Source organism: Nelumbo lutea, chromosome 1, assembly GCF_056320005.1.
Source record: "Nelumbo lutea isolate HS-2025 chromosome 1, American lotus-T2T, whole genome shotgun sequence".
Lineage (NCBI taxonomy): Eukaryota > Viridiplantae > Streptophyta > Magnoliopsida > Proteales > Nelumbonaceae > Nelumbo > Nelumbo lutea.
This window is the reverse complement of record NC_142684.1, coordinates 206,835,277-206,889,282: the sequence shown is the minus strand read 5'-3', so window position 1 is coordinate 206,889,282 and position 54,006 is coordinate 206,835,277. Positions and strand designations below refer to the sequence as shown.

The 54,006-nt window shown below is 39.5% G+C and overlaps 3 protein-coding genes, 1 long non-coding RNA gene, 1 other non-coding gene and 1 pseudogene across 6 annotated transcripts; 5 read left to right on the top strand and 1 right to left on the bottom strand.

Annotated features, from left to right (window-relative positions):
* Positions 1-3,749: 3,749 nt before the first annotated feature.
* Positions 3,750-6,671, top strand: LOC148880604 (SNF1-related protein kinase regulatory subunit gamma-like PV42b; annotated as a pseudogene). Its single transcript, XR_016109633.1, has 3 exons — positions 3,750-3,897; positions 5,565-6,162; positions 6,261-6,671. The product of XR_016109633.1 is annotated as an SNF1-related protein kinase regulatory subunit gamma-like PV42b (transcript).
* A 13,766-nt stretch (positions 6,672-20,437) lies between these two features.
* On the top strand, positions 20,438-20,649 carry LOC148880603 (small nucleolar RNA U3). Its single transcript, XR_016106024.1, has one exon. It is a non-coding gene; the product is annotated as a small nucleolar RNA U3 (small nucleolar RNA).
* A 5,322-nt stretch (positions 20,650-25,971) lies between these two features.
* On the top strand, positions 25,972-32,342 carry LOC148880602 (polyadenylate-binding protein 2-like). The gene is made up of 5 exons (XM_088962555.1): positions 25,972-26,229; positions 26,417-26,519; positions 30,678-30,952; positions 31,049-31,179; positions 31,980-32,342. The coding sequence occupies exons 1-5, from the start codon at positions 26,080-26,082 to the stop codon at positions 32,026-32,028; spliced, it is 708 nt and encodes a 235-aa protein (XP_088818681.1). The 5' UTR covers positions 25,972-26,079; the 3' UTR covers positions 32,029-32,342.
* Positions 32,343-38,746: 6,404 nt separating this feature from the next.
* Positions 38,747-40,735, top strand: LOC148880601 (Alcohol dehydrogenase transcription factor Myb/SANT-like family protein). Its single transcript, XM_088962554.1, has one exon. The coding sequence runs from the start codon at positions 39,351-39,353 to the stop codon at positions 40,353-40,355; it is 1,005 nt and encodes a 334-aa protein (XP_088818680.1). The 5' UTR covers positions 38,747-39,350; the 3' UTR covers positions 40,356-40,735.
* Positions 40,736-41,221: 486 nt separating this feature from the next.
* On the top strand, positions 41,222-45,514 carry LOC148880600 (uncharacterized). Its single transcript, XR_016104609.1, has 2 exons — positions 41,222-44,735; positions 44,954-45,514. It is a non-coding gene; the product is annotated as an uncharacterized LOC148880600 (long non-coding RNA).
* Positions 45,515-49,077: 3,563 nt separating this feature from the next.
* Positions 49,078-52,787, bottom strand: LOC148880599 (cationic amino acid transporter 7, chloroplastic-like). Its single transcript, XM_088962553.1, has 5 exons — positions 51,865-52,787; positions 51,495-51,717; positions 50,942-51,272; positions 50,516-50,750; positions 49,078-50,066 (listed from the first exon to the last, which is right to left on the bottom strand). Exons 1-5 carry the CDS (start codon positions 52,283-52,285, stop codon positions 49,513-49,515), a joined length of 1,764 nt encoding a protein of 587 aa, XP_088818679.1. The 5' UTR covers positions 52,286-52,787; the 3' UTR covers positions 49,078-49,512.
* Positions 52,788-54,006: the final 1,219 nt, after the last annotated feature.

Below are 54,006 nucleotides of genomic sequence, written 5' to 3'. Positions count from 1 at the left end.
AGTTGGCGACCTCCGCACTTTGAGAAATACGACGGAGCCACAAACCCCAACGACCACATCAAAGGTTTCAAGGCCCTAATGGTGTTGCACGGTTCGTCTAAAGGATTGATGTGTAAAGCCTTCGTCGCTACCCTCAAGGGAGTTTCCCAGATGTGGTACACACCCCATCCCCCTACGCTCTATCTCCTCTTGGGAATAGCTGGAGAGCCAATTCCTATTGCAGTTCACGGTCAGACAGCGACATTGGAAGACTTCAGCCATCCTCATGCAAGTGCAATAGAAGAAGGGAGAGACCCTCAAAGAGTACTTGGCAAGGTTTAAAGCTAAGGCCCTACAAGTTCGCACCCTAAACCAGTCTGTGGTAGTTATAGCCATCATTTAGGGTTTGCACCCCTCCGCTTTCAGCTTCTCACTATAAAAAAACCCTCCTCATACCATAGTTAGGGGTGCTCACAGTTTGATTAACCGAACCGTGGGATGATTTTCTGGACTAAACCGATTTGTTCAGTTTTACATTTAACTTAACCGAAATCGAACCGGTGCAACTAGTTAATCATGGTTTGGTTTTTGATGTAGATCTGCGACCGCAGCTATGTCAGGTAGCCCGAGAAGATGAAGTCCCAAAACAACAAGAAAAGTAAAGATAAGTATTGCGACTTCCATCGGGACCACGATCACAAGACCCACAATTGTCGCGATCTGTGCCAACACCTTGAGGACCTGATCATGCGCGGATACCTGGGAGGATTCATTGACATCAAGGAGCACAAACCGAAGGAAGAACCACGCCAGACAGATAGACCTCTAGCCCGGGCTCCCTCGGTCGGGGTCATTGTAGTGATCTTAGGAGGGATGGTCTCTGGGGGAAGCAGCTTGGGTTGCAAGGCATACACGCGACTGCTCGAGATCAATGACAGGGAGCAGAAAAGAAGGCAGAAAGATGATCCAATCACCTTCACAAAAGATGACCTCAAGGGGTCCACACCCCGCACGATGACGCCCTTGTGACGATTGCCAAGGTGGCCAACTTCAAAGTTCAACGCATCTTAGTGGATATGGGAAGCTCAGCCAACATCCTCTTCAAGGAAGCCTTCGAACAACTCGGCATCAGTAAGGAATGCCTCACCCTGGTCAACACTCCCTTGGTAAGCTTCTCTAGAGAGTCCCTCATGTTCCAGGGGAAGATCACCTTGCCTCTTCAGATCAGAGATGATGACGTCACCACCACAGCGATGGTCGACTTCGTCATTGTCTGGGTTCTCTCACCCTACAGAGCCATCCTCGGTCGGCCAACCCTGAATGCTCTATGGGCTCGGTTTCCACTTACCACTTGGCAATTAAATTCTCCACCCCATACAGAGTAGATGTGGCACATGGAGACCAGAGAGCCACACGACAATGTTTCTTGACGGCCTAGGGGAAGGCCCCATGCTGCGGAGACATTGACAACGAAGAACATAGACCTACAAGACAAGTTGAAGGCACAGCGCGGCCAGTCCATCGAAGACCTCATACAAGTGCTGAACTCCGATAGAAACCTCGAGAAGATGGTCCAAGACAAATCTCTCCTAGAAGATTGTCTTCGGGAAGACCTCATACGATTGCTAAAGAACAACATCGATGTGTTCACTTGGTCGGTAGTAGACATGCCAGGGATCGACCCCAAGGTCATCACTCACCACTTGAACATTGACTCATGCTACCAACCCATCGGGCAGAAGAAGAGGAGCTTCACCTCAAAATAGTCGTAGGTAATCAACGAAGAAGTCTGGAAGCTACTCTACACCGGCTTCATCCGAGAAGTTAAGTATCTGGATTGGCTGGCGAACATAGTGATGGTGAAGAAGGCCAACGGAAAGTGGAGGATTTGCATCAATTTCACTGACCTGAAGAAAGTTTGTCACAAAGATAGCTTCCCCTACTGAGGATCAACTAGCTCATCGACGCAATGACAAGGCATGAATTCCTAAGCTTCATGGATTTATTCTTAGGCTACAACCAAATCTAGATGCATCTAGACGACCAGGAGAAGACAACCTTCATCACTAACCGATGACTTTACTACTACAATGTGATGCCCTTTGGTCTCAAGAATGCTGACGCTACTTATCAGCGTTAGTGAACCATGTTTTTAAAGATCATCTCGGCCGCAATGTGGAGTCGTACATGGACGACATGCTGGTAAAGAGCAAGAAGGCGGAGCACCACCTAGACGACCTTAGAAAAGTCTTTGGCACCCTCAGGAAGTATCGAATGAAGTTGAACCCAACGAAATATATAGTCACCTTGGGCCTACAAAGAAGTACAACACCTAACTGAACGAGTAGCCGCCATCAGCAAGTTCATGTCAAAGTCTGCAGACCGATGCCTACCCTTCTTTAAGGCCTTGAAAAAGGTGAAATATTTCCAGTGGACCAAACAATGCGAACAGTCCTTCCAAGAACTTAAGAGGTACCTGAGTTCACCACCCGAAGATGTGCTACTGCTCTACCCGTCGGCTAGAGAAGAGGTGGTCAGCTCAATCCTGGTAAAGGAGGAAGACCAAACACAAAGGTCGATCTACTACACTAGCAAGTTCCTCGACGGCACAGAAACCCGATAATCGAATTTGGAGAAGGTCGCCCTGGCCTTAATCACCTTGACAAGAAAACACAGGCCCTACTTCCAAGCCCACAACATCTGGGTGCTTACCAACCAGTGTCTCAAACAAGTTCTGCAGAGGTTGGAAGCATTTGGCCGCCTAGTGAAATGGAGCGTGGAACTGAGCAAGTTCGACATCAATTACGTGCCTCGGCCCGCCATCAAAGCTCAGGCCTTGGCCAACTTCTTGGCCAAATGCACCTTCATGGCACCAGACCCAATTGCCCCACCGCCGGTGTTGACTCTTCACGTGGACGGTTCATCCAACCAGCAAAGTAGCGGAGCCGAGCTCATCGTCCTTGGCCTAGAAAACACCGTATTAGAGCATGCCCTCAGACTCGAATTCAAGGCATCCAACAATAAAGTTGAGTACGAAGCTCCAATTGCCAAACTTCGGCTCTCCCTAGACCTTGTGCACGGTGACTCGAAGCCTTCAATGATTCCTAGCTAGTGGTCAACCAGATCCTCGGCCAATTCGAGGCAAGGACACCAACCATGGATAGCTACCAGTAAAGGGTGCAAGAACTCATCTAACGGCTCAAACATTTCACTGTCCAGTAGATCCCTCGAGCCGAGAACATATGAGCTAATGCACTTTCAAAGCTCACTAGCTCAAGGTAGACCTCGACCCAACAGTTCAAATGAATAGACTAGCTCATCCCAGCATCTCGGCAATGGCATTCCTCATCCTCCTTGTTCAACAAGGCTCGTCCTAGATGGACCCCATAGCACAATACATTCGGGACAACACACTACCAGAAGACTGAGCCGAGGCCAAGAGACTCGTATATAGGTCAGCCCGATATTGCCTCATCCAGGAACAACCCTACCGCCAGTTACACACTCTCCCCTACCTAAGGTGTCTCCTCCATTCCAAGGCTGACTATGTCCTTAGGGAGATACACGGAGGTATTTGTAGAGATCACCTCAGTGCTCGAACCTTGGTGCATAAGGCACTTCGGCAAGGTTACTTCTGGTCGACCATGAAGTAGGATGTAGCCCAACTCGTTAGGAATTGCGACCGCTGTTAGAAGCACTCCAACCTTCATCACCACCCAACAGTTCCTCTAAAGATGACCATAAGTCCGTGGCCCTTCGCCCAGTGGGGAATGGACATCCTCAGACCGTTCCCTACCGTGGTTGGGCAAAATAAGTTCCTCCTCGTCATAGTAGACTATTTCACCGTCGAAGCCCTGGCACGCATCACCGCATGGAATGCCTGGAATTTCTTCTGGCAGAGCCTCATGTTCCGATTCGGTATTCCTTCGGTCCTCATCACCGACAATAGCACTTAGTTCACCGATCGAAAGTTCGAAGCCTTCGATGCCAAGTTGAAGATAGATCACCGAACCACAGTCGTTCATCGACCTCATAGCAACAAACAGACCAAAGTGACCAACTGAATCCTACTGCACGGCCTGAAGATCAGACTTGATAAAGCCAAGGGAAGGTGGGTCGAAGAATTGCCGAGCATCTTCTAGGCATATAGAGCCACACCGCGGACAACTACTAGAGAAACGCCGTTCAGTCTAGCATGCGGGGCCGAAGCCATGATCCCCATAGAGATAGGCTCTCTAACTCTCTAGACCGAGCTCTATGACGACGAGCAGAACAGAGAGGACCTTCGTGCACAGCTCGACCTGGTGGAAGAAACACGTGGCCGAGCATACCTCAAGATGTAGCGCAATAGCACCGAGTGTCTAAATACTACAACTCCAAAGTCCGAAGAAGAGAGTTCAAAACCGGCGAAAACACGTGTGGCGTTCTTCCTTCCCATCCCTAAGAGCGAAAACACGAATGACTTAGGTTTTATGGGTTGGGGTTACATAGGGGTAAAGTGTGTCATTTCAAAAAAAAGTTGAAGAATAATTCCGTTCATGCGCTGACTCGAAAACACGTCTGAGCATGTTAAGAGCCGACTCGTGCACTATGGTTTTCTTCATATCTGAAAACAAAATTAAGATCAATTTTAAGATGAGACATCAAATGTGTCTAAGGTCCGACTAAAAAGTGCAATCAAATGACACTTAAGTTGCAAACTATAAGGGTGCTTTAATAAAATACAAACTATAAAATTGGTTTAATTAAATCTATCAAACTATAGGGTGTTCTAATAAATGGCCTTTTCCTTCCTTAATAGTTTTTATGTTGAGTACACCCACCGTATAGTTGAGAAAAGTGTATTGATGTGAATACTCAGATGGGCATTGGTGTTTATATGGGGTTTGAAATTTTGAATTATTGTAGGTCTTCATTGAAATTCAGAATTTTGACGTGAAGTGCAGTCTATTTATCCCTTTCTTAATTAATACAGCTGTGGTGGCGCAAGTATAGCACTATTTTGAATTAAATTGGAACAAATAAAATGTCCGTCTGCGTATTGAATTAAATTGGAACAAATTTTGAATTAACGGGAACGGAAATGGTAAAATGCCCGTTATACTCCTATGCGAAATTACATAATTATATATGGGAGGAGGCGGAGGAAGAAGAAAATAGGGAGAATGAAGAGGAGAGAGAGAAAGAGAGAGGCGCTGCTGGAGAGGTCCGCCGCTGCTGCAAGCACCCCTATGCGAACGGTGATGAAACAGTGAAGAGAGGGAGAGAGAGAGAGAGAGAGAACGAACGGTGAGAGAGAGAGAGACTTGCAGAGAAGTTCGGACTTTCAGCGTGAACGAACTTTGAATGACTGAACGAAGTCTCAGAAGGAAGTCTCAGAGAAAGAGAGAGTTTACATACAGAGGTCCGATTCCAAGAGGAATCTTCGAGTTGTAGAATCTAAACAATCTGTTGCTACTGTCGAACAATACAGAGGTCCTATTCCGCCAGAAATCGGGAAGTTGTGCAATTTGAGTTTCTTAGATCTCAGTTCGAATAGTTTGCGGGGTCATACCGTCGGAGATATCTGGTTGCCAGAACCTAAGTCAAGGAGTTGATAAAAGGAGAGTTGAATCCAAATCTTGGATCGCTGACGTCGCTTAGCAAATTCATCCTTCGAAAGAACCAATTTTCAGGTTCCATCCCGTCACAACTCGGCTCGTGTACGAAACTACAGCTCCTTGACTTGGGCAGAAACCAATTCATAGGAGAGATTTCACCGAGTCTGGGTAAAATTCCGGCTCTAGAGATAACTCTAAATCTTAGCTGGAATGAGCTTTCTGGCAAGATCCCAGAGAAGCTCTCCGGATTAGATAAGCTCGGAATCTACCGTGCTTTAATTCCAGTGGAGGGTCATTCGGAGAACATTTCCGGAGAGCAGAGCTGAAAGAATCAGCATGTAGCTATCGGATGCTCACCCAAATGGATGTCTTGAGTTTTTTGAGGATGCACAGCTCTAAGATGGGGAATATCTTATCACGCAGTGTTGGGGAATTGAGGGTCACTGCTGAAAATCTTTTTGCTATAACTAACCGGGCAAAAGTCATAGAAGATATTAAATGCATGAGGACTGCCTTCCTTAATGCTGTTCCAATTGTTGAAGCTTCAGATGCTACTGAAGAATATCACACCCAGCTTATCGATGTATGTCTTCTCAAGCTGCTTCTTATATTAAGTTCTGCTTCACGTTGTTCTACTTCTTCAGCACTTACTTGCCATTTGCCTGTATAACTGTATTGCAGGGAAAAGGTAGAGTTCAGATCTCTGCAAGCGATCTGAGGGGATGCCCAATTGATTTATTGCAGTCATGGCTGTGTATTGGTGTTATAGAGTTCATAAAGCATATATCAATAGGCCCCAGTAATCTTGTGGGTGATTTAGGCCATTCAGCAAGAGAACTGGTAACTTGCTACGCCAGTTCAAGCCTTTCTGAAGTCATTAACAAGGTTGTTGGTGCACATTTGCACCGAGTGTGGGTTGTAGACCAACAGGGTTTGCTCACAGGAGTTGTACCACTGACAGATATGATTCGAGTGATAAGGGAGTCACTGTTGTCTGAATTCGGAGCGACATGAATGTCTGTACATGTATATACGACTCCTGAGTAGGTTGTGAGTTGTCTGGAATTTCATGTTTCTCGGGCAAGTCTGGAAATTTTCATGGGACGATGTTCAGTTGTAGTATTTTGAAGTTAAAAACTAACTCTTCATCTTCCACCTGCTGCACATTCTGATATGTATGGATTCCAGTTTAAACCTTCAGCTGCTCCAAATAGAAAGTTGGTTTAATTGTCTAGCATAAGCTAGACCCAAATTCTAATTGGACAGTCTTGATTCCCACAAGCATGGGATTTGGTCTTCATTTCTTATCTGAGTTCTCATGCATGGGATTTGGGCTTAATTTCATATCGGGGTTCTCTTGATTTCAACTTCTGGACCACCCTTTGTTTGCCTATAGTCTCAATACAAACTACAACTGCAGCAGCAAGAACACAGAAATAAAGAAAGAACTATAGACAGGGAATTTGGAGTATGACATTTTCACGATTTAAAAGAAAAAGGTTGGCTGAGTGATTCCAGTCAGGACAAAAACCAGAGAGCAGAGGAGAAAAAAACTCACCGACCTCCATTGGACTTCCGTCGGACCTCCGCCGTTCGGTATTTGTAGCGACCGCCGTTGGTGGCGATCACAATGGCAGCGTCGAGCCGTCGATGGATGGCGCTCCTCTCTTCTCTTTCTACAGATGGGGCGAGTGTCTAAGAGGGATTGAGTTGAGTTAAAAACAGGGATAAAAATGTAATTTTATATAGGGGTATAATGGGCATTTTACCTTTTTCGTACATGTTTAACGGTTAAGGGTACACTTAGTCAATTTTCAAACAATAAGGGTAGAGTTAGTCAATTAGCTAAACCAAAAGGGTAGTTTAAGAAATTTACCCTTATTAACAATTCAATATTTTTACAAAATTCATTATGAAATTTAGTAACAAATTAAATTATAATTTTATGAATTATTCAATTTAAAAGTTATTAAAATAATAAAAATTTATTATTAAAAATAAAACAATATTTAAATATTTCAACAACTAAAAATCTTAATAAAAAACATTAAAAATAGCTAAATAATATAACAAAATATTTAATATTACGTAATAACATTAAAATAAATAAAATTCAAATAATAATTTTTTTTAATATTTTACATATTATTTAAATATTTAAATATGACAAAATTTTAAACAGTTAAAATAACAAAATTATGTAATAATTTTAAAATAAATCTTAAAAATAGAAAAAAATTATAATAGAATTCATAATAAATTATGTAATAATAGTACAACTATAATTTTATGGATTATTAAATTCAATAAATAACTAATATTTTAAGAATTTAAATAACAATATTATTTCAATAACTAAATAATATTGTAAATAACTAATTTCACTTATATCAATTAATAATTATAAAAAATAAGTATCAACAAAATTATATTTATTAGTAATAATTTTACAATAATAGTGTATATTCATTATACATTTATGATGGAGCGCAGTCCGATCGGTCCTAGCTGTCAACGATCTTGCCTCTGGCTGGAGCAGAAGGTGCCTGAAACGGGGAAGAAAGCGAGTATCTCCGGGGAGGGACCCGGTGAGAATGCTCCGAAGCTCAAGTTAGTATCCTCAAAGGCAAGATGATAAACCAGATGGCGCAAAGTTCACATACCTCGTTCTTGGGGGGTAGAAAGCCTTTTATAACCACTTCGCGCACTCACTCCTAAGCTTCTGTTAGGTCGGGTATGATTACCTGTGCTTCTGCCAGTTCGGGTATGATAACCTGCGTTTCTACCAGTTCGGGTGTCCTCACCCCTGCTGGGGCAGAACCGCCACTGCTCTCTTTGTCGGAGTCGTCTCTATAACTGGAGATGGCGGTGGCAGGTGCCCATTGAAGTGCGGCTGTCAAGCGTCAGGTCCCAAGTTAGTCAGGTGCGCCGCCTCTAGAGACGGACTCCTTCGGTGTCAGGTACGGTGTGGTTGTTTAGTTCGGTATCCTAGAGGCGATGTGTTGGAGTGGTGTGCGAGGTGAAGTCTTGAGTTCGAATAGAGACGTGGTCCAAACTGTCCTAGTGCGGGCCAGTTCGGGCTGTTGCCTTTTGTAAGGCTCAGGGTCCAAGGGGGAGCTCGTGCTCCTTGTGGGGAGTTCGGACCGCGGGTTCCTATTTTCGGAGTTCGTGCCTTGGGCGTACTGTTGTGCCGAGCTGTTGCCTTTCCACGTGTTGAGTGGTAACGCGGTTGGGCCAAATCTCCCCTCATCAATTGCCCCCCACTCCTTGCGCTATGGGACTTGCCCTGGCACGGGGAGTTTGCGAGGTGGCAAGTGGATTTGTCTCGTACTCCAAACTGGTTGATTGTAAGCGCGAAGTGCGCGTTCGTCAGGATTTTTTTGGGTTTCTCGAGCATTGAAAAGATGGGAAATATGTCAATCTGTCTACAAATGTTGATAGACATGACAGCACGCGTTTATTTCAAAAATTCAAAAAAGTGTGACACTGGACGTGACGGCAGGCATCTTTTCAAATTCAAAAAAAAAAAAGCGCGTCGCTACCGCCTTTAATGCGAGGAGATGTGCGCTGGTGCCCTTTTCAGTTTTGAATGACGTACGGCCAATCACGTCTCGGTCTAAGGAGACGTGCGGTCAGTGCGACTGCGGGCCGTTGGATTGACCTTGATCAGAGCCGTTGATTCTCGGCTATTGTGGGTATAAATAGTGGGGGACCCCAGTCGCTGTCGTTATCCCGCGCTTTGCTTCTTGAGATCGCTTCCAGTTTCAGCTCGCGTTCAAGCCTTCAGCTCACATTTAAGCTTTAAGCTCGCGTTCACGTTCCCGTAGTCCGTGAGCTTTTTTTCGGGTGAGTACTTTCTTGGGATCCTTCACCTTCTGATGTCTAGCTCGAATAGCTCAAACAGTTCTTCGAGGGGGTCAGATGCAGGTTCTATGAACCGAGTTGCATCCCGTGACAGTCCTAGTGAACCAGAGGTAGAACTCGAGGAAGGGTTCGAACCAATAGGCCGAGTCACCTCGGGTGGTTTGGCGTCCTCCTCCCGCCGAGGTCGGACATTGGACAAGTTTGGGCCCTCGACCATGATGCCTGAGGGGCTTTACTTCCTTATTACCCAGTTCAACTTGCTTGGGGAGTATACCTATTTTATACCTTCGGGCAGTCTCCCTTGGGAACACGGTCCTGATGAGATCGTGATATTCCGGGAGCAGCTCGCTGCTGGTTTGCGCCTGCCTTTCCACCCCCTTATAGTCGAGGTCATGAACCACTTCAGCGTTACTGTCGGCTAGCTTCCAAATTCTATTCGTAACTTGGTGGGGACAATCTCCCTATTTTGCGAACAAATCTTGCCCTTAGACTTAGAGATTTTTTCTTCCATTCTGATACTTAAAAAGCAAACGGGTCTCCTTCCCGGGCTTAAGCGGGCGTGTTACCTATCTCCTCGCACGGGTTTTAAGCTTTTACACGATCTTCCCAACAAAGTCCTGGCGTGAAAGGGACTACTTCAGGGTGCAAAGTGCATTGGGGTGGCCGTTCCAAACCGGGTGGAGGGTGGCAGCCCCTGATGCTGGTGTTACGCTTGACAAGGAGACGGAGAAGGGCCTTCGGCAATGGGCGCGGCTTAGGCTAAAATGCCATAAGTATCTGACGGAAGCTAAGCTCATCGCGGCCGGTCTGAGTTCGGGTAGGTTCCTTACTCAGAGGTTGTCTTTTGTTTTGTTGTCCTTTCATTTTCCCTGATGTTGAGCGCTTTTGTAGGTGTTATGGACTCAGAGAAGACTCGCGGTGGGAACCTACTTCACGCCATGAAGAGGACGAAGCGAGTCGCCAAACGGACTCGTGCCGAGCTGCTCCGAGATCCGGAGCCCGAGGTACCAGACTACCCGTCCGTGGATCTGCCCATGGAGCCCGAGATGGCCCCTCCAACGCAAGAAGCGGCAGGGGCCCCTTACGCTGAGGCTACTTACACGGGGGCACCTGCTTACTCTAGGTTGTCTTATACGCGAGCTGGGCCTTCATGCTCGGGAACCCAATGCAAGTTCAGGAGCGTGTTGTCACCGAACCACGCTCTTCAAAAGAGTAGGGAGGCCATTTATCTTGAGGAGGTCGCGGCATGGACTGAGCTTCCTTTGAACAAGGTAGCTTGTCTTGCTGCTACTCACGCCATGGTGGTAAGTCAGCGATTTCTTGTCGAGCTCTTTGCTTTTCTTTCTTGTTATCGTTCTTTTGATGATTTGTTATTTTTCCTTTTGGTAGGTGAATTCTTCTATCCACGCCTTGGCGGCCCAAGTGGAAAGGGTCTCGAGGCAGGCACGAGCTAACGAAGAGGCTTCCCGCACTATCGAGGCGGATAAATGATCTGCTGAGGTGGCTTCTCGTGCTGCTGAGGTGGCTTCTTGCGCTACACAGGCCAGGCTGGCGAGGTCTTGGAGAAATACCGAGGCCATGGGAGTTGTGGTGAAGCACATGGCAGACTTGAGGCTGAACTTGCAGCATCAGGTTGAATACCTTCAAGAGGATATTAGGGAGAGGATGAAGATCTTTTCTCAAGGCATCGAGGATTCCAAGAAGAAGGTCGTTGATGAATATATCGCTTCATCGCGCTTTGACGACCTGATGGTGGACTCATACAAACGGGGCTTTAAACTGAGCCAGTGGATGATCCGGAATACGTACCCCGAGCTCAGTATTAGCGCCATAACCACTTCGCGCATTACTCAGGAGATGGTCAAGGCTGCTGATGATGAGTCGGATTCTAAGGATGAGGCAGGACCTTCAGGTGTCGTCGAAGTGCATTCTGATGGTGAAGAAGTACCTCTGGGCCTATGAACTTCCCCCCCCCCCCTCACTTTTTTGGGGGATGTAAACAAAGTATCTTGCAATAGAATGTTCTTTCGGTTAAGTGTTGTTGTCGCTCTTTCTTCTGAACTAGCCATATGACGATGCCCCTATTGGTTCGTTGTTGGCACTTTGCTTGGTGCCCATGCCGAGGTCCTTGTTAGCCCGACATCCTAGCCCTTCGCTTGGTGCCCATCCAAGTTTGCTCACGCCGGGCTCAGGTGCCATGATCTTACGAAGGACCAGGTCGCCGACACGGAAGTTCTGCTTTTTCTCTAGCATTGTAGTACCGAGCTACTCTTTGCTGGTAAGCTGCGGTCCGGATGTATGCAATGTCTCTTACCTCATCCAGTAGATCAAGGTTGGTATGCAACTCATCTCCGTTTGACTGATCGTCGTATGCTTCTAGTTGCAGTGTAGGTATTTCAATCTCCGATGGGGTTACCGCTTCGGTGTCATAGGTGAGGTTAACGGGGGTTTCTCCCGTGGTGGTTTTTTCCGTAGTTCGGTGAGCCCATAGAACACTTGGTAGCTCGTCCACCCACAACCCTTTAGCTCGGTCTAGTAGCGCTTTCAGTCCGCGGAGGATAGCTCTGTTAATTACTTCTGTTTGACCGTTTGCCTGCGGGTGCACAACCGATGTGAAGTTCTATCGAATCCCTATATCTTGGCACCATTCCTGAAACTTGATATCTTTGAACTGCTTTCAACCGGCCTAGGGACTTCGAGGTTGAACGTGCACTCAGTGATAAAATCTGCTAAGGCTTGGGCCTTAATAGCAGTTCGTGGCTTATACTGAACGCCGTACTCGCTGAGCTCGATGGCCCACTTCGTCAACCGACCGGAAACTTCGGACTTGAGTAAAACTTGCCTCAGAGGTTTGTCAGTCAAAACGATGACAGTGTGAGCCTGGAAATATGGGCGGAGTTTCTGAGCTACGATTACCAGTGCGTACGCTAGCTTTTCTATCTGCGGGTATCTTGTCTCTGCTCCCTGCAGAATTTTACTAACATAATAGATGGGCCACTGAACCCGATCTGCTTCTTTTATTAGTACCGAACTGATCACCTCGCCGCTTGCCGAGAGGTACAGTTCTAAGACCTTGCCCTCCTCAGGCCTAGTTAAGATTGGCAAACAGTGGTCTGTCGATTTGGACATGAAGCGGCTCAGAGCGGCTTTTATTAGTCTCGGGTTCATTTGAACCCTTTGCCTTTGATTTCTTTAAAGAAAGGCAGACAGCGTTCTGCCGATTTGGACATGAAGCGACTCAGAGCGGCTATGCGGTCGTTTAACCTCTAAACCTCTTTCACTTTTTGGGGTGGTCTCATATCTAGGATGGCCTTTATCTTGTCCGGGTTGGCCTCAATGCCCCGTCGGTTGTACCCAAGGAACTTACCCCAGGTGACACCGAAGACACATTTGTTTGGATTTAGTTTCATGCTAAATCGACGCAGAATTTGGAAGACAAAATCTAAGTCTTGTATTAATTCCTATGAAAATTGCGTCTTGACAACCATGTTGTCTACATAACAATCTATTTTTGTGCTAATTAAGGGTTGAAACAGCTTATTCACAAGTCTTTAGAAGGTTGCCCCAGCATTCTTCAGCCCGAAGAGCATGACCTTTTAGCAATACAGGTCAAACTCGGTTATGAAGCTATTTTTTTCCTCATCGGACTGGTCCATCCTGATTTGGATGTAGCCTGAGTAGGCGTCCAAGAAGCTTAGCAACTCATGTCCCGAGGTCGCGTCCACTAGGCAGTTAATTCTGGGGAGGGGGAAGCAATCTTTCAGGTAGGCTCAGTTCAGGTCGGTGTAGTCGACGCACATGCGCCACTTGTCATTCGCCTTTTTCACCAGCACTGGGTTGGCCACCTAGCTCGGGTAATGAACTTCCCTTATGAAGTCCGCTGCGATGAGCTTTTCGACCTCCTCGTCGACCGCCCTCCAGCGCTCTGGGGCTAAGTTGTGTTTCTTCTGTCTAATCGGTCTGACTACAGGGTCAGTATTAAGTTTGTGAGTTATAAGGCTAGGGGCAATACCGGGCATATCGGCCACAGACCACGCAAAAATGTTTAAATTTTGAAGTAAGAAACTCACAAGTTCGGTTCGTAGAGGCTCTTTGACGGAAGCACCGATCTGTAGTGTCCGGGTCGGGTCCATAGCCGAAGTTGGGATTGCGATTGTTTCCTCTATGGGCAAAGCTCGTTCCTTGCCCTGCTCCGTAGGCCGCTCCAGTTCGAGGTCGTTAGCCACCTTGGTTTTTCCCTTTAGGGTGGCAACATAACACTTGCGGGACTCAAGTTGGTCGCCTCGCACTACCCCCACACCGACGTTTGTAGGGAACTTTATTGTCAAATAGTAGGTGGAGACCACTACCCATAGGACATGCGTGATTGGCTGCCCTATTATGGCATTGTATGGGGAGGGGGTCGTGACCACCAGGAAATCGTGGTTGAGTCTGACCACACAGGGCCATGTGTCAACTTCCACAGGTACTGTTATTTTCCCGAGGGGCCTGACTTCCTCTCCGTTGAAGCCCACTAGAGGAGTGTTCGCGGGCTTCAACTTGCTCCTCTGCAACTGAAACTGATCAAATGCCGACTTGAAGATGATGGCTACCAAACTACCTGAATCCACAAGCATCGTCTTCCGTGAAGAAGATCGGTTCTTCCGCCTTTGGCCTCTTTGGAGGGTTCTGTTCTTCTCAGGCCACTTTGCGAACTGTTGTCCGGGCCGTTGCCGAAGTACAACCTACTACGGCCAAACCTCCCACTATTACGTGGATGGTTCCCTGAACTGGCCTCTCTTCTGGAGGCTGTCTTTGCGATGGTTCGGCTGGCCTGCTTCTGGATTCGGGGGCATCTCTTTCGTGCTCCCCTTGCTAACCTGTCTTATTATTATTATTATTATTATTATTATTATTATTATTATTATTATTATTATTATTATTATTATGTTGTACAAAATTTCTCAAGAACCCGCGACGGATGAGTCCCTCTATCTCGTCTCGGAGATTATTACACTGTTCAATACTATGACCGTGATCTCTATGGAAACTACAGTACAAATTTTTATTTCTCTCGTTTGGGTTTCCTTTTAGGCGAGGTGGCCATTTTACGTATGGGGCGTCTTTGATCGTCATCAAGATCTCAGTTCACCTCGTGTTTAAGGGTGTGTAGTCCATCCGAGCTGCTAAGGGAGCTCAAGACGGCTGGCTTGGCTTCGCCTCCCAGGCCGGGTTTTTTCTTCTGTCATCTAGGTTGGAGGGCTCGCCTTCTCTTTTCCTTTTCTCGACCCTGCCTTTGATCCTTTGGCTGATCTCTTCCTCTATTCTCGTGAACTTATCCACGAGCTTGAGGAACTCGGCCACGGTCGCGGGCTAGCTGGCTACCATGTGCCATTTGAACTCCTTGTGTGTTACTCTTCTCTTGGCCGCCGTGAGCTGTACCACAGGGTCCAGTCACAGTATTTGTAAGCACGCATCATTGAACTGCTTGATGTAGCCCCAGATGGACTCTCCTTCCCTCTAGACTACTCCGAAGATGCTTTACTCGGTTCTGGGGCACCGCTTGCTGGTAACGAAGTGTGCGGTGAAGATCTGCACGAACTGGGTCTAGCTTCTTATTGACCCGGGGGCCAAGTTCCTATACCAGGTGCGAGCCACCCCCTGAAGGTGGTGGTGAAGGCCAGGCACATGCACGACTCACTGGCCCTTGTCAGGTGCATTTGGGATCGGAAGGCATCGACGTGGTTGTCGGGGTCAAAGGACCCATCATACTTGTCTAGAGGGGGGAGTATGAAGTCTCTGGGCATGGGGACTACAAGGAGTTCTCATGAGAGGGGCAGTTCGGGCAGGACACGGGTGGCAGTTCGGCGACTTCGCCGGCGCCTTCGTTGCTGAGTGGTCTTGGTACTGGCGCTGCCGACTTCTGTGTTGCCGAGCTTAATGGGCCCGAAATGTTGGTAATCCGCTGCTAGGACGTTGAATCAGTTCTCTGTGAGCGGGAGCTCAGGCTTCGAGCGCCGAGGTGCTGACTTTGTGGGTGAGGTTCCCAACTCACCTGTGAGCTGTGAGGCGGGGGTGATTTTTCTTTCCCTTCGGCCCGAGGATGAGGCCTGGATGTTAGGGTGGTTCTAAAGTTGGGAGGCTTCTCCTCGGTGATGGCGTCCACCCTGAGAGGAAGCCTTAATCGGCTTTGGAGCAGGGTGCCGGGGTGGAAGCTGCGGTTGGTTCATAAGTAGTTGGGGGAACTGCTGCTGATAGTGATATTGAGAGAGGTGGTGCAGTACTTGGTGCTGTTGGAGCTGATGTTGCTGGAACTGCTGCATTTGGGCTTGCATTGCTCGCATGCACTGCATTAAGTCGTCAAACTGGCTCTGGCTAGTTGCTAGGTGGACAACAGTTGGTTCAGTAAAGGTTGTCTCGACAGGGAGAGGAAGGGGGATGTTCACGACGGGTAGGTTCACCGGCGCCACTGTTCGGGGCACATTAAGGCTGGGGATCCCATCCACCGGAAGGGGGATGGTGAACTGTCCGATGCACATAACGGGGGCTTGAAGTTGTTCCCCAGGGGTGTTCATCTCCGCACCATGTCCGACGTTGCTTGAAGAAGCCATGAGTGTTGGGGTTTCTTGGAAAAAGAGAGGTTATGAGAGTTTTAGAGGAGGCTTTTAGAAGCGTTTCCCATAGATGGCACCAATTGATGGAGCACAATCTGGTCGGTCCTAGCTGTCAACGATCTTGCCTCTGGCCGGAGTAGAAGGTGCCTGAAACGGGGAAGAAAGCGAGTATCTCCGAAGAGGGACCCGGTGAGAATGCTCCGAAGCTCGAGTTAGTATCCTCAAAGGCAAGATGATAAACCAGATGGCACGAAGTTCACATACCTCATTCTTGTGGGGTAGAAAGCCTTTTATAACTACTTCGCGCACTCACTCCTAAGCTTCTGTCAAGTCGGGTATGATTACCTGCTCTTCTGCCAGTTTGCGTATGATTACCTGTGTTTATGCCAGTTCAGGTGTCCTCACCTCTATTGGGGCAGAACCGCCACTGCTCTCTTTGTCGGAGCTGTCTTAGTAACTGGAGATGGCGGAGGTAGGTGGCCGTCGAAGTGCGGCTGTCAAGCGTCAGGTCCCAAGTTAGTTAGGTGCGCTGCCTCTAGATACAGACTCCTTTAGTGTCAGGTACAGTGCGATTGTTTAGTTCGGCGTCCCGGAGACGAAGTGTTGGATTGGTGTGCGAGTTGAAGTCTTGAGTTCAGATAGAGACGTGGCCTGAATTGTCCTGGGACGGGCCAGTTCAGGTTGTTGCCTTTTTTGTAAGGCTCGGGGTCCAAGGGGGAGCTTGTGCTCCTTGTGGGGAGTTCGGACCGCGGATTCCTCTTTTCGGAGTTCGCACCTTGGGCGTACTATTGTGCCGAGCTGTTGCCTTTCCACGTGTTGAGTGGTTACGGGGCTGGGCCAAATCTTCCTTCATCAATCTATATATACTATAATTAATATTTATTTTATTTTCAGTAATTTTTTATTATGTTTTTATAAATATGTTTTCAATAATTATTTATAAATGTATTTCTGTTTTTGTTATTTAATAGAAAATTATCAATAATTATTGGAGATTAAACAACTATTATTTAACTTTTGAAATTTAATTTATCGTATTTATTGTATTTTTGTTATAAATTTATTTTTAGTAATTATATATTTTTTATAATTTATAGATATATACTTATTAGAGATTAAACTATTATTTAAGATTACACTATTTATAGACTAATTTTCTATTTTTTCAGTATTTATTATATTTTTGTAATTATTATATATCTATTATACTTTCATTATAAACTTATTTTCAATGATTGTGTACGTTTGCTATAAATTTTCAATAATTATTGGAGATTAAACTATTGTTATTTATTAGAAATTAGACTATAAATTTAGATAAAATTAGGAGTGTTCAATGATTGATTCAGTTCAGTTGTAGCCTTGTAGGTTATTTCTCCAACCAAATCAATATGGTCAAGCCCGTAGTTTGTTACTTGAAATCGATTGACCATTAGTGAAATCTAACCAACTCGAGTTGTATCGATTTGGGTATATTTTCGGTTTAGCTTGTTTGTTCAAAAGATTTAAACTTAAAATCTAACTTTAAATTTCATAAATTACAATGATATTATTAAAAAATAAATTACAAAAATTAAATCTATGATATAAAATATTTATATATATTTATTAAACAAAGCACAGGTCCCCATCACCATGCCTCTCCTTGCTCCATAATCCCCACCCTGCATTCTCCTTGACTTTCTCTCCTCTCTCCTTCCCACAACTCCCATTAAGCCTTGTCACCCAATTACCTAAAAATATTCCTATAAACTCTCTCCTAAGGTATCTCATTTAAACCAATAGGAAAGTATCATGTTGCCCCACTCCCAAATCAATTCCTAAAATGCAACATTTAAAATATTCGTATTAATTAATAAATAGTTAAATACGGTTAATATTTAATCCTACCCATATCCAATGAGTATTAAATAGTGTTATTACCAAAAGTTAAAAAATACAGTTAGTAAATTACCAAAAATTAAATATTCTTATTACTTTGGTTAGTAAATTATCAAAAATTAATAAATATTGTTATTAATTAACTCATTAACAACATTTTATAGAAATTGAAAACTCTTTAACTAATTTCTATAAAATTGAGAATTATATTTAACAATTATCAAAAAGTATAAAAATTTAGCTATTGTTATTGTTGTAATTAATAACCAAAAACAAATGGGAGAACAAAATATTATAATTTTAGAAAATAAAATTATTAATTAATTTATATTGAAAAATAAAAGATAAATTAGTGTTATTTTGTTAGTAAACTACCAAATAAAAAATATATTTATTAACAATTTAAAAAAATTCAATATATCCCCATAGTTACACAAATGTAATAAAATTTTCAAAAATTTTCATAAAACTACATTTTCATAAAATAACATTTTTGAAATTAAAAGATATAAAGTACTTGAAAGTTTATGTAAAATGCATTAAATAATTATTGAAAATTAATAGAATATTTTGGAAACTTTAGGAAAAATTATTACACTTGATAGATTTTGGAAAACCATTGAAAATTTGTGTAATTTTCATTTCAAATTATTGAAAATTATAAAAGATAAATGACTATGGGAAATGGAAAACTATAATTTGAACAAATAATTACACAAATTATTAAGATAAATTAGTATAATATTGGAAAAAGGAAATTGTTGGTTAGTCTGTATTAGAAATTATAAGATAAATTAGTATAATTCTGTAAGTAAACCATTTAAAAAGAAAATAAATTATTTAATAATAAATTAAATGAATTTGAATAAATTTTCAAAATTACACAAGTACAATAAATTTGTCAAATTTTTCATAAAATTACATTTTTGAATATTAAAGACAATTTAGTGTACTTTTAGAAATTTACCATGTGGTTGATACTCAATATATCCTTTTGATCATTTCTATCATCAAATTGAATATTAGGTTGATGGGGATATAGTGTTTTCAAAACTGGATCAAACCAGATGGTTAGACAGGAATAAATTCGAAACCAGACACTGTTTCACCTCAAAACCACTTTTTGTCCAAAAACCGTTTATTTGGTTAGTGGATTGCTGACCTGGGTGGTCAAACCGTCAACTCGAACAATAGTTTTTGGCCTTTTTTTGTTTTTTTGTTTTTTTTTTTTGTCAGAGTGGTTCATCCATTCGGGCTGAACAATTAGACTATTCGACCCTTGAACGATTCCCTATCCGGTCCAATTTTAAAAACCTTGGACGGGGAGTGGGTGCCTTGCCTTAAGCTTAGCCTGGTGTATGGCATGGCCTGGCCCAAGGCCCGACCTGTGGACCAACCCGATCCATAGCACGGCACGAGGCCCGTGCAAGCTCGAGTCGTGGGCCATGCTGAACTGACCCCCCAAATTATCCTAAAGGAGGGAAGCACGGCCCGGGATGCCTTGTGGGCCAGCACGACACAATTTGCACTTTGTGCGGGTCACATGCGGGTCGTGTCGTGCCAACCCAGCACGAGCCAATTTACACCTCTACTTGAACTCGCCCAATACTGGGAACGAGGTAGGGAAATTCGAGGATTCTCCATCCTTGGTGAGGAGTGAGGTGCCTTGCCCCTGAATTCGCTCGACATTGAGGAATGGTTACCTTGCCCCGAATCCATGTGACACTGGGGACGGGGTAGAGTGTCTTGACTATGGGGCAGGGAAATGGATGGGTTGCCCTACCCTGAACCCACCCATAATTGTTAATTATTTGTGGAATTAATAAAAATGTTGGCTTTTATAATTATTTTTATTTATTTAAAAGTAATCAACGTTTCATTTAAAAATAATAACAATTATTAAAATTACTAAAAATTATTAATAAAGCTAAATTTATTAAAAAATATTTGCTCATATACAATTAACAATAATTATTTTTTATAAATCAACATTAAATGTAAAATAAAATTATTAAATCTTTTAGATTTTCCCGTACATCACACAAGTCCTTACTAATAAACTATTGAACTTAATATATGCAGATAGCCTTTTTTCTCATTTAATTTTGTCCTTGATTTTCTTATTTATTTATTTTTTTTAGGGGGTGAGGAAAACGTTACCCCGAGAGAACATTTTAAATGCAGAAAGTAATCAAATTCTGGTATTTAAGCATTTTTGTATTTTCATGAATTCTGTAAGACTAAACACTCGTATATTGGAGACCTACCTTACCTAAAACAGATACTGTGTAGGTTCCATGAATCATGAAACTAAAGCACCAAATAAACTGAATGAATCTATCACTATCAGTCCCCTTCATTGGTTCGAAACAATGCCAGCGCCCCATCTTCGCAATTCGCATGAACCCGACCTGGCAAAGCTTCCAACTTTGCATATTTTTATTAAATGCACTTTGTCCCACATCGGTTGCTAATAATTGTGTAGAAGTTTTCTTCATAGCATCCGAGCTGCCAAAGGGCACGACCTTACTTGAACAGGATCTGTTCTATAGGTTCGTACCTCTGTATCCTTGAGTTCTAAGGAGACAGGAATCATAGTCTGGTGGATGAATTCGAACCGTATGATCAGAGCGTGATTAATTGCCTTTGGATCTCAGGATTTGAATTTCTTCTGGCTGTAGAGGATCGTTCCCAGCCATGGCTGGGATGGTCGTACGGTTGTCTGACAGATTTACCTTTTTTCCTTTTCTTTATTTTACAAATTCAGATTTTCACAATTTTTCACGTCAAAAATATATATTTTCTTATAACTTTATATATATTTATGTATATTATAAATTATATTAATTTTAATTAAAATTAAATAATTAATGTAAAGCGAAGTATGGTTGAGGTCAATTAAGCGGTCTAGACCGGTGTGGATAGATTTAATAACTTTCCTAAATTATTAATTATTTATTAAAATAATAATAATGGGCTGTTATTTAAATAAATATGAAACATTTTCTGCTTAGATTGATTTTCCTAAAATGTTTATTAATTATTTAGTTGAATAATAATAATAGACTATTATTTAAATAGTTTTGGAGAATATTTTTTGTATATCAATTTCCTAATTTTTTATTATTTATTTAAAAATTAGAGATTATTAATTAAAGAGTTTCCTGAATTATTTGATAATTGTTAACTATAATTATTTATTTTATAGAAGGGAGGAGGAGGAGAGAGAGAGAGAGTATTAGCGCAGGCGTCGTCTGTTCAACTATAAATGGCTCTCTTATGCTAGCTATTGTGCTCTGAATTCAATTGTTTCCATTGCACTGTCCCATTAGATAAGTCAAATAGGTCGTCCACAAAAAAATCATCCCTTGCAACACCATTTGCACCATTAACATACCACTCATCACCCCAAGACACTTGTTGGCTAAATTTCAAAGCCATTTGTGGTAACATACCAGTTTTCAACGCTCTCGCTCCAGTACACTCCATTTATGGTTTTACCTACAATCTAACGGCTTGGATCAAGCAAGGGAGGTGAGCATTAAATCAGATCTGATTTTTCTTGCAAAAATTAGAATTAGAACTGATCTCTATCAATTCAAGAATGGAGGTCGAATTAGGATTATGTGTAAACTTGGAATAGTTCACCCTCTTCTATTTATATAGCTTAAAGAATTGCACTCCTAATCCAATTAGGAGCTTCCTGATCCAAAACTTTATTTGGATCTCGACTCTTTAAGTGGATAAGACTTATCTTCTTATCCTCATCTGTTGATCCAAACCCATATCCTTATCCAATCTTTGGGCTTCAGACCCATTAAGGAGGTGGCTCACATCCCTTATTAATTGTTGGCTAATTTGGCTCTCTTTATATGGCGTGGGACCCTAACATTGATCTCACAAAAGCCATATGGGTTTAGTCTAACTTTTGTAACAAAGCCTGATCGAATTCACTGTTAAACACAGTGAACCCCTGAGTCCATCAGTATGGGTTATTAATGGGCTCAACATTTACACTAAATGGTCCTTGAGTCCAGCCATCTTATAAAGGCCCATGGACTATGGTCTTAAGTGAGATTAGCCCATTAGGTATAAAAGCCCTAAATGGTCTTACACTTAACCTCTCAGCCCTTAATGATCAAACACTATCCGACAAGATATGACCTCTCCCTCGGCTGCAAGGTATAGTGTTGCACTCCCTGCTCGGATGGATCCTAGGAATTAAAACATTTTGATAATATATATATATATATATATATATATATATAGATATATATATATATATATATATATATATATATATATATATATATATATATATATATATATTTTGCAAAACAAATCTCAAACAAGTTTGAAAATGACTATCGACAGTTTTGGTTTCCATAAAAAATAGTGCAGTTCCTGATCATTCACTTTGTCCGACAAAGGGGTTGATCCTATCACTATGATCACTCATTCGAGTGAATTCTCAGACTAACATATCAAAGACAACCTAAACTAACACCCAGTGTAATACCATAATCAAGTCTAAGGGTTAGGTGTAACTTTCCAATTTTGCCCACTAGTCTCCAAGGTATAGGGCAGAACTGGAAAATGGTTCGGGTTCAGTGTTTCAAATAAACACACACTACATGTGCTTCGGGTCTAACCCTGACAGATGAGACAAACTACCCCAACCGACTTGGCAACACATTAGTGTCAGCCTTGGCAGGATAAACCTCCATAGGTCTATCCAACAACTGTGAACATTCTAAACTAACACGAGTCTCATAAGTGTCCAGTTTAAGGGTAATTACACAGAAACACACTAAGTATAACATGAATCAATTATGTACTTTTATTCATTTACAATAAATGTCTAATATACATCAATCTAATTGGAGCTAAGGGCATAAACTGTCTAACAGCCTAACCCTAACCCACTCATATTAATCCACTTGACCCATCCATATTGACCCTTAACCACCCTCACTCATACTAACCCACATATCCTCACTTATAAATACAAAAATGGGTTGGGATGGCCCGTATACCCAAAATAATACATTTTGAGAGAATAATCTCTCTCAATATTGCCACGTGACAAAAATGAGTCAAGTCAACCCATATACTCAAAAAATGCAAATATTATAGATAAATGCAGAAAATGCAAAAAAAAAAAAACAAAAATTTTGTAGAAAAATATAAAAAAACAAAAAGTTATAGAACATTCAAAACTTTTGTAGAAAAAATTAGAAAATATGCAAAAAAACCAGAAAAATGTAGGAAATGCATGAAAAACACAAAAAATGCAAAATTATGCAAAAAAGCACCAAAACGTTGTAAAAAAATGCAAAAAATACCAAAAAAATTGCAAAAATGCAAAATTTTATAAAAGTGCTTTCGCAAAAGTACTTTTATGAAAGTACTAAAAAAGTACTTCTATAAAAGTGCTTTCATAAAAGTACTTTTGTAAAAGCACTTTTATAAAAGTGCTAAAGTACTTTTTTAAAAGTGCTTTTGTAAAAGTGCTTTCGTGTAAAAGTACTTTTGTAAAAGTGCATTCATAAAAGTGTTTCCATGTAAAAGTGTTTTTGTAAAAGTACTTTCGTAAAAGTGCTTTCATTTAAAAGTGACTGTAAATGTCATTTTCATAAAATTGCTTTTGTGAAAGTGTTTTTGTATAAAATTGCATGTGAATAAGAAAGTTAAAAAAATCTATTTTAGTTCACCTTTAATCTCAAAATGAAATGTGGCATGGTGGTTTGGAAGTGTAATGAGATGTGGCCATGCTAGGAGGCATGAGTTTGAATCACTGCAACTTGTAATCTTTGAGATTTGGCAAGTAGTATAGAGGTGTAAAGTAGTCGGAATGGCACAACCCACAGGCATCCCATGGGCCAACCCGGCCCACGACACAACTATTTTTGCCTATTTATTTAAAAAATGAAAAAAAACTTAAAATTTTAATTTTATATGAATTTTGATATATACAATTGCTTATATATACAATAATTAAATAAATTAGTTTAATAAAATTGAAAACAATTGCTTACTTTATTAGTATATTATATATTATATATTATTATATAGTTATAATTTATATAATATAATATATTATATATTTAAATATATAAATATATATAAATAGTATATATGGGTCGTGCCAGCACGCGAGCCACGGGTGGCACGGCCCGCTTGGTCGTGCCATGTAGGCCTGGCCCGTAGACCTAATACCCTAGGCCTAGCATGGCATGGACCATCGTGTCGGGCCGCGGGTGACAGAGTTGACTTTGACCTAACCCATCTTGACTTGTGCAACCCAGTCCATCCTGGCCCTAATGGGTACCCTCAAACCAACCCACTCTGACCCTTTTCCACTGACCCTAATGGGTTCCAAGGTGGGTGGGTCAAATGGATTAGGGTCAAGATTGCCAGCCCCAACTATATATTAATTGTAACCATGAGTGACTCAATGGTCTAGTGAAACTATAGAATTTGTAACCATGAGTGTTTTGGGTCAATTGGTTCAAGGCTAGTTTGAGGTCGGTTGCATTATTTTTTTCCCTTTTCGGTATTCGGTGATATGCACCATTAATAACTTTCCCTTGTTGATTGCGGAATTTGATTCCGCGCCAATGCTGAAACAAACTAGATAACACACTAACGAGCCAACCCTTGATTGGTGGTCAGTTGCATTCGATTTGGGAATAACCTATTCATTTGCTCACCCTAATAAAAAAAACCCCAATTTAAGAATGCTTAAATTGTATTTGGCTTGAAAGAAAATAAAAGAGAAATAGAAAGTAGAGGGAAATTCTTAAGAAGCTTTTTATAATTCATAAGAAACTTCAAGCTCTCCCTTAACTCTTAAAGAAAAAAAAAAAAAAAACTCTCCCTTAACTCTTTGTTTCTCACTTATTTCCTTTCAGCGTAGCCTTAGGGTGTTTGGCAATATGTATCATTAGGAATGCCAATGGGTCGGATTAGGTGGTTAACTCACATGTACTTGGACAGAGTCATGCTTGATCAGGTCTTGGTTAGGTTTGGCTTAAGATGAGCTTATGTTCAATCTGTTGACATGCAATACATATTTTAATACCATTAGCCTCGGTTGAGTAGAGTGGGACTGAAATAGGTCAAGTTAGGTTTAGGGTCATCAAGGAACATGTCAGATTATAGTAGAATTCATAGACATTTTGAAGCATCCGTGCATATTTGAGATGCTAATCCAATTTCACTATTATTTTTCAAAAGAAAGAACAAGTAAATTATTAATTTCTTTTAAATTTTATGTAATATCAATAAATTTATATAAATATGAAATAACGAGTTTTAAACTACATGTTAAATTGAAACATATATTAATAATGAGTTTTGGAACATATATTAATATATAATGATAACCTATATGTTAAATTATTCAATTTAATAAATAAAGATAATATGAATTTTAAATTATATATAATTATTAAAAATCAAGTTTTTAAAGAATATGTCCCATTTTGTTGGAGGAAAGTAAAGAAAGAACAATTTCCATGAATAAATCTTAAAACTAACCTCATAACCACCAAGAACAAAAGTGACCCTAGAAACTCTAACTGACTCTTACAAGATAGGTTCGAATTCCAAAAACTAGAACCAAACCAAACTAACGCATACTCATCCCTATTTTTTTTTTTAATCTTGACATATCAATTTACGAGGGAGAATCGATTAAAAAGTCAATCCGTTCCAAACACCACTTTTTGAAAACTGGGTAAACAAAATATTAGGAGGGTTTTTGGAGTTTTGGGTACAAAATTTCTGGTTGGAAGAGGAATATATTTTATAACGAGCTTTTAATAATACAAAGGGATCCGTGACGCAATGGTAGGGCGTCTGACTCCAGATCAGAAGATTGCGTGTTCGATTCACGTCGGGTTCAAATCCTTCATTTTCTCCTAATTTTTTCTAATTTTTTAAAAAAAATAACTTAAATATCATATTTGAAATACCGGAAAGACCCTGTTCAATTCATCAAATACCAGAACTACCCTCTAACATAAATTTCTTCGTCGGGGCTGATGAGAGATTTCAGACCTAACCTAACTCCAAGCCCCAGGTCTTCCTTCCCTCTACCCTGCAGCTCTGTAAGTTGGTGTGAAGTCACAGAGAACAAGTGGAGTTGATTGGGAGAGATGGAGCATCAGCAACAACATGAAGATGAGCAGAACGAGCAAGAAGAGCAGGAGCATGAAGTTTATGGTGGAGAAATTCCCGACGACGGAGACATGGACGCTGACGTCGAAATGTCCAGAGCCGAGGACGAGGATCCTAATTCTAGGGAGGTATCCTCTCTTTTTTTTCCTCTCTGTGTTTTTCTGAAGCCCTATTTTTTTCCCTCTTGTTTGTTCCTCTTTCATCCTCTCTCATTCGCTTGCCCTAATTTTTCTCCCAACTACCTTCAGTGGCGAAGAAAAAGCGGTTGGAAACCCTATTCAAATTATAAGCATCTGATGTTTCGTGTGTGTGCAGAACCTGGAAGCTATGAAGAAGAGACTCAAGGAGATAGAGGAAGAAGCTGGTGCTCTTCGCGAGATGCAAGCCAAAGTCGAGAAGGAAATGGGTGCCGTTCAAGGTAATTTACCTCCTTATCTCCTGTTTCAGTAGCCACGTTTTAGTCAACCAAATATTGTGCTTCAATATTAGGGAAAATTTTGGAAAGACACATTTATTATTTGTTAGTTTACATTATATAGATGTTAGCGGCCTTGTGAATGTAGATGTTGTACCTGTGTGGAGGCTTTATTGGGGTTTTTCCCCCCTCCAGTATAGCTTCGTATAAATCATCTCGCTTCACCCCTACCCCCTCTTCTGTTGTTTATTATCAGATAAATATTACTGCTTAGATGAGTTAAGTTTTTGGATCTCCGATTGGTGGAGTTTCTTTGATGTATTACCTTACCAATGGAGATTGTTTTCAAATAAATTTATCTGTTCTTATTGGTACCTTTTTCTTCCCCTGAAACCAATCCCCTGTGTTAGGCTTTTACTCCTTGGTTGCTGATGTTTTATTTTTAGTATACCGCTGATGTATATTCCTTCAGCCTTATTGTATAATAAATAATTTTGGTTTCAACGATATGCATTTAATATCATGAAGTTAAACTGGATCTACTATGAAGCCCAATTGAACTTGTAAGAATCTTAGGATTAGACTTGCTTTAACAAATAATGAAGTCGGAGCATCAAACATGATGCACATGAAAGTAAGTGTTAGACAATGATCTGCAAAGGCATGAATTTGAAGACATTAAGAAATGCCATTACCCAATGTCAGTCCCAGCTATCTAGCGTCTTGGGAGGGATGGACTGGAGATAAACCTAACTTTTGTTTGTTTTTTTTTTAACCCACAAAGTGTCTTCTCTCAGACTCGAACATACTTCTCATGCTTGTTATCCTGAGATTTTAACATTAGAGAAATGAATTATTTTGTAAATTTTAACATTCTTATACCTATAGAATGGAATTTATAGTGTAAGCTAGCTTCTATTTTTTTATTTTTTTTTCAAAACTTATGCATGGAGAACAAATAAAATGCATGGGTTGCTCATAAATCTGTTGGTCCACTTGTATCTGATGTGTATACTTCACTGCTTAATGAAGTCCGTTCATTTATAATTTAAAATTTCCTTAGAAAATAAAGAAATATAGAGAATCTTAAGCATTGCAGAATTTTTCTAATATGCTAGTTTCATGTCTTAACCATTGGGATACTATGAGGTTCCAAAGCCTTCGTTACCTTCATCTTCTTTAAGGTTTCATTAACTTTTGAAGCCCTAATTTGAATTTTCCCTCTGCATCCTATTTTTCTTTTGCTTTTAATTTGCCCTTAAGGCTTCTATTAACTTTTCCTTCTATCTTATTTTTCATATTTTAATGCAAACTTCTAAAACCATCAACTTATGTTGTGTTGTCAGGTTTTTGTTTGGGATAACCTCACAATCCTTATATATTATCCCTTCTGATCTTCTAGTTAGAAAATAATCTTTTAGTAGTGAAAATTTAGCACTACCATAAAAAATGCCTTTACCACTTATAAGCCTCATTTGATCAATTGATTATTCTTGATTTTGTCCTTGTAACGTATAAATTTTTACATAACTGGAAGTTTTGTCTGAAGGAATTGGTGCTCACTTGATTATTTGTTTTATCACTTATTTTAAATCACATAAACTGCTGGACAGATAATCTATGAATCATCGTCATTGTCATCATCATCATTGTCACCATCATATCTAATGTATGAATCCTTTTCAAAACATAAAAAAGTGTGAATCAGCAAATATTACATGCTTGTTTAGAAATTATGTTTTCCTTGCATTTTTATAATCATACTACATAATTATATGATTCACGTTGGACAAGTATAATGGCCTGTATGATGACAGATGAGGTTGCTGAACTGAATGACTTGCTGCTTTGTCTTTTAGTGGTTTAAGTAATTAAACAAAAAATATTCAAGGGTATAGTATCGCACCCAGTTTCAGCCATTAAGGAACCCCAACCTCCTAAAAATCTTATTCACTAAAAGACAAACCAATAAGATTTTCAATTCAACCACTTCAGCTGTTATATCAAATGCCCAATTTCCCCTTTTTCTTTCCTTTTTTAGGCATGATGGAATTAGGTGGGCACCTAGGTGTTGCCTACCAATAAAATTTTATAAAAGGGCAACCTAAATTTCGGTTAGTTCCCTAGTTTTAGATACCAACCAAAATGCATATTAATTGAAAATAGCAATTCTCTTTATTAAAAGCATTATGTTTCCTTTCAAAACATGGCAGATCTTCATATGTAAAAGCCAATGGTATTAATTTCAATATTTTCATTGATAAAAATAATTCCAATGTTTCAAAAACAATACTAATATAATATTGTATTTAATGAAGTCATTTATATCAAATTAGCAACTACTATTGATCAAAGTGACTCAGTGAGAGCTGAATTTTTAGCTGCTATTGTTGGGGGCAAAAAGCTAAGGATATGGGAATTACTAGGCTGATTATTGAAGGGGACTCAAAAATAGTAATTGGTTGTTTGAGAAAAGGAGAGGGGGTTCTATGACAATTCAAAAGATCCAAGAAATATGCAAATGCAAGTAAGATGGGTTAGGAGGTCTGCAAATGGGTTGGCTAAGCAAGGAACCCATAGACAGCATTTGTTTTGGGCTCAATGTTAAATGCGTGGGGGATCTTTTCTGTAAAGGGTCTTTGACCTAACAACTTCTTGTTGTACCTTTTGTTCCTTAATCTTAATAAAATTTTCTTGAGTTACTGATAAAAAAAGCAACTAAAGATGACTATGATTTCTTAATAAAAATTTAATTTAGAGTGTAAGTAAAAGAAAAAAAGGACAATGGTGGAGCCACAGTTATATTTAGGCTATGTACCAGACACATTAAAATTACTAACACATATTAGTACAGATGTTGCCATTGGTAATGATATTATTATGATAAGATGTCTGCCTTGTGATTTTTGTCACCTAGTCAGGCACCTATTCAGCTAGGCAATGCCTTGATATTGTGATTTTTTGATTTCAATGTGTCAAAAACTTTAAATTTAAAATGTTTAAGGACTCTTTTTTATGTTTTTTTAGTATACTACTATCTTATTGGAAACAGAGTACCCACCCCTGCTCAACACATGTACATGCAAGAAGGAATAAGGAACTCTTGAATCTTAATGCAGCATGAGAAATTTAACATGCTAAATGTGGTGCTGGTACAAAAGTATTGAAGTTTGTTAGACTATTGGTTTTTCATATTCATTTTTCAGTGAGGTGTTTCCCTTGATCTTTTACCCAGTTAGGTGTCTGAGGCATTAGTAATTTATCTTATGTATACGGACTACTATGCTCGCGTAGTTTATCATTTAGTTTTACAGAGTTTGAATATTTTAGTAAAAGATCCTTTCTACTTCTATACTGAACAAATATTTCGTGAATGCCAGGCAAGAAGGGTTCCCACAAGGACTTGATAATTAGTTCTAGCTTTGTGGTCGCCCTCGTTGGGGTCTGGTTTCTTCTCAGTGAGGAGAGGCTGTAATGGCTTTATTGTTTGCATGGTAATTGGCCAGTTCTATCCTAATAAGGTGCGGGAAGAATGGTGAAATAAAGTCTGATAAATCTCAACCTGTTTTTCTCAGTGAGCAATTCATCCATTCTTAAGCTGAGTTTTGATTTTTAATGTTTCTATGCACCTCTGCACATATAACCAGTTTGGAGCCTACTGAAACAAAATCAAAGATTTGCATTACATTTAAACCCACATCTTCACTATATTAAATGGATTCAGTTAGGTAACTTTTAAACCATAAACAAGTCTTTTCCAATAGAAGTTGAAATTACCCCATGATAAATTATATTAACAATTGGGAATGTATCCTTATTATATGGCAAATTGTGCTATTAGATGAAATGGAAAACTACAGTGCAATCATTTTTATTTCTCATGCGATGTCTGCTGAAGCTATGAGATAAACCAATAAATCGATACCTGGATGGATTTCTATCTTTGAATTCAAATAGTTTGTCTAGTTCACTTTAGTTAAGTATGAAACTGAAGTGGAAATCAACACTTAATAACTATACTTCATGAGAAAACGTCCAGGTTATCATATTCCTTTTGCTCCTTTAACTGGTGAATTGGGTATTTACATCTCTTTTTAGCAATTTGTGCCGTCTTTTCTTTTTCCCTTTTTTAATGTATGTATTTTAAATAAACAATGCCAGCTTTTTTAAGTTTTTACAGTACGCAATTATTATATAGTAGTGAATTCTCACCTTTATCTCTTATTTACTGTTTGGTACTTCAGGTAGACTATGCATGTACTCCCGAGGAAGTCCAGCAGCATTTCCAATCATGTGGAACCGTGAACAGAGTGACAATTTTGACGGACAAATATGGTCAGCCGAAAGGTTTTGCTTATGTTGAATTTGTTGAAACTGATGCTGTTCAAAATGCTCTCCTGTTAAATGAGTCGGAGTTGCATGGTCGTCAGTTGAAGGTCCTTGAATTTATTAATTAATAGAACACCCCTTTACCTGCAATTTACTATTTAAATATTGAACACCTTTTTGGGCATACTTTGGTTATTCTACAGGTATCTGCTAAGCGGACCAACATTCCTGGAATGAAGCAGTACCGAGGAAGGCGGCCCAATCCATATCTTGGCTTCCGAGGCCGAAGACCGCTCATGCCGGGTCCCCCCTTCTTCCCTTCTTATGGATACGGGTAAATATTGAAATTTCATGTTGAAGTCTTTTACGTCAAGTTTTCTGTTTTGAAATTATGAAGGGAAATTGCGCTGTCAACCAAGGCTAATGATCTTTTAGTATACACAACTCATAATATCCATTGGCCATTGCTTAATGTAATGGTAAAATCTCAGACTGACAAGTGTGGTATGAAAGCTGCCATCCCGTACAAAAAAAAGTGCCAAACGTTAGGCCTGTATCCACTCCACAGTCCCCAAGAGGCCAAGACCTCATCTTGCTGGGCCCATTGTTAGTAATGACTTATTGCCATTAACTTTTGAAATCCTTGAAATTGCTGCCACGGTCCACTAGATAGGGGACCCAGTGGTTAGCCATATGTTCAATTTTTCGGTTCATGTAAGCTCTATGGTCTCAACCACCCATAATAATGTTTTGAATTCAAAGATTTAAATTAAAATTTTCCCGGGAAAAACAATATACTCGTCACAAGGGTTGTTGGACTGAAATTTGCCCTGTGAATAGAGGGTGGCAATAGGAACATGCGGGTTCATCATCTAGGCTTTAGCCACCTGGAAGAATCATGCTCTATTAGAGTTCTCCATTAACGATTCAGAGAAACTGTTTTTTTGAATTTTACCAAAAAAATAATTACTTTTAATAAGTAATACCATCCTTCTCTTTGTTAAGATTAATATCGGAAATTGGACACCTTTCAACTTTCTTGTCAGTTTGGAAATTTGCTTGTTTTGTTCTCTACTAGTGGATGTTTTTACATGCATGACTTTGAAGGTTTATTATACTTTGTACTTTTTGCAGTAAGGCTCCAAGGTTCAGGCGGCCTATGCGATACAGGCCATACTACTGATTTGTTATCATCAGTGTGTCATGGCCACAATTGTAATGGCTAAGCATGTTGTCTGATGGCTTGCCTGTATTGGCTAAGCATGTATTCTGGAAAGGGAATCTGTTCATCGAGGAGTGAGAAGATTGTACCATCCTAGGCACATAGACGGCCAATGATTTTGCCAAAAATCTGCCATCATTTGGTTAGTTTCATACATTTTATACCTTGTAAGTTATGGAACTTGGATTTATGCTATTGACGTACAAGGATTATTTTTCGTGCTGTGAAACAAAAGAGGTTGAAAGATAACGAAGGTGCTTATCGTGTTCAGAATATTTCTAATCCCAGGTTTTTGATTATTTGTTCCCTCTGTGAGTTGTTGCTTTATGTGTGGGATTATTGATCCAATATCCCAGTACTCAGTAGCTTCATAACCAAGAATTTGATATTAGAGATTGGCCTTGGAACCTTCTTTGGTGGTATAGGGCTATATCCTGCCAATCTGCCTTGTTATCAGGAGAATGAAAATTGTGCCAATTTACTATTAGTTCATGAGAATGAAGTCACTTTGTGCAGGTTCGACTGTGCCATCAATTCGGTATCTTGGGCTGTCAAGTTTGAGAATGCAGGTTCGACTCTGACCTCTGAGAGCGGTCACCTTGTGCAAAGGAATATGCAAGTGTTGTGCCATAGCCAGAACATCTCTGCAAGCAAAAACTCTGTATATACAATGAAAACAGGGGAATCCTCTGCTGTACGAACATTTTCCCATGAATTCAACATAAATGTACCGCAGATGTTCTCCAATATGTTGATGGATGTTACGTAATTAGAGTTTTAGCTTGCAGAGTATCCAAACTCCCAACATGAATTTGGACTTGCTCCTCCCTCATGGAGTGCACTTCTCCAATATGTTGATGGATGTTACGTAAGTAGAGTTTTAGCTTGCAGAGTATCCAACTCCCAACATGAATTTGGACTTGCTCCTCCCTCATGGAGTGCACTTCATACTAACCTTACAGGACGTTGCAGCCATTCCTGAAGAATAACGGGCGATACTTGGCTCTTACCCAGTCAGAGGACATGTATGTGATCACATGCATTTTCAGTATTAATTTTAGGGTATAAAGTTAGGGGTTAGGAGTTTTGGCTGCGTTTGAAATTGGTGTAAATTAGGAACGCGTAAAAGTTTATACCGGTTTGATTTTGTTGGCGTTTGGAAGGAGAGTGTATTTATGATTCAGTTCAGTTTTGCGTATGCTTGGATGGAGTGGCGTTTTATGTCAATAATTGATGTAAACTTTATCAAACTTAAAGTTTTACATTGATTATCGATGTAGATATTATATCGATTTTATCAATGTAAAATTTTTCGCCTTTCACCCATCAGGCTTTTTCAAAAAGCAATGTGTAAATCAGGCTGTGCTGCATGTGGCCTGGTACGGCTTGGCACAAAATTGGACTGGCCTAGCACGGTTTAGTCTATAACTCGGCCCAGCATGATGCATATATATTATTATATTAATTTATTTAATTATTGTATATATAAGCAATTGTATATATAAAATTCATATGAAATTAAAATTTTAATTTTTTTATCAAATTTTTAAATAAATAGTTTTGACCCAATGCATGATTTGACTTGACCCACAGGCTAATCCGGCCCATGATATGCATTTGGGCCATGAATCATATCGGGTCAATCCCCAAAATTTTCAGTAAAGGGTGATACGACCTGTAACAATCTATGGGTCATGCTGTATCGGTCTAACACGATCCACTTTACACCTCAGTCTTCATGGTACAGATTTGAGAGGACTGGTCGGAGGCTTTGGTCCCAACCATGGTAAGAGCCGAGTAAAGCCTCCCAACATACAAGTATGAGAGTTGTTTGATGTGCAGTTATCCGGACTCCCAAACATTGGCTGATGGCCTATAATGACTAACTATTTTGACCTTTGTCGCTTTTTTATTGGTTTAGTATTCGGTGCCATGCACCGTCGATAACTTTCCCTTACCCCTTCTTCCTTCGAAGTGTTAATTACGGGATTCCATTTTGCATCAACTCCAGAAAAAACCAACGAACACACGGTCCTCGATTGATTAGACCAGCGTTGATGCATGGTCATTATCATATCGTACGATAAAGCAATGACCAGTCATTTTGGCAGCCCTCGTTGATGTGGTGTCAACCCCGAAATCGTGGTTTTGAAAATTAGGTTTGAACGGTTGGACTGCTTGACCCTAGAATTAATCATTGTTTATAGCTTTTTTTTTTTTTTTCCATTTTTTTTTTTTATAAAGTGGAAGAAACTATCAACACAAACATAAACAAACTGTTCAGTACACATTTAGTACTTCTCCACTCCACACTCCACAAAATTAACACCCGAAAACTTCGGCCGCGTTTAGCTAGTCTTTAAGGGCTGTTTAGAAGATTCGAGGTTTGAATTCTGGGTTTTTTTCTGTTTGGCAATAGAAATATTTAATCGGGAAAAGCTTCAGTTCATAAATGATGTTACAAGCTTCAATTTGGGCTTTTGTAGGAAGCTTCAAATGAAGCTTTTATAGTCTTTTGTGACTCATCTTCTTTGAACATGTGGTACCATACACATGTTTGCGAGAAAATGAATTGTCTTTTTATAAAAACTATTTGAATGTATAAATAAGACCTACCAGTAGTATATGGGGCTCACATTAGGTACTATGTGAGATCATCAATTGCATATGGGATACACCTTGTAAAATATATATAAACCTCACATGCATGTCCACACATGGACCCTACATGCATGTCTACCAATGATATGTGGGGTTTAACTTGCAAAATGCATATGGGCCTCACATACATGTCCACACATGGGCCTTACATACATATCCACGAATTGCATGTGGGGTCCACTTTATATATATGAACCCCACGTACATGTCCACACATGGACCTCACATGCATGACAACCAATGATATATCGGATTTACCTTGTAAAATGTATGTGGATCCTACATACATGTCTACCAATGGTATATGGGTCTCACCTTGCAAAATGTATGTGAATCCTACGTGTTAAATAAAAGGTTTGTTGGCCCACACACAAGGCATTCACGTTACTAAGCGATTTTCTAACTATTATGATTTTTTATGAGATCTATATAAATATTTCAACCAAATAGTCTTTGATCTTCTAAGATCTATTTGTAAAAACTCACCATTTATTTTAACCATCAGATCTTGTAATAGATATTTTGAGAAAGACTTGCCAAGGAAGCACTTCATCAATGGACAACATTAACACAAACGTCCATCCATGGTATTGAAAAAGACATATTAGTATTAAAGATGCAAAACCCATCATTTACAAATAAAATGAAACTGATCAAAAGAGGGGTAATTTGGGTTGTTTGTAATTAGCTGGGTAATTTGGGTTGTTTGTAATTAGCTGCCTATGGATCAAATCCGAATACAAGTCATCAGTAGCATTTAGACCAGACTCTTGAACACAATGATTAACTAGATTCAACATCATAGAGACAGTAGGCATTTCTGATTAAAAATGACATCATTTCGGGCACATCAAATAGCTAGTCAGCTTAAAAGTTAAAACCCGTGATATTGTTCTTTTATTGCTGAAAATATTTTGAATGTAATAAATAAAATCACTAACAGAATCAAATTGCCTAGTCTCAAAAAAAAAAAAAAAACATTAAATTTCGAAGCAATGGGAAGACCCCAGATTTGTTTGATGAGCTTCCTAAGGGGTCCTTCTATTGGCATGTTTATTTCTCTCCCGAATTGGTCATAGTGAACCTTGACCGAAAATTTTCCACTTTTGGTTCCCAATCATAGAAAAACATCTTCAAAGTTAGATATATGAATATGAGTATCCATGATCTGTTGAACTTCAGATGGGGGAAAAGATTGTGACAGTTTTGACACATCCCAAGAGCCAGGCTCCAAAATTGAAGTCTCGAATAGAACACTGGTGTTCCTATCTCTTTTGCGGATCCATTGGGGCTTTGAAGCAAGGTTTTCAAAACTGAAATGGATAGGGAATCGTTCCGGGTCCGGTTTTCAAGTTGAACGGTCCAACTGTTTGAACCGAATAGATGATCCATCTTGATAAAAAATAAAAAGTAAAAAAAAAAAGGTCAAAAACTGTTGTCTGGATCAATAGGTCGACGATCAACTGTCCAGGTCAGCAAACAATGATTTTTGGCCAAGAACCAATCAGGTGACCAGTTCCTGATTTTTCGATCCACTTTTGAAAACATTGCTTTGAAGCCATCATTGACTTTTATCTAGGGGAAATTCCACAAATTTATAAAAGAGTATTTACAGATCTGAACTCCCCAATTGAGGCAGCAAAGTCCAAAGGGACATGTATATTGATTTCCAAGTAGGAGAAGCCGAGGTAGCAACTCTAGAGGGAATAAGTTCATTTCTATGAAGGTATTTATGTCTTCATAATCCTCACCCAAAGAGCCTTAGACTCCCTGAGGAATCTCCAACCCAATTTGCAAAGTAAAGCCTTATTCAATAGATCAACCCTCTTAAAACCTAATCCTCGATCTTCTCTTGAGGCAACTAATATCTTATTCCAACCAGCCCACTTCAAGAATTTAACTTCTTTTGAGCCCCTTCCACCAAAAATCAAGCTGAATTTTTTCAATCTCCTTTAGGATTCTCGAGGGAAACCGAGTCACACTCATTCAATACATTGTAAATTTGTAATAGACTATAGAGTTGACTGAACAAAGACTCTCCCACCAGCATACAAAAAGACAAGACGCTTTCCAATTGGCTAAGTTACTTCTCAATTTACGCAACACAAAATTCAAAGACACAATATTCTCTCTCTCTCTCTCTCCAATAGAGAGGAGATTGAAAACAAATTGAGACCAGATGAGTGGACCACTTGATTCAAGAACCGGTGGTCAAAAGTGGTTCTGTTTTTGAATCAGTTTTTAAAACCATGACCATAATAAAACTGCTTGAACATGTGTCTATTTGTGCACACGGGTCTAATTGAATATTCCACTATTTCTCTATTTTTTTTTTAATTTAGTAGTCATCTCTTCATCATTCAACTGCAATTCATGTCTATTACATTATACATGTTCATAATTTAAAGATATGATATTAAAAAACTTCTGACCAGTCAACTGGAATCATAAATGTAACAGCCAATTAGGTTATTTATCAAAATTCATGGGTGGGTTTTGATTGGTCAAAACTCTTCCCATACCATATCTTTTCTACATCATAGATTATCCCTAATTTAAATTATCAATCCATGTAATTCTAATATTGGTTTTGGAAGCTACCGGCATCATAAGGGGTTGAACCTAGTCCATTGACACTCGAACTCTTATTTTAATGGACTAGACATTGGCTCAACCCTTCCCAGCTCAATATAAATCCATTACAAATGAGCATGTCCAATCCAATAAATATCTTGGACCATTAAGTCTAAATTCGTCGAATTCAATTGATTTTATTGATTCATTCAATCCATTCAAATTGATTTTGATTTAGATGGGGTCCAACCCAAACCTCATCTGTTGAGAATTTGACAGCCCCTAAATAAACTTCAATTCTTGCTTTCCTTGAGGATGTTTCAAGTCTCTAATGGCACTCTCTTTTACATTGCGTACATTAGTCATGCCCGCAGTGTAACAGTGATTGTGGGAAATCTAGATGTTCCCAATGCATGGCTAAAAGGGCTGTGAAAATGGTGTGAGGATAGATTTTGTGAGGATGAAACCATATTCAATTGTTGGGTGTATACAGTTGATGACCCACATGAGAATCAATCGGTTAAAACAGCCCCTAGCACAGCCTTCAAGTGTTGCTCATTCGGACTTAGAAAAATATGGGTTCAAATGTTTTATAAAATAGGGATTGGAGAGTTCAGCATGCTTTATAAATAAATGCAAAGTATACATATAAGCAAATATAATCATATTTTTTACATTTTATCTTAAGGCTGTGTTTGGTTGCAATGATGCAAAACCATGACAGTGCAAATGATTTGAGTGTAAATTCTAACATACTTTTGTTTCGATTTTAGCTTATTTTGTTTGATTACAGTACAAATGAAATAAATTAAGACATAAAATAGAATTACAGTAAAATCCAAAACAAAATTAAACAAGAATTTGCATTTTTTTACTTTTGCACTCTCATGCATTTGTACACTACAATCAAACACAGCCTAAATGATTCTACATCTAATGCATTTTCAGTCAAAATTTGGAAATATGTATAAAATACACACGGCACGGCAGAAATGATTATGAGCAAAATTGGCGCAATTTAATAAAGGAAAACGGAATAAACAAGAATGTACTTAGAAGATTAATTCATCAGTAAATTCAATCCATATTTGTTTGGGAAATAGAAAAAAAAAAGGGATTTAGCATTTGGTTTGGTTAAAAATGGAAGATAAGATCACAGTCCAAAGATCATTATAATCTTAACAAAAAAAAAAAAAAGTCAACAAATGAATGATGAAGTAATTAGAACTAAAATTGTTGAATAGATAGATAAGTACTTTTTTATGGTATTTTGAAAGCCAAACAGATCAGTACTAATTCATGGCATGGCAGAACTGAACATTCTATTTGATAACATAAAGTAAGAATAAAGACTAATTGGATTGGATTGGAAAGAAATAAGATTGAAGTAGAAAGGATGAAGAAAGTCAATATAAAGCATATGACAGCAATTTCCATTGCTTTGGCTTCTTGCAAGAAAGAAAAAATCCTGCTGTGGACAAGGAAAAGGAAAGGTCTTTGTCATCAATGTAGTGTCTCCGGCTGCTCTGTCCAATCCAAAAGCCACCTTAGTCGACCGAAATACTGCAGAAGTTGGCCTCTCGGTCATCCATTAATCAAAGCCCAAGTCCCCCACCAAACACGTATTCACGTATAGTCAGGCGACACCCAAGACCAAGGTGGAGAGGGGGATAAATCAACGACTCATCAGAGACACTGGAGCCTGGAGGAGAGAGGAGAGAGAAAGTAGAGAGAGAGAGAGAGGGGGTGGGTGGGGTGGGGTGTGGGGGGGTTGCTGCCAAAGTAAAAGCCGCGTATGCTCTCTAGCGTCATAGACCTCTCAAAGCGGTGGCGGATCTTAGATCTTGAAATCAGCCGCACACTCCTCCCACCCCACCTCACACCTCCACCTCACCTCCTCTCTACTCTCTCCACCCAACCCCCCCGGCCCCCTCTCTCTAAGTAATAACATCACCACCACCACCACCCAAAATTATGTTTCCCTCAACCACCACCACCACCTTCTCCTCTGCCTCTTCCTTCTCCTCTTCACGGCACCACCACCAGGCATGGCTGCCTCATCGTCCTCCGCCCAAGACCCAACTCTCACGGCCTCCGCCCGTCCAACCCCACAGCCTTCTAGAAGACTCCCCCCACCGTGTTGGACCCACGAAGAAACCGTAGCCCTCATCGACTCCTACCGTGAAAAGTGGTACTCTCTCCGCCGCGGCAACCTCAAGGCCTCTCACTGGCAAGAAGTCGCCGACGCTGTCGCCCGTCGATGCCGCTTCGCTACCCCATCGAAGACCTCCGTCCAATGCCGCCACAAAGTCGAAAAGCTCCGCAAGCGCTACCGCACCGAGAAACAACGATCCCTTGCTACTCCCGGGCGTTTCTCCTCCTCTTGGGTCTACTTCCGGAAGATGGATGCAATGGAAAAGGGCCCATCTGCCACTGCCAATTCCGATTCGAGTGATAACGACGACAACGGAGAGGACGACGAAGATGAAAATGAGGACGACACCAACATACCCACCACCAACACACGCAGTCTCCACCGTCTGATGACCAATGGGGGAGCAGCAAGAGGAGGAGGAGGAGGAGGAAGTGGTGGTGGATTAGGGTTTCGTCTTAGAATTCCCAATCGGCCCAGTCCGGTGCAGCCTGTAACCGGGTTCCGGTCAAAGAATTATGGTAGGGTTGATGAACTTCCGAACCCTAACCCTAATATTAATACTTGGTATTTTAATGGTTCTTCTTCCACAAGGTCGGGATTTGGGAAGAGGAGGAATGATGATGATGGTGGTGGTGGTGGTGGTGGAGCTGAAGAGATTAAGAGAGAGACGGATCCAGTTTCGGAGATGGTTTCGTCAATTAAATTGTTGGGTGAAGGGTTTGTCAAGATGGAGCAGATGAAGATAGAGATGGCCAGGGAGATTGAGCGGATGCGTATGGAGATGGAAATGAAGCGAACCGAAATGATCCTCGAGTCTCAGGAGCGAATTGTTGATGCATTTACAAAGGGGTTTTCTGGGAAGAAGAAGGTCAAAAGGATGTCATCACCGGATTCATAGATGGGGATACATAATTTTTTTATTTTTTTTTCGGTCGTTTATTGTGCTCTTCTTCTGGGTACTCGGAGAATTTCAAGAATAGGTTTTTAGGAGGCTAAATTCTGATGAACCAGGTTTTGAAGTGCCTTGCCCATTACATGGCCATTGACTGTGGAGATATGGGAGTTGGTGAGTTAGAGGATTCTGACTATTGCCATTTATCTATTTTCCGGCATTGTGCTTTTCTTTAAATTGTTGACCGACCGATCACAAGTTCAGAACTTGTCTCGTTCTCGTAATTTGTTTGTTTGTTTGTTTATTTGTTTTTGAAGAAAAATGTAGTTTTGCATAGAAATTCCACATGTAGAGCCAATAAAGTTGTTCACTTCATTACTTGAAAATTTATTAGGCTTTATATGTTTATGTTTTTCATGTATGAGATGCCTATGCATCATTGAAGATGCATATTGGATTTCCTCTACTTTGTTGAGGCATCTCTTATTCTGGCCCTTAACTTCTTTTGTGCAAATCTAAATTTGGGATGGCCCACTTTCTCACTAGTTGTCTACTTATCCAAGGTGGTGGAAGTTGTGTTATTCATTACTTTGGTTTTGATAATAGAATGAGCTAAAGTGGAGATGCGCGGCAAAAGATATAAACCTACACTAACATTTAGCTCTGTTTATTTTACCGAATTTTGAATAGATTGTGGTACCTCAGGGTTCTGAGTGATTTATATATAGTCACAATTAAAGACTACTTAGATGGTAGCAGCAGACGTTACAGAGCCTCAAGTAGTTATTGTTGGATGATATTGGAAGATGGTTTTTTTTTTTTTTTTTGGGTGCATGCATTGTTGGGCGGGGGGTGGGGGGTGGGGGGTGGAACATGAAGATGGATAATTCTGTTATCAAGTATTATATGGCATCAGGATGCTTTGTGTATCTGACAGGCCCGCCCACTGTTTCTGTTATTTCAGTCATGGAAGCATAGGAAGCTGACCCCATAGTTGGGACAAGGGTTAGATGACAATGATGATGTAGGAGGCATAGGAAGGTGGTTTTGATAAAGATTTATCAGGCATTTTTTTCGGACTTGGGTATTGATTTCTGCTGGCAGTTAATCTCGTGGAGGTATAAAGAATTTGATGTTAAATGAGAGTTCAGTTTAGTTTGGGAAGTATAGGATCTTGGACCTTCTCATATCTAAGAAGAATACTGCAGTTTGGAGCAATCTCATGAGGCCAATAGAGCATTTGACTGGGGACACAGACAATAAGATGATAAATATTCTCAGAATCTAGCAAAACCTTGTTGGTTTCTCCAATAGAGCATTTTCTACTGTTTGTTATGGTTCATTTTTGGCTTTTTAGAGTTCTTACCATGGGATTTATGGACTTCCCACACTAGAGAGTTAAGTTTCTGATGACCAAGGACCCAAGCACAAATTTTTCATCTCAGTTCATTAAGGTAATAATGGGAGACTTAGGGGGTGTTGTGTTCAACAACATGGTTCTGTTTTTGAAAACAAAAACAACTGCCAATTCAGCAAAAAACAACATAATTTTGCTGATGTGACAGTTTTTTTTTTTTTGTTTTTCAAAAAACAAAACCAATCATGTTGTCAAACACCACTCAAATAGGGGTGGGTGATGGGCTGTTGAAGGGGAGGAGAGTCAGTGGTTTAAGAGGGTCTCAGCTGATGAAGATGCAATAGCTATTGAGATGGGGAGTTCGCATGCATGTGAGGAATCTGAATCAGGTGGTTATGATGAGTCTCCATTGGGTCATTTGTTAGAGTTGGACAGAATGGTGAGGGCTTAGAGGCCCACTGATCTCAAGGAGATTGAAAAAATCCGTTGTGCTTAAAATTGACTTCTTTTTCAGTGTTGGCACTTGGCAATAAACCGGATTTTCATCAGGAAGCTGAGGAAGATGAGCACTAAAAGCAAGGATGGTGTGGAATGGTCAATAGCAACAGGACAATGGTCTATACTATAGTGCAACTTAGGCTATTAGAAGATGCCTGGGATTAGGCATGTGTAGGCAGGAAAGATCTCAACTCCTACTTGAAAAGCCTCCAAGAATGGAGAAATGTATTCGATGATCTTTTTTCTTTTCTTTTTTGTAAGGGTGGGGTGCACTAATCAGGTTCTAGATTTTTTTAATATAACTTGATGTGGAATATCCTGAAGGGAAGGATTCTTTTTTAATAGATTCTTCAGTCCAGACTACACAAAGAAGGTGGAAAGAATAACAATAAATTTGGGAGAAATTGGAGGCTTGCTTCAGTACGTTCTATGGTGTTAGGATAAACTAAGAGAATAGTTGTCATAGTGCCCTTGGCTGGGTGCCATACCTAAATGCCTTGTTTATAGAAACTAGGTCCACCTAGGCGACTAAAATAACAAGGCTGGAACCTTATTACAATATCATGCATATTGCTACGTCTTAGTAGTATGTATGCTACTAGATTCTATATGTGTGTGTGTGTGTGTGTGAGTGTGTGTGTGTGTGTGAATTATACTTTGTTTTAAAGTTTTACTATTGAAATTTAAAAGATCCAAAGGTTTTGAGAAGAGGAAAAGGAGAAGAAAAACAAAAAATTTCTAATACAGAGGTTTCTTTCCTTTTTTTTTCATGCTCTCTCACACATTAAAAAAAACTGCAGCTCCACCCTTATTCTTTTTCTCTTTTACTTACTCTTTGACTGTCTTAAATTTTATCATATAAAATTATAATCATTTTTAAAGTATTGTAATTAATATAATTGGAATATTATTTTCCTAGATATGGTGATTTTCCATCTTTTGAGAGGAAATTTAATGTTATTAATAAAGAAAAATGCTGTTTTTCTGATTAATATGTATGCTGAATTGTATACAAAACTACGAAACCAGGTAAAACTTGGGAAATATTGTTAAAGAAAAAAATAAAGTAAAGATTTACTGAATTTTTACATCTAAAAACCAATTATGACCCCATATCTTACTTTAAGTGCTGTATCTTTTTGGTCCTGGAGGAGGAGAATCATTCTATGTGACTTGTAGGTTTACATTTGATGATAGAGGCATATGTATTTATATCTTGCACATGGTTCTAACTCATTAACCATACAAAACCATGTCTAGGGGCCTTTTACAATCTTGGCATTCTTAATACAATCATCTCACCTTAATTATAAACAAATGCATTTATTAAAAATTATCAACATAGAGCCTTGTTCCAACAATTTGAGGTTGGCTAAGAACATATTTATCAAAATAGTATAGTACACTTTCTAATTTTCCCTTTAGTTTTCAAGCATTTTTCTGTTGCTACCAAGTGATGACTGCTTTCCATATGCAATTTTATTGAAATCAGCTTACTGAAGAAATTATAGAGACAATAAATAATTATTCAGGTCGTGTCCCTCCCCTCTTGTGGAATAACAGGACAAATCAGCAACACCAAAGTTTACTTTGGATAAGAAAAAGTGGTCAATGGTCAGAAGAACCTTAGTATGTTCATCCAAATTGATACACTCCTTGGAGAGCATATGGAGCAAGGTTCAAAATATTGATATGCTAAGAAACAGGAATTTGTTTATTTTAATTATTTTGTGTGTTAAATTTTGACTAGACGTACCCACTGTTATAATATCAAATAAGAAAGATAAAAAATAAAAGAGTATCAATTGATTGAAACTTCTGACAAGTTAAATTTTCATATTGAGAGTGTTGATACTTTGAACCTTGATCTGGAGAAGGGTGGGGGGTAATGGTAAAAGACTGGTAGGGTTGTGTTTGAAGTGGGGAATGCAGATTAGATTTGGTGAACTTGAATATTGTTTTTTGGATTTCTGCAGCGTTTGCAGTTATTGATGGGTATATTTTGTGATTTTTGGGGATGAAGAAATTGGAATGTGCATTTTGCCTATTTTCTTTGGATAGTTTTATTTTTAACAAAATTTTACTTTATTACAAAAAACTCTTTGTTTGATCCATTCATCACTGAGGTTTTAAAGCCTTGTTTGGAAATATAAATGGGTCAGTGGTTTACATGTAAACCAACTACTGTTGACCTTGTTTGAATGTTTGCTCCATTAATTATGGTTGATATAATAGTGTAGAATATAGGCACATCTTTAAGTACTTAATACTTTTATCGGTTTGGTGGACATAAATTGTTATCAAATGTATTGGCACAAAGTGTAAGGTGGTTTTTCAGTGTAATCATAATTTTGTATTAATAAGACTACTAACAGGTTGGCTTGTAATCTGATGCATGTGAATTTAATGAATCAGGAGGGGAAAAACAATGTCCAAGTGAGGTAAGGTGGGTGGCAATGATATTTTAGTGGTGCTGACACCTTAACTACGGATCTTACAGAAATACTCAAAACTCCTTGCTTAAACCATAGGTTATGTTTCTTAAAACTCAACATTCTTTTAATCATAAGGATTCAATAATCATTCTGAATTGGTATGCCCCAATTATCTGTCTCTTATTAAGAAAGATATTCGTTATTGCCATTTATTTGTACGAGGCATCAGTAGATTTTAGTAATTCATTTGAGTAGGAGACCGGTCCTTCCTCCTTGTGTTGCTTTAACTGAAATTCTCCTTGCCTTTCTTTTAGGTGCAATGCGTTATTAAATTGAAAATGATAGATGTCTACTTTTTTTCGGTAAGGAGTGAAACTTGCCGTCTATCTACATTTGCATGCTCATACGCTGGTTGTTTGTTGTTGGCATACACTTGATAAGCCTCTTCACAAAATCAAGAGGAGGTGAAAATTTCAATAGAAAGAGTAATCCCTGATCCAACCTCTGTTGAAAAAGCACCAGCTTGTTTGGTTGCAATGTCCTGTGTCCATCCTTACTCTACGTTCTTCATGATGGACCAACACATAGTCCAAAGTCCAATGGCTGTAGATAAATGTGTATTGCCAACTCAGCCATGTGATTATTCTTATATTATCATGAAGTCCTTTGTCTGAGAGTTGAGTTTATGTTTCTGTTGAGTGTTTAACTGTTATGCCTACCAGCATTCTTGTGTGTGTGTATGTGTGTTTGGCACAAGTTAATTTCTTTGTATTATTACAAGTTATAAAGGGGATATATTTTTATTAGAAACCAGGCACCTGGGGATCATCATCTTGTAAGCCTTGTCCCAACTATATGGGGTCAGGTTACATAAATCCTGTTTTGCCATTGCATTATGTTCAGTGTCATATTCATTGTTAAATTATGGGCACTTAAAATTATTTCTTATTGCATCCAGCGGAGTCCTTTTCAGTCTGACTCCAACTCTTCTAGCTCCTTCACTTGTGACAGATTAACTTAGCAGGTGCTGTAGATGGTCTTCTGTGCATGTGACAAAACCATTTCAATCTACTTTTTCTTATTTATCATTTTATTTCTAAACTCATCCTTACTAGTTTTACCATTCATTCATCTATGCATTTGCATTACTGCCACTTTTTTTTTTTTTTTTATATGCCCAACACTATTCCATACAATATAGTTGGCCTTACCTATGTGGCTATTAATTGTCCTTTGTCCCGTGAAGAATTCTCCTCATAGACATCTTTCCTTATTGTTGAAGATAATAAAAGAGATGAGTACAAATAAACACTGCAAGATTCACTGTCACTGCAAGGGAGAATGTGATGCAGTTTGTCTGCTGTCCGTTCTTCCTCCCAATTTCATCTCTGTTGTCCATTTTCAACCCTTAGGCCGTACATATTTATTCTGTTCATACATTACCCAACATAAAATTGTCGTCCTAATGCAAATGAAATAATAACGTCTTAATACAAATGATTAGAACGTTTGAGAGAGGAAACAAGTGCATGTGCATCTCTATTTTCATTAGCATTTCCGCCAAAGAATCCACTTGATGTAGTATTAAGAAAAACATAATTTCATTTCATGCTTCATTTTGCCAATTCGATCCACTTGATGTAGTATATATGCTTTTGGTTGTCTTGTGCGCGTTTATGAAGTTTGTTGCTCTATTTCATCATGCGTGAGAAACTGCAAAAAATATAGTTATTGTTAGATGATATTAACCATCATTATTTACCAAATTTGTTCCTTAAATTGTCAATTATTCATAAAGATGCTAAATGGCTAGTTTGTAAATTATAGGATTTTCATCACCTCCCTCGTGAGAAAAGCTTGGCTCTTTAGAGAAAAAAAGAGGAGGAAAAATAAAAAGAATAAAATACTTAAAAAATACCCAAAGTTTTCATAAATTGACTTAAGTATACCTTAGTTTATAAAAAGACATTTTCACCCTTAATCAGAACTTTAAATTTTCTAAAAGAACCAAAAAGACCCATATGTTATTTTTGCCTCAGAGAAACATCACCATGCCACCACTGAACATAACAGAGCTGGCAATGAAAACAAAAACAGCTCATTGCCACACCTCTTTTTTCGCTCCCTCTCTCTTTCTCCCCCTCTCTTCTTCCTCTTCCCTCTTGTTGCTTCTCTGTTCCTTAAACTTGCAACTCACCATCATCACTGAATTGCATTTCTGCTGTTACCCTCAACACCAGTTCCCTATTTTAATCTCCCCCCTCTCTATTACTTTATCCATCTACTAGCCTTCTATCTTAATCTGAAAACTGTTGTAATTGCAGTTGCAGAAAATCAGAAGCAGATCAAGAAATATTGTTTTGAAAGAGTAGTATTCTCAAAGGGTAAAATAGGATTTTTAAAATATTAAAACGGTTTCATGAAATGGAAGAAGAAATAAGGGTATGTTTAAGTTCAATGAGTACTCAGTACACCCCACAAGGTATATACAAGTCTATTTACAAAACTTAGGATATGTAGTCTTTTATCCAAAAAAAAAAAAAAAGCTTGGACTATTTTGAAGTTTAACACACATGACGTGTTACTGAGTGGGATGAGGTTTGGATGATAATGACACATGAAACTTCAAAATTGCCGGCCCAAGGTTTTTTGTTTTTTTTTTTTCAAATAGCAAAACTTATCCCTTCACTAGTGAGTGATCAAATCATTATCATCATCTAAACCTTGTCCCAACTATATGGGGTCAGCCACACAAGTCCTGTTTTGCCATTCTGTTTTGTGCCCATATCCATTGAACCTCTGATTAAATCTTTATCGAAAGATTTACCGGGAAGAGATTTAATCAATCAAAACCCATGTGAATTTAGATGAATAGCAGCTGACTGGGTAATCACTTTTTATGAAAACAGTTGATTGGTTACAAGTATATCCCATATAATGTATCATCGTATCAATAGTAAAACAATATCTTTGTAAAATATTAAGGGCCTACTTTATTGTTGTTATCTTTCGTACTTACCTGTCAACAATGTATACTTCTCATACTTCTTAATTTGTTATTTTTTTTTTCTCTAAGACGCAGTCGTAATACATGCAGAATGAAAATGGCATCTAAAATTAATGGTTATCAATTCTCTCTGCAGCTCCATTGTCCAGCCAGCAAAGATGGTGGATTGTGGGAATGTTCTTTGTTCATTGTATTTGATCCAATTATCGAACACAATACCACTAATTAGCACACCATGAGAGAAAGAGAGAGAGAGAATGAAAACAAAATGCCATAACTCCATGTTGGTCCCAGCTATTTGAGGGGTGCTGAGAAGGATGCAGTGCATACGACCTAACCTTCCTTAGGTACTTTCTTACACAAAGAAACCCGCTTAGGTCCATGCTTCTTATTCTTATATGCTTGTCAGCCCCAGATGCCAGATGGCTCTTACACAAGGAATGTAAATGTATTGTTACTCACTTCCAACATTCACCCCAACTCTCGTAGAAATTCATGAAATGTGTATATTTTTATATGCACTGATTTTTTTTTTTTAATCTATGTCCATAAAACTCATCAGTCTCACACAAACACAACACAGTGATGGTCTATTTATAGAATGTTCCATCACTTGGCAGGTGCTAAACATGGTTGATATATTAATGGGATGGTGACCATTTGGAGATTGGAAGGGCCATGGTATTACGAGTAAACACTAAACAGAATATGGAATTCCGTGGAGTACTAGTTGATGTATCCACTTCTTAACCAGATATAGAATGTGGTTCTTGTTATAGAATGAATGGCTGGACCAAGTAACAAGCCACATGGCATGCCTGTAGCCTCTCCTCCTCTATTGCTACACTTTCACATGGCAGTGGAACCCCTCTACTAGGATAGGCTGGGCTAAGTATTTGGTGGGTCCCATTTATTTATTTTTATTTTTATTAAAAGGGAATATATATATATATATATATATATATATATATATATATATAGCCATAGCTAGTCAACAAGTTTAGATGAGATGAGATTCAGTATTGCCACATTCTATGATCCTATCCAATGAACCAACAAACCAATGGTCTACACTCTCCCTCCCCTCTCAACCAAAAGAAAAATGATTCCTTACATATCCAACTAAGGAAGTCCTTTTCTTTGACCTTTAGTTCATCACCAACGAAACCCACCCAACAAAGAATCTGCATCAACAGCATCGCATTCACATATTGGGTGTTCATTTTATGGATCTTAAGTCTGGTCTGCAAGATATTTTAATCATCAGAATCAGATAACTAGATTAGTACTGCGTCAATAGGGACAGCACTAGCAAGTAGCAACAAGCCAACAACGACCACTCTCGTTGAAACCACCCAAACAGCCTTGTCTCAATGCGCTTGATATTTAATAGAGGACAAAAACAACAGCTTGATCAATCAACTTCACCAGTTATCAAAAAGCGGTTTCTCTTCTTCATCACAATATAAATTCACATTCTGTTGCAAGGAATAGTGGTGGTTTCACCATGAAATATGGTTACGGTTACAGTTACATAGTGACAACAGAGAGTACAAAGTGGGAAAAAGAAAGCAGAAAAACTGAAAAAGCAAGAAAACAAAAACTAAAAAAAGGATATGTAAGATATAAGAAAAAGCTATCCCTTTCCTCTTCTTTTTCCCATTCTATGTACCTTTATTTGGGTGTTTTATGCTTGTTCACTCATTCTACATTCTTTTTTTATTCTTTTTTTTTTATTGGGGGAGGGGGACTGCGTAGTATGACTTCCATGAGCCGAGCCCTACACTGTATTGACAGGATCAAAACTGGAAAAAGTAAAAGAAGGGAGACAAAGAAAGAAAGAAAGGTCCTAATAACACCTTTTGATTAAACCAACTGGATTTCCAGCTTGGTTTGTTGCACTGATGAGATTGTGTTTATTCCATCATCCTCAGTCCCCATTTCTTCTGCACGGTACGTTGAATGAACACCATATAGTACATAGAACAAGGTGACAAGACAGGCCCACATTCCAAACCTTTGGAAAGCCCTTATGTTTAGCGTAGTCATGAGAAATACATTGAGGAAGATTGACGCAGAAGCCGGCCATGGCATAAGTGGAACTGACCATTCGCTGGGTTGGCCACTGCGGGAGATCATGTAGTGGAAGACGGCAGTAATGGCAATCAGAGTCCCACTAAATAAGGCCAAGCCCCACCATTGTTCCTTGAACTTCCATGACATGGAGAAGCCAATTGAACTTGATGAGAGGAGCAACAGGTAGACGAGAGTGGGGAGTGGATGGTTGTTTCCAATGACAACATACCGACGATAGATCAGAGCGTTCCCCACCAGATAGAAGACCAGGAGTGTGCCGATGGAAATCATCTCTAGCACTATTTCAAGTTCTGTGAAGAGTGCAATTGATGCCGTGCACATCCCTGCGCCACAGAAAGAAAAAGATTCATGGCCTCACTTTCTTTGTTTATTCCTTCTTTTTCTTTTATTTTAATCAGCAACTTCCCACTAACGATGTGCAATATTATTTCTTTTTGTGTCACTCGGCAAAAGGGAAACCAAAGGACAAACAAACGAGATTTTTGGTGATAAGAAGAGTATATTCTTGTTTTAGAAGCCTGACCTTACATCATACATACCGGTGATTCTGAAAAAAACAAAATGAATTAATCCGTTCCTTCTGATCATACATACAGTAAATTAAAAAGGGATAAAAAATAGATAAGGCCTAGCTGATTATCTATAGAAATTATATTGTCAAATGGGAATCTAAAAAAAATCATTTAATACTAAAACCCAGCTGCCTGATTCTATTCTTAAATGGGGAGAGGAAATCAGTATGAATGGTTACAGAAAATCCAATATTCCTTACCTAAGGAGAGGGTGGCATTCAAAGGGGTGCCTGTAGAAGGGTGCACCTTGGCCAACCAGATGGGCACGAGCCTAGCCCTTCCAATAACACAAAGGTATCTGGCTTGGCCTAGCATAGCCACCAGGAGAGAAGCAACGATTCCCAAGCTTGCACCAGCGCCAACAACATTGCTTGCCCATTCCCAACCAGCCATCTTTCTGAAAGCCAAAACGAATGATGCTTCTGTATCCGATATCTGCGAATCAAGAAAAAGATGCCTTTTTCTTAGTGACGGACTGACAGTGCACCAAAAGCCAAAGGGAGATCGCCCGTCCTAGTTTTACTACTTTTTCCTAAGCCCACCTCTAGTAATGTTCTTGTGGAATCTGATATTGTAATCTCCATGCCTGAATAAATTTATGAAAGTTGAATCCTGTGAGAACTTACCTCATTGTAAGGGATCATCACGCACAAGGACAAGGCCATGAGACAATAAAGTGCCAAAACGATGACAACAGACCCAACGATTCCCACTGGGAGGTTCTTCTGAGGGTTCTTTATCTCTTCTGCCAAGGTCGATACAGTGTCGTAGCCAATATAGCTGAAATAAACTATGGCCGCTCCATCAAGAACACCCCTAACGCCAAAAGGAGTTAATCCATCTGGGTGTATCAAATTCTTGGCACTCCCAATGTAGAACCCAGAAATAATAATGAATCCGAAGAAGACCACATGAAACACTGTCATAACGAGGTTAAACATAGAACTTTCCTTGGTGCTGCAATCCAAAAGACAAAACCATCACACACACAATCCATTCATCGTTCAATGACTGAACTAACAAAGCCATGCAGTTCCAAAATCAATAAATCCATAGATGAAGAAAGAATTGAGGAACCCACTTGTCTGACAAGAAGCGCCAGAAAAGCAAATAAGAACATAAAATAACCAAAGAAAAAAAAAAAGAACCAAAAGGGTTGTGAGGGATTAGGGATCAAACCTATAGCATAGACAGAATGTAAGAAGAAGAATAACAACAACAGCTGTGAAATCCAGTCTATTATAACCCTCTGCTAATCCACCCACTTTAAGTCTCCATGAATCCGGATGAACTGCTCCCACTGTACAAGATAGATACGCCGTGAAACTTCTCGCCACGGCGGCGTTTGACAAGACATACTCCATTAGTATATTAGCTCCAGCGAAGTAACCCACGAACTCCCCTACACCAATTCAACAGAAACAGAAAATAACAGAAGAATAAGAAGAGCAACAAATCAACTTGTCCAATCCAACAAACTCATAAAAGAAACTGAAAAGATGAGAAAAACGCAACACAAGAGTTTCACTGTGCACGATCGTATCCATACCAAAGGTTATTCGCAGATAGCTAAAGGCGCCACCGGCGACCGGAATCTGAATAGAGAATTCGGTATAACACAAGGAAGAAAGGAGAGCTGATACTCCGGCAATGATATAAGAAATAAAGACAGCAGGACCGGAGATCCTGGCTGCTACTTGACCAGTTGTGACGAAAACTCCAACGCCCAGCATTCCTCCGACACCGAGGCCTACCAAGTCGTACCACTGGAGCTTTCTTTTCATGTCTGCTCCTGACCTCAACCTTACTTGGTTGAGCTCCTGGTCTGGAGTCCATGTCGCAAACATTCTTCTTTTAAGCTTGTGGGGCGTCTGGTGAAGGTCTTGGAGATATGTGGAGAGAGAAGGGTTGTTTACTGGAGGTTGAATGGCCGCCATGGTTGCAGCTCCAATGGCTTCTTCCGTTTCCATGCGAGGGGGGGTGAAGAGGTTTAAATATCCGTTAAGGATGTCAGGTCTCGGACCGGTCTGAAGTCCGGATCTGCCGGTTCCCTACTAGCTGTGTCCAGCGCTACATCTCCAACAGAATTTTGCCACGTGTTTAATAGTTGTGCATCCGGTTCGTGTACGAAATGAACGGAAAGTGAATTCTTTTTCCTTTCAAATAAATAAAATAAAATTAATTATTTTCTCTCTCCCGAGTCCCCGACTCAGAATCCCCCAAACCCTATCCAATTCAATTCTCCTCTCTTTTCCTTTTCCTTGATCCCCATCCCCTTCCCTTCCCGCTCTCTTCTCTCAGCTTCCACACCGCCTCGCCTCTCTAACCTCCGGCGACCGCTGCAGAAGTAAACCGAACGGAAGAGACGAACGGCGAACCACCTGGACAGAGAGAGAGAGAGAGAGAGAGATCTATATTTGCGTGGGTTTCAATTCAAGTACTGGATGCTTCTGTTGCGCTCTAATCTTCTTTAGAAAAGACTTCTAAAATGAGAATATCAACTGCTTAAATAGTTTTGGGGAAAAGGTAAAAAAATAAAAAGAAAAGCGATTGGACAATTGCAGTGGAACAGTTCAGAGAACTGGGCCATGTGAAATTGTCCTTCTCGAGCTGATTACACCTGCGAGGAAAAACAAATGAAATGGGACTGATTGTTGCAATCTGCTTACGCGGATTAACTTCTTTTGGAATTGGAAGCTGAGAGAAAGAGATCAGGAGAGAGAGAGAGAGAGAGAGAGAGAGGGAGAGAAGGAAAATAGAGGAAAGAACGGCAACGGAGGTTGGGATTGGGGTTGGGGAAAGCTTGATTTTTTTTTTCTTTTTATTGTTGTGCCCTCAGAAGCACCCGATTGCACCTCGGTTTTCATTAAATTACGCGTCTGTCCCTCAATTAAAAGCCTTGACGTGAGAACAAGCATAAAAAATAAGGTCTATAGCCCAGGCCTGGTTTTAGCCTTTTAGTAGGTCTATGACTTTAAATATAAAGTATTAAACATAAACATGTGATGTTTCATATTACATGGCATATAATATATGTTTTAGATTTATGTTATACATATTTGAGGAGAGGAGGTCCTATGGTATTTGTCTTTTAGTGATGGCATTTTGTTGATTGATGAGACTAACGATTAAATCTAAAATTCAGTGTATGGACAAATACCATAGGAATAAAGAAGGTTTTAAAATAAGTAAGACTAAAACAAAATATATGATATATATATATATATATATATATATATATATATATATATATATTGTAAATTTGGATACATCTATGATTGAAGATGGAAAGATAATTTAATATGATACCTTTCATTACTTTAGTTCAATAATTTATAATTAGGGAGAGATTGAAGAATATGATAATTATAAAGTTAGAGCATAATGGGTAAAATGAGGGCATTCAATAATTTATAAAAAAAAATTGAGGCCAGTAGTGTTGTATGACCAAACTATTGGGCATTCAAGAAACATGTCCAAAAATTGAATGTAACAAAAATGTATATGTTAAGATGAACAATGGGAATGGGTAAAATATGAAGTCATTGGAAGGAACCTTAGAGTAGCTCCAAATCCAATAGGTGATAAAATGAGAGAAAACGCTTTGATCACATGAATGGAAAATCCATCTATGACACCTATCAGAAGTTATCTATTGCAAATTGAAGGGCATTGGTTGAAGTAATAAGAA

Excerpts from the sequence above, each read along its gene's own strand:
- LOC148880599 (XM_088962553.1), bottom strand. The coding sequence starts at position 52,285 with ATGGAAACGGAAGAAGCCATTGGAGCTGCAACCATGGCGGCCATTCAA. Across the intron at positions 50,751-50,941 it reads TGATGATCCCTTACAATGAG|ATATCGGATACAGAAGCATC; the intron begins GTAAGTTCTCAC and ends CTTGATTCGCAG. Across the intron at positions 50,067-50,515 it reads GAATGCCACCCTCTCCTTAG|GGATGTGCACGGCATCAATT; the intron begins GTAAGGAATATT and ends TCTGTGGCGCAG.
- LOC148880601 (XM_088962554.1), top strand. The coding sequence starts at position 39,351 with ATGGCTGCCTCATCGTCCTCCGCCCAAGACCCAACTCTCACGGCCTCC.
- LOC148880602 (XM_088962555.1), top strand. The coding sequence starts at position 26,080 with ATGGAGCATCAGCAACAACATGAAGATGAGCAGAACGAGCAAGAAGAG. Across the intron at positions 26,230-26,416 it reads AGGATCCTAATTCTAGGGAG|AACCTGGAAGCTATGAAGAA; the intron begins GTATCCTCTCTT and ends GTGTGTGTGCAG. Across the intron at positions 30,953-31,048 it reads TGCATGGTCGTCAGTTGAAG|GTATCTGCTAAGCGGACCAA; the intron begins GTCCTTGAATTT and ends GTTATTCTACAG.